Raw genomic sequence first — 72,089 nt, 5'->3', positions numbered from 1 at the left:
TGTATGTTAATGGAAATTCTTGCTTTGCTTTATCATCACCATTACAAATGATTAATTCGACGCGAACGAAGTCGCTGGTACACACTAGTATTGCTTAAAGCTTCATTCAGAACCTCAATTAGCTGTAGAAGTTTGTTCACCTAATTTTAATGTAAGCATTCAGAACTAGTGGTAGTAATTTTCAATTATTGGAAAAAGTTAACAATCTTTTGACTTTTCCAATAATTATACTTCAAAATTTGCGAGGAATGTCATTTTGGCCTTTGATTATCACCCGTCAAGAAAAATGTTAGGTTAGAAATCAAAAGTTTATTGTTTTTTAAGCTAAATATTATGCTTTCTCTATGGACACAACAGACTACCGCAAGCTGTTTGCTAAGATATTTCATTAATTTTAATTGTGTTTTTTTGACATTGTGAATGATGGTAAACTAAAAAGTATAAAGTGTAATTGAAACCACTAATTCATTCCACTAATTGGGAGGTTCTCTTAAGTCCTAAAATCAAAACGCGTTTCAATGGTAATATAATTTCGTGTTCATTCTTCATTGATAAATTTTTGTTTATAGAGTTTTAATTAGCGTCATATCTTCTGCTGTTTTAAAATGTTAAAGAAGCACAAAATTCATTCATATGGGCATTTTAGATAGGAACTATCAAGAACAGGAAATAGCGTTGATGAAGGAATAAGAAGATGCGCAACCTTATGGGCGATTTCGTGGACCTGTCCGAGATGTAGCTGACAAGACCTGTCCAAGATATAGCTGGCGTTACCGTCAGCCTGTCCGAGAATTCCGCGATTTAGTTTGGCTCTAAGCCGCTGCGCGCTGATAGATAGTCGTTTACAGCGCAGCGGATAAAGAATACTGTACCGTTCTGCTTTCAGTCGTCAAATTGAGTGGTTTCCGGAGACAGTGTTGCCAAAACTACTGATTAATCCGGAGATTTACGGATTTGGGTACAGTACGTTAATAATACGGATTTTCTATCATTAAACAATTTAATATAATATTATATGATTAAACAAAGAACGGCGTTGGAGTTGGGTTGGAAATGAAGATCGCTGTTATTTCATATTATGTAAAATATGTTAATGTCAATAATCGTCATTTTCAAGCCCACTAAACGACTTTTTTTGATCATATGATATATTCAGTACCTATAAAAGAATTTTTATTTTTGTTATTTATTTTATGTTTAACACGAATAAATTTTCAATACATAAACGCGGATTTTTCATCCAAAGATATTTTCGTCAAAACGTATTATACAGGGTTTTTCACCACATACGACAGGGAGTATTGTAGCTAAACGATTAGATTTTTATAAATTTTAATTTTTGGGCTCGTTGAAGGACTATTAGAGCTACAATTTAGAAATAACAAGATACAGAGTGTCCCAAATAAGTAAAAAATGCTATAGTTGTAATTTTTTAAATGGAACACCCTGTATATTATTCTATTTTTAGATTCTACGATTGAAATAGAGGTAAATTTTATTAAGGTTTATCACACTTAAACCTTACCGTTTTTGAAATATTTTCAATTTTGTGAAATTGCAGTAAAAATTTTAAGGCTTCATTTCTCCAAGGGTATCAAAGTTTTTAATACTAAATATTTACTGAAGTTTATTTATTGATCAGTTATTGTGTTGCAATAATAAAAATGATACTACCTTATACAGAGTGTCTAAAATTTTATTTTAAATAATTACTAGTTTTAAACGGCAATAACTTGTTTAATTTAAATGGAACGCCCTGTATATTTTTGGAAAATCAGATGCATAATTTAATTGTCTATCAAACTGTATTATACCACTTTTTATCTATCCCTTCAAGTTTTCGTAGAAAATGCATTTTCTTATAATTTAGACCTCATTTATACCCATGGAATATTGACATTTTAGATTCTTTTTAAAGCAACAAATGTACAAAATATACAGGTTACAACTAAGCATTTGTCAAAAAATGAAATATCATTTTTAAGGTGTTACTTTTTACCACACTGTCTAATACACATAAAAAATTCAGTTTTTTAGTTTTTGGAGCAATTTATTATTAATCAACGCAAACAGTCAATTCATGTAGTTTCAATACTGGAATCATATTAATTGGTTCTCTTTAACAAATATTTAAACAGTTTTTTTTATTTTTTAATGAAATAAACAAACTATATCGACAATATTAGTATCTGTACTCTTTAAAAATTTGGCACATCTTTGAAAATAATCTAAAATGTCAGTATTCCATGGGTATATTGATAAATGAATTTAAAATTAAAAGAAAATGCATTTTCTACGGAAACTTGAAGCTATAGGTAAAAAATGGTATAATACAATTTGAGAGACAATTAAGATAATTAACTAATCGAAATAAAAATGAAACTTCCACACCCTGTATCTCCGAAACTAAGCATTTTAGGACGTACATTTATACGAACTTTTTTACTTATTTTTATCTGCAGAATATGCTGCCGAAGTTTCCGGAATACAATTCGGACCACCTTGTATATTACACATTTTACTATGCCAACACTGCCTTCAGATCCACACCTCTTCGATATGCCTTCCCCGCGAATTAGAGAAAATAAGTGTTTTATGTGTTGACCGCAGAACGATTGGTGTCTCCATCGTACAGCACTTGAGATGTAAGGGGAATCAAATCAGCGTTGTCACGAATTCGCTCATTAGGTTGCCTATCATCCCAATTCTTTCAGTCAACGGTATTAAGCGTAAGATACTTTATGGTTTTGAACACTCTTTTAAAAACAAACTTTTTAATCAAAACACGTTAAAAACAGGATTAAAATACCGCTAGTACGCTCTTTACTTTATGTATATGGCGGTTTTAATATATGGCGGTTTAAGCTACATTTTTCATATGAATAGCTTGATTAAAAACCCACATAAACTCATATTCGATTTTAAAACTCTGCCCGCTATATGTTTTCATTCGGACAGAATTAGAGTAGTCCACACTCCAAATAAAATTCGAAAAACTACTACCATCGCAGTAACAACAAATTGTCGTTATGTTTCGTGACTAAATTATATTGAAAGCCGCTCCGAAATCGTTCCGGATTTTATTCGTTTTTAAATAATTCACGCAATCAAAATCGGGATTCGGCTGCGATCGGAAAAAACGAACTCAATTTAAATATATATTGTCGAGTTCTCGGCCGATGTTATTAACGGGGAATCGGCCGTTTGGGCTCAATTTAAGCGCTGGGATCGGACGATAAAATTGGTACATGTTGGGGAAATGGAACGATATGGAAGCCATTATTCGAAATTGATATATTATTTTTTTCTGAATTGTTGGTCTTACGGTAGTATGGAGAGAAACTAAAATGTTCTTCAGAAAAGTGTTGAATTAAATTACTAAATAATGTATGCTATTCCTTCGAGTTTATAAGGTGCGTTCAAGAACTTTGTTTAAATCATTTGTATGTTCTTTCTATTCTTGAATCATCCAGCCATGTATGTTTTACTGTTCTTGAATTAATTATTTTAGTATTTTTAATGTGTACTTCCTCTTCAGCATACTAATAAAAAAACTAAAAATAAACTAAAAAAACTAACAAATAATAAACTATTCTGGGTGCCGGGCCACAGCGGCATCCAAGGCAACGAAAAAGCCGATGAGCTAGCTAGGCAAGGATCATCGGCATCCTATCTTGGTCTAGAGCCAGTACTGGGAATACCCAAATGTATGGTCCGTAGTGCACTAAAACTCTCGATCAGGGAAAAGCAGAATGTCCACTGGAGAAACAGACAGGGGCACAGGCACAGCAAGGCTTTTATCCAAGGACCTAGGTCTAAAACCGCAAAAGAACTGATAATGCTTAGCAGGAATAAATTGCGGATTACAACCTCTTGATAGGACACCTGGCTGTCAAGTGTTACCTGAACAAGCTCAACCTGTATCAAGGAAGTCTTTGCTGCAGACTCTGCGATAATCCTGAAACAGCGGAACATATAATATGTCACTGCGAGGCTCTGGATCGCAAGCGACACTTTTTATTTGCGGAGGAACTATGTTCCCATCCTATCAAGGACCTGCATAAGTTAGTGCAGGGCACAGGGATAGGAGAGTGGGTGCAGATATAGAAAGGGGAAAAACACAATAGGCCTCACAGTTAGCAGTTTTTCCGGCAGAGGACGGCCCCTTGTTGTGAAAAAAAAACAAATAAAAAAAATTAACTAGAAATGACTAGAAAGAAATTATTAATTAGGAAACCAGATATGGATATTTAAGGAGAGAGCGGAACACTAGATTAACCTGCATATTACGAATTAGAATCAAGGACTAAAGAATCGTATTATGACCGAAAAAAAAACCTCCTCAGAGATGCCTTGGATATAAAGCTCGTTTAGGTATTATACCGGTTGTTTCTCAAAAGTGGCTCGCTCCTAGAACTTGTTTATTTTTTCAGATAAAAAACGAGATTTGGTATGTTAGTATATGACATAAATTAGGATTGATTGACGTATTTAATTTTCGTTCACTTCTTCTTTCACCGGATAAGAGTACGGGTGGCCAACTAAGAATGGATGCCGGCTGTATCTCGGTAACTACTTATCGTATAACTTTGGGGAAAAAATTCTAATAAGTAAATCGACCAAGAGAAATCGCTGGAAATGATTTTCAAGTTCGAGAAATATCCGCTAGAGGGCGTTTCTCTGATAGCCAATCAGAAAACAGAGTTTTTCTCAAAAATACGCAGGTAAACAGGTATTTTAAATATTACTATTGTAATCGCCGAGAAATTTGTAATTTTTTTGATATAGAGTATTTTGCTCTATCTCATAAAATAAAGTGGTGGGGGAAGGTTACACTTGATTTTATTAAAATAAGGATACTTCTGGTTTAGGTTAGCCGAGTTAAACAAACTAGGGCTCGTTTAAAAGAGCTTTTCTTCCTTAATCATCTCCAGTATAAATTTTGTTTCGATAATTTTTTTCGTGGTAGCTAGAGGGCGCTGTTTGACACCATAACAGATTTTGCGCTTTTGCAGAAAAAAATTAAATAGGAGGCTATATTTCTCTTTACATAGTTAAATAGAGCACAAAATTTCCAAAAAATCTGCTCAAACCGCAACTTTCTATCTTCTCTCTAACCGGAGATATTAAGAGAACAAATCATCTTAGGCTGCCGTTTAGGATTATATGGTCTAAAAATTATAGTAGTAGGCTAGGAAACAAAAACAGGTGACTTGATTACGCCAAAATATCAAAAAGATTAAGTTCAGTTTCTATGCATCCGAATTTAGGTCGTTTTCTTAAAAGAATGACGTCATAAGTTTTTAAACGTGTTTATGTAACATTATCGTCCATCAGTACAATTTTTACGAATTTGTTGGTTAATTATACGTCTCAGATTAAAATGTCCAAAAGTCGGACAATCAATAATTTTATTAAAATTTCTGCCGCCATAAAAAATATAAATTTTGTGCCGCCATATTTCTTTTAACAGAAAACGGCCGAATTTCGTATGGCCGAAAACTAGGGGTTTATTTCATGTAACGTCATTTAGTTATTTATCCAAGTTCGTCCTTGATTTCACTTGTTTTCATGTTTTACCTGTTTTTTGTGTTATTTATTATTATATTAAAGTTTATGTCGTTTGGGTCACTTTTCAATATGCACTACTGGTCGAAGTCTACCCTTGATGCAAGTAGTTCAGCATCAAGACCGTTGGTCGGTAAATGTTTACGCAGGAGTTCTAGGATGGCGAATGATTGGACTTTTTTAATTATCTGAATGAAATAATAAACTATCCATAATTTCTAAGAGACGACTTGCCAATTTTGTTAGGGGATCCATCATGATGAAATTGCATTTGTTGTAATTTCGTCAGCATGAGTGTAGTTGGTGTAGTTGATGCAGTTGGTGCAGTTGTGCCGCTTATTTTGCTATGAATGTGTGGGGCTTCTTGGATACCACTTACTTTAGTAGATAGAGTCGCTGGAGCGGCATATTTTCCATGGTCAGCTAGGTTATTGGATTCAATATGCCTGGGTTTTAATTTATGGTGTCGAATCAAGAACGAACATGGATAAATAACAATTAAATGATATTAAAATGAAACTAAAATGTATGTTTTGATATTTTGATGTAAACTAATTTACCTCTTTTTGTTTCCTAGCCTACTACTCTAATTCTTAGACCGTATAATCCTAGGCGACAGCCTAATATGATTTATTTTCTTAATATCTCCCGTTAGAGAGAAGATAGAAAGTTGCGGTTTGCGCTGATTTTTTGGAAATCTTGTGCTCTATTTAACTGTGCAAACAGAAATATAGCCTCCTATTTAAATGTTTTATGCAAAAGCGCAAAATCTGTTATAATGTCAAACAGCGCCCTCTAGCTACCACGAAAATAAATATAGAAACAAAATTTATACTGGAGATCATTAAGGAGGAAAAGCTCTTTTAAACGAGCCCAAGTTTGTTTAAATCGGCTAACCTAAACCAGAGTTATCCTTATTTTAATAAAAGCAAATTTAACCTTCCCCCATCACTTTATTTTATGAGATAGAGCAAAATACTCTATATCAAAGAAATTATAAATTTCTCGATGATTACAATAGTCATATTTAAAATACCTGTTCACCTGCATATTTTTGAGAAAAACCCTGTTTTCTGATTGGTTATCAGAGAAACGCCCCCTAGCGGACATTTTTAGAACTTGAAAATAATTTCCAGCGATTTCTTTTGGTCGATTTACTTATTATAATTTTTTTCCCAAAGTTATACGATATGTAGTTTCTGAGATACAGCCGGCGTCCATTCTTAGTTGGCCACCCGGTACAACTTTTGATGTTTAAATGACACCCTCGGTATTTTTTTTTCTTTATTTGATAGGAAATGACATTCTAAATAGAATGACATTTCATTTGTCAATTTTTGATATTTTCAATTAAAAAAAAGAGAATTTTGAATTTAAATTTAGAGTCATGAATGTAATGGTCATAAATGTAATGGCATGGCAGTTTGACTCGAAATACCAAGTGTGTGGTACCAGATTATTTGCTAAAAAATTCTTTTTCCAAATATGCTAACGAGCCATCCTCGTTCCGTTTGAAAAAATTGACTTTTGATTAATAATACGGTTTGGGTATCTTTTAACCGCCCAGGACACGAAAACATTAGATCAAAGAATATACCTAGCTAGAAAAAGAATGGACTCTGCCATACTGAAAAATGGTCCTACAGAAGTGGCGCCATCTATTGAGTAGGGCTTGTTTTAAATGGATCGAAGCGCGGGCTTTTTAAACGATCGTATTTATTGAATTTTACTCTAAAATAATTAAATTTGATCATTAAATCTTATTTTTTACACAAATTCGACAATACTTTTTTAATTTTTAGGGCCACAAACAAAAGGAATTGTATAATTAAAACATATACCCAAAGAATATACCTAGCTAAAAAAAGAATAGACTCTGCCATACTGAAAAATGGTCCTACAGAAGTGGCGCCATCTATTGAGTAGGGCTTGTTTTAAATGGATCGAAGCGCGGGCTTTTTAAATGAGCGTATTTATTGAATTTTGCTCTAAAATAACTAAATTTGATTATTAAATCTTATTTTTTTCACAAATTCAACAATACTAATAACAAGTATCGTTGTGATGTGTAAAAAATATGATTTAACAGTATAATTTATACAATTATTAAATAAAATTAAAGCCAAACATGTGAATTATTATTTATTATGTAAAGTTTTTATTTATAAGTCAAATATTTAAACATCTTTTAAAATATTTAAACACAAACAAAAGGAATAGTCTAATTAAAACACATATAACAAATTATAGTTTGAAAAACGTTTTGATAATCATTTATTTGATAATATTATGATTGGCGCTATGACAACGACAATATTTTTTGAGAATTTGACAATAATATGACAATGGCCGTTGAAAACTATGGAAACTACAAAAAAATTCTGATTTAACGCCATCTGGCAAAAACTTGTAGCAACTTTTTAATCTAAAAATTAATTGCACTACCACCTAGTGGCTAGGGCTGGAACTATTTTATTTGAGATTTCCGTGGAAACGGTGGAACCGCTTTTGCTATTTCACTTTCCCGCCCCTGCATATACCTATAACAAATTATAGTTTGAAAAACGTTTTGATAATCATTTGATAATATGACTGACGCTATGACAACGAAAAAAATTTTTGAGAATTTGACAATAGTATGACAATGGCCGTTGGAAACTATGGAAACCACAAAAATTTTTTGATTTAACGCCATCTGGCAGTAACTAGTAGCAATTTTTTAACCTAAAAATTAATTGCACTACCACCTAGCGCCTGAGGCTGGAACTATTTTTTATTTGAAATTTCCGTGGAAACGGTAGAATTTCACTTTCTCGCCCCTGCATTAGATGATAAAATCTATTTTTTTAAGGCTCCCTGATTAATATTAGTGTTTTTAACACAGTCATGCATTGAAATTTATAATACGATTTTTTTAACCGGGAATGTCAAAAGTTGACATATAATAGTATGTCATTCTATTCAGGGTATCTATTAGGGATACACAAAAAAATATCTTTACGCGGGTGAGTTGCTTCACCGGAATTTTACGGGCCACATCAAAAAGTTTGTCCAACCCTATGCAAAATTATGTTGTCTTTTCTAAGTCAAAATAACGTGAAAATATTTTTTTATCATACTGAATTTTCCACAATGGTACCTCATAATTCAACGGATTATCTATCTCTTTTGTGTGGAATAAATAGTGTTTTGTATATTTTTTTTATTCTTTTAAGATACGTATATTTTTGCTATTATCAAATAAAAAAAAACAGGCGGAACATATATTTTTTAAAGCGTTCATTGGCATTTATCTAGTATCTAGACAAAGATGATATATCTGTAGTTTTTTTTATTTTGCTGATGAACTAGTATAATAAATATTTACCAAGTATTTAGACACACATACCTAAACCTAAACAAAAGAATCAATTCAAAATATATTATTTGAAAGATATTTAACCTATTCTGTCACTGTCAGTTTATGACAGTTGTTTTATTTCGCATTTTTTACAAGTGTGTTTTCGGTGTTTGTGTGCTTTTTGTACGCGTATTTCCTTTTAATGGACTTAAGAATTGTTTATTTTTACGTCTGTTATGCAGTGCTTGCAGGTAAGCTTTATTTTAATAATTTTTCTACCATATATTTAAATATATAGAAAGTATCAATATTTTCGAAAAATGTAATCAAATATTACAGCTTATTTTCAAATCGCAAAGTATATTCGCAAAGTTATTTCAATTTCTTATTTTCTGTAGAGTAGTCGTTTTGGCATTAATCTTAATAAAAATTGATAAATATATAAAACACTTAAAGGAGAGTCTTTAATGTAGGTACTAATAATGAGGGTACTTACAATATGGTAACAACATATGGTTATTGCATATTTATTTTGTCCATTATTCTTCTCTTGGGCTCACATGCTTTGAAAGTACCAGTTCTTTTATTAGAATCATTTATACGATATTAGCTTCTTCCATTTTCTTTTTTACACAGCAACAAAATCCAATAAACAATACATTAATCTTTGTGATATTTATACTTTAATATCTACAGGGTGTCCCAGTATTCTGTGGACGTAGAACTACTGCGTATTTTTGGAATCAAAATCAGTTCATTGGGCACAATTTACCTCTTACAAAAGTGCTTCGTTTGTCCGTTAGAGGGCACCAAACTTTAAAAAAATAAACACATTTTTTAAGATATTTTAAGAACCGATATCCCGATTTGAATGATATTTGGGGTGCCTATGTTTTGTTAAGCGCTTTAACATTTGACTTTCACACCAAAAAAACTCATGTGAAAATGAGAAATTTATAATGTCATATCTTTTCAAATAGTGTTCAACTACAGTTCTGACTCTATCGAGTTAGAAAAAAAGCGAAATTGGAAAAATTCTTTCTTTTCCAAATATCTTCGGAAGTAATCGGATTTCTTCGAGTATACAACTCTATACGTATATTTTTCCTATATACAGTGTTGTTCACCACATACGACACGGAGTATTGTAGCTAAACGATTATATTTTTACAAATTTCAAGTTTTGGGTTCAATGAAGTACTATTAGAGGTACAATTTAAAAATAATTTGACAAGATACAGAGTGTCCCAAATAAGTAAAAAATATCAAAGTTGTAATTTTTTAAATAGAACACCCTGTATATTATTACATTTTTAGTTTCTACGATTAAAATAAAGGTAAATTTGATTAAGGTTTATTATACTTAAACCTTACCGTTTTTGAAATATTTTCAATTTTGGGAAATTGCAGTAAAAATTTCAAGGCTTCATTTCTCTAAGGGTATCAAAGTTTTTAATACTAAATATTTACTGAAGTTTATTTATTGATCAGTTATTGTGTTGCAATAATAAAAATAATACTACCTTATACAGAGTGTCTAAAAATTTATTTTAAATAATTTCTAGCTTTAAACGCCAATAACTTCTTTAATTTAAACGGAACGTCCTGTATATTTTAGGAGAATAGGAGAATCAGATGCACAATTTAATTGTCTATCAAATTGTATTATACCATTTTTTACCTATCCCTTCCAGTTTTCGTAGAAAATGCATTTTCTTATAATTTAGACCCTATTTATCAATATACCCATGGAATATTGACATTTTAGAGCATTAAAGCATACAACAAATGTACAAAATGTACAGGCTAGTAATATTATCGTTTTTAGCAAAACGATAATATTACTAGCCCATTTGTATGCAAAAAGAAAACTATTTAAATCTTTATAAAAGAGTATACCATTAATTAAATATAACACCATTATTTCCGCCCATATACTAATTAATTACATACTTAATTTTGTTCGTTAATAAATTATTCTAAATAAATATGGATTTGAGTCAGAAATCAATATAATAATAAGTTATCAAAATTAAAGTCTCTGTTGTTATAAATAAGTATTTATTAAAAAATGAAATATCATTTTTAAGGTGTTTATCACACTGTCTAATACCAAAGCTAATACCCATAAAAAATTCAGTTTTTTAGTATTTGGAGCAATTATTATTAATCAACGCAAACAGTCAGTTAATGTAGTTTGAATACTGGAATCATATTAATTGGTCCCCTTTAACAAATATTTAAACAGTTTTTTTATTTTTTAATAAAATAAACAAATTATATCGACAATATTAGTATCTGTACTCTTTAAAAATTTGGTACATGTTTAAAAATAATCTAAAATGTCAATATTCCATGGATATATTGATAAATAAGTTCTAAATTACAAGAAAATGCATTTTCTACGGAAACTTAAAGAGATAGGTAAAAAATGGTATAATATAATTTGATAGACAGTTAAATTGTGCATCTGATTCTCGTAAAATATACAAGGTGTTCCGTTTAAATTAAACAAGTTCGTTTGAAGCTAATAATTATTTAAAATAAATTTTAGGCACTCTGTATAAGGTAGTATTATTTTTATTATTGCAACAAAATAACTGATCAATAAATAAACTTCAGTAAATATTTAGTATCAAAAACTTTGATACCCTTGGAGAAATGAAGCCTTAAAATTTTTACTGCAATTTCACAAAATTGAAAATATTTCAAAAACGGTAAGGTTTAAGTAAATAAATAAACCTTAATCAAATTTACCTTTATTTTAATCGTAGAAACTAAAAATGAAATAATATACAGGGTGTTCCATTTAAAAAAATACAACTTTGATATTTTTTACTTATTTGGGACACTCTGTATCTTGTAAAATTATTTTTAAATTGTACCTCTAATAGTCCTTCATCGAACCCAAAACTTACAATTTGTAAAAATCTCATCGTTTAGCTACAATACTCCGTGTCGTATGTGGTGAACAACCTTGTAGAAGGATGTGATTAATAAGTGATAATCATTTAAGTGATTATCGCTTGGTGGCCATATTGTAATTGTCATTTTTTGAAATAGTAATTCAGAAGTCATTTCTGTCAGTTCCACAAAATATCCCGTCAATTCTTATTACCAAATGGCAAAAGAAAGATAAGGATATATGTACTTATTTCGTTGGATAATCTTTTGAATACAACTCGATGTTTCGAGATTACCTAATACTTTTGCCTGACACTCAATGCGATACCTTCCTCCGGAGTCGTAGTGTTGCCAGGTAACGCATTTCGTGTCAGGCAAAAGTATTATTCGGTAATCCCGAAACATCTTGTGGCATTACATTCGAAAATAAATCTGGTTTTGAAATATGACGTTGTATAGTGTCTAGCACGGCGCGACTTTCCTCTAATTTAATAGCCATTGTATCTCTTCTGGTATAAAAAGTCCATAGGGACTCCACAATCCACTACTCGCTACGGAATGAGCATACAATAGCAATATGGGACATCGTGTATAATACCTCTATTTTTATTCTGAATACACGAGGATAATTTTTCAAGAAATAGTTTTTTTTTAGATATACATTGACCAGCACTTACAAGAAACGATTTATCTTATTATTCTTGTTTTTTTTTCGATTTGAAATTGCAATTACCAAAATAAAAAAGTTAATTTATAGCTCGTTGCTCGAATTATCGAATCTTCATCAGCAAATGACACTGTTATTGGCACTGTTCCTATTTATTTGACAAGATTAATGTACTATAGAAATCCCACCTTTAACAACCGTATATCCTATTCCCATCGAAATAATTATATAGCTCCAAAATCGAAAATGAATGCGATTTCGCAGTGAAATGTCGCGCGGTATTTCACTACTAATGAGCCAATAGACCACTTTGGGACGGTTAAATCACGGACTGCGTCTAGCAACGTTCGATGTCCTGTAAATAAATAAGCAACTTACGAATGAAATCGATAGATATTTTGAAAACCACATACCCTCTCTGCTACAGGAGGCTACGATAAGATATGGCTACGATAAAGAAATAATGAATTTAGGAACTTTGACATAAAAACGTTACGTTTTCAAAGCGGTAACCGAAAGTATACGATTGCGGAACGCTAAGCAGTCGATTTTGGTATTCTCGTTGCCGTGCGAATCGTTTGGATACGTGTTGAGCACAGATTAGCAACATCGTAATTTCTCAGGTATCTAATAGTCAAATGTGGATAAAACAATTAAAAATGTCAATGTGAATTCCATAAACTATTGTTGAGTTATGTCAACCTATTTTTCTATGGATATATCCTTTGAATAAGAAGACTAAGGAAGGAGCATAATGCTATCCATGTATTCATGCATGGTGGGCGGAAAAGCCACCATAAAAGCTCTCTAGGGTGGGGATCCTTGACAGTTCTGTTTGACGATTCATTTGACACATTTGAATTTGATTTGAAATTTTGTGGATTTGTCAGTCTTTACGGAGCTTATTTTATGTTATTTATTATTTATTCTACTACTGATAGTTGTATAAAGGTAGTAAATCTAGATGGAAATTGTGGCAGAACTTAAATTAACAGTGACACTATCGCGATTTATCGAAAAATACTCTAAAATAGTTGGTTATGTAGCGTGCGGTTGATCTCGGCAAAAATTGAGTGAAATAATGGAACTTTTCGCTAGTAAGTGACTATATAATATACATACGTGTAGTAAACCGACCATTTATGAAATTCGCTTAAATTAACTAAATTATATATTTTTCTTGCATTTTAGCTTTTATTTATTACTTGTCAAAGATTAGATGTCAAAGAATTTAGATACGTTAATTTGACTTACCTGCTTCAGTAGCGTATCGGATGTTTGTGTTAATAAATACTTATTATAACTTATCTATTTTTATTAGAATTATATATTTTTATAACAATTTTAATAACTACCAACATTTATTCACAACCTAAAATTAAAACAATAAATTATTGAGTCTACCCCACGTCTACCCTACATCATAGTTTTACATTTTTTAAATAAAATTAGAACGACACTGATAAACTGGAATTTAAGTCGGCCATATTTGAGGCCCATCGCGGTGTACCTAAGATTTTTGATATGCTCCTTCCTTAGTCTTCTTATTCAAAGGATATATCATTATTCTTATTATACAGGGGAAATGTTGAAGACGCTTCTCAGCATTTTCGATGCCAAGTTGCCAAGTCGTAAATTATCAATTACTTATTGAGGAATTTATCCTCCATCGAGCAAAACGATCCTTCAAGGTAGCCGTTTTCAAATCGCTTGGCGGTAAGACGCGCTAAGCGCATCAAATGAGAATACCCAAATCGATAGACAAGTGCGAGGTAAGTGAAAATTAACGTCATATACGCTGACCGTCTAAAAGCGCTGAGCGTTTTCTAACTTACAAAATTCGGGCCCTGGTAGAATATTTTAGTTTGTGTACCATAAGAAAACTATAAATCTAATGAAACTAAAATAATTGCTACTATAAATCTAATGAAACTAAAATAATTGCTTCCATTCTCTTTATTTATTTTAATATACAAACGTCCAAGAGCACAAGCCATTCACCTCCGAAAAAATTGGGTGCAGCCGAGCGTGAGGTTGTCCACTGAAAGTGCCCGCATTGGTGCGTTTCCTTAGTGATTGCCATATTGTATTAATTTTCATACTTGGATTGCTAAAGATGTTATTGTTGTTTGACGGCTTCTTCATATTTACATTTCTTGCAACGATCATGGTCCTTTTGTGAACAACCTGAGAAGCTAGGAAATAACGGCGAATGCAGATTGTGTGGGGGAAATGGGGAAACACCAGGGGAGAGACATCAATAATCTTACAGTTAAGTGCTCAGTAAACATATTCGAGCTTATAAAAGGGGCGGTCATTTAGATATCGTTTCTTTGACTGAAACATGGTAAAAATGTTGATATTTCTTTAAATGGAATTGCAGAACATGCAGTTAGCGGCTGCAGTTAGGTTTTTGCTTTTCTTTCTCCCATTTTATTGCGGCATTATTTTATATTGAACCGTTTTTCGACATGGGTGATTTTAGCATGGTAGATATCTTACCGGTGAATCTGGTACTTAATAGTACGTATATGCTGCCGTTCCACAGATCCCAGGTTTAAAGAAGAAGACAAGCGCTAATGGTTACGATAAACTGAAATAAATAAAATTGGGGTTACAGTTGTGCATCTAGTTCAATATTAGGTGTTAGTTATTCAGGATACATCTTTATATAATAACATAATTGTCTTGACCCTGGTGACATTGAAACGGAACGAAGAACTTTATTATTTTTATACCTTTCCTCCTGTGATAGCTTGCGGTTGTTCTGACAGAACCTGGCTAGATATATTTCACGACTAATGAGCCAATAAGCCATTTCTGAATCGATATATTACGATTTACACCAACCGCCTACATTCAGCCAATAAATAAGTACGTTACGAACACGGACAATCGGCGTTTTGAAAACCTCATCCCGTTGCAGGGACGCTGAGCAACTACGTGCTCGTATATTCGAATTAGAGTTGTTGTAGTCGCAATATGCGGTCCCGTTCGGAGAGGAACAATGGAAGAATCGCCGGCATTTTGGACCGCGCGCGCGAGATAAATCTGATAAAGCTGACGGAGAAGGTGATTTGAAAATACCGCCGGAGCGGAAGAGAGATGTATTTGGTTTGTTGAAAATTGCTTATGAAGTACTATGTATTTGGAATTTTTATTTTTTAATATCTAACAAGGAGCACAATATTGTCAAGAGTTTGCGTAACAAAGATTGTTTCTACCTAAAAGCTGGGGGAGCTAGGGCTTCCCTAAAAGCTAGGGCTTCCCTAAAAAAAGGGAAATAAGGCTGTTATATTAGATAAAAAAGACTATTACGATAAGGTTAACAACTTAATCGATAATGGCCCCTATATAAATTTGAAAAAGAATCCTTTGTCTAAGATGGTGGCAGACGTTAAAAAACTCTAAAAGAATGTAACACCCTTATTGATCTTTCTTTAAAGAGGAAATTGCAAGTATCCAATCCCTCATTACCAAAATTGTATGCTTTGCCAAAAATTCATAAACCGGACAAGTCTATGCGCCCAATTGTTTCAGGTGTAGGTTCTCCGACTTATAATTTGGCAAAATGGTTATCAGGGGAGTTCGAAAATTTACCTCATCATGAACCTTCTTTCGCAGTTAAAAATAATATATTGAATTCTTTAACAAAATTAAATATATAACATTGCATCAAGGTGAAATTTTGGTCTCCTTTGATGTATCTTCGTTGTTACCAAGTATTCCAATTCCACATACTTTAGGCTACTTGAAGGAATTACTGAACGCAAATGGTCTCGACAACAAAACTGTGACTGAATATATATGAAGCTTACATCGTTATATATGAAACAAAATTGTTTTCAATTTAATAACAACTTTTTTGAACAGCGGGAAGGTACAGCAATGGGTAATCCATTGTCTCCATTTTTGGCTAATTTATTCATGAGCAGGTTTGAAGTGGAGGCTAAGAATCAGTTTGAGTATTTTCCAAGAGTATGGTTTAGGTATGTGGATGATATTTTTGCTGTTTTTACACACACATTCAGACACCATAGATAATTTTATTTCTAAGTTAATAATCGTTTTCCTTCCATTAAATTTACGCATGAAATTGAGAACAACGACAGATTACCATTTCTAGATGTATGAGTTATTAGAAATATTAATAATTGCCTGGAATTTAATATCTATAGGAAAAATACGACCACACGCGATATATTCCTAATGAATCACATCATAGTGTTGAACATAAAATGGCTAGTTTAAATTTCTTAGTTCATAGATTACTTAGTTTCCCACTTTCCAACGAAAGATATGAAATAGAAAGAGATTACATTAGGAATGCAGCTGAGTGTAATGGATATTCTCCTTCACTAGTTGATAAATTAATTAGAAAACATAGGTATAGGTTAATGATTTCTGAAAATTCGACTTTTCAAGTGGAGAAAGATACGTCTAAATATTTTCGATACCGTTTGATAGAGAGTTATCTCGTGGTCTAAAAGGAATTTTTAAGAATGTCAATTATAAACTTGTGTATAGTGAGAATAATAAATTACAACAATTATTAGGTAATCCAAAGGAAAAAACCTCCACTGGAAAGATCGGGTATTTATGAAGTTTCTTGTAAAGATTGTAATCAGAAATATGTTGGGCAAACTAGAAGATCAATATTAACTAGATTTAAAGAACATTTAGCTCAGATAAGATATGGTAGACCGAATAAATCTTGCGTTGCCGAACATATTGTTGATAAAGAACATTGTATAGATCTTAATAATTTAAAATTAATTAAACAAGTCTCAAATTACAGGCAATTAGATGCATATGAAAGCATCAGAATTAATAAATGTAAAGATAGTATGAACAGAGACAGTGGTCCAATTCCTTCAAGTTTTTTGTTCCTACTACTCTAGTGGCGGAAATCTAACTGTTACGCTCAGTGAGTTCTGACTTGGTTGGCTAGATTTTGCCACGCCCACTCGGTGCCCACTGGGCGAGTATATAAACGCTCAACTTGTAGATTGTACTTTAGTTTATAATCATCTGCTGATGATGCTAACATGGTTAGCGAAACGCGCGTCCAGTGTAAAAGTAAAAGTGTTTTGGTGGATTGTGGTGATTTAGTATTTTTATTTTGCTGTGTAACACCAAAGGTTCCAACCCTCAACTGTAATAATTATTAATATGTTTTCAAAAAATTCTATTGAATTAATATCACTTCTCACTATTATCATTTTAACTCAGGAGTGTATTAATTTTATTTACGGTATTCTCTCTATAAGCAACAATATGAAATTGTTTCACTGGATTGGACCGGACACCACAGTCGTTGGCGATCTCATGACTATTTCGTTGAAGAGTTATCTATCTTCTGCTGCATGAAACACCCTCTTCCCTCACAGACCGGTCCAGTTCCGTATATTTCTCAGCCATGACAATTTCTTTCGACCTACCCATCTTCTACCTTCTACCTTGAATGATCAAACGAGGGATATAATAATTTGTGCTACGCATTATGTGTCCGAAGTAGCTAACCTTTCTGGCCGTGATGGTGGTTAAGAGTTCCCCATCTTCATTTAACTGTTCAAGAACTTCTTCGTTGCTTGTATGTTCGGTTCAAGGAATCTTCAGGATACTCCGGTAGCACCACATTTGAAAGCCTTCTATTTTATTTATATTCTCGACCTTTAGCGTCCATGTCTCGCATCCGTAAAGAAGAGTGGACGATATGTAACAACGTAGTGTTCGTAATCGAGTTTGCCGTGACAGATTTCTATTAGTGAGCGTGGTATTCCGTTTTTTGAATAATCTACCTGCCATTTAATTCTTGCCTTTACCTCTTCGTCACATGTATTTTAAAATTAAATAAATATCTAAAATGTGGTACGTATCCAATATTGTGTCCGCTGATTTTTATCGGGATTGGATTAATTTGTATTTTACCCATAAACATCCATTTCGTCTTTTTCGATTTTTTTTAATTGGTTAATTAACTACAATCTAATTCTTGTAAATTTTAGTTAGATGTCATTGCTTAAAATCATCATAAAAAATATCCCTGTTAATTAATCCTGTTAATAAAAAATATCCCTGTAAATTCTTTTATGTAATTAATACGTTTTTCAATATCAAATTGTAACAGTACAATAAAGCCATCGCTAAACACTAATATTTACTTATTTTTATCCTCTGAATGATTTCCAAAAATTTTGCTAAGTCTATAGAACCCTATTAGATTAAAATCGATTTTTGAGGTTGTAGAGAGAATGTAGAAAGTTTGAGATGGGGGTTAATCACCGCGATCTCACAGATCTATTTTGTGTCCCCCTTTCTTGGACTTTTAGTTATAACTCGTTATAACTCATGATGCAGTCTCAAGGCTTTGACAAAAGCCAGTATCTGACACTGCTTCGCAGAGGCTAGTTTTCCATGTCCGATATCAGACGTACTAAAATTTATGTCTCGAATGGATGTCCTCTCGGCGCACTCGGTGATGAGGTGTTCTAGTGTTTCCCCATTTTCTCCACAGAATCTGCATTCGCCGTTGTTTCTTTAGCTTCAATCTACTGATGTGTTTGTTGAAAAGACAGTGTCCTATTAAAAACAATGTTACTATAGGCCTGTTCCACTGCGTCTTTTTCATATCTATTGCAATTCTCTTTTGATCTCTAGGTTACATTCTCCAGTCCTGTCATTTACAAAAAGTTTAATAATTTGGAGACTCTACCCTCCATATAGTTTCTCCAAACTCAACCTTCCCATATCATTGCCTAATACAATGAACCGCACACAAAATATGTCTGTTGTTTCTTCTTCAGATTGACCAAATCTGCACATGCATGGTTTAGTCGGTCATTCCCATCAGCTTTACAGATTCCTCTTAAGATTGAAATGCTTTATTAGTAGATCCACTACAGCTTTGACAGTCTTTTCATCTTTGCTGATCAGGACTGCCGCAAATTAAAAAAAATATTCTATGAACTTTGTCACCTGTATCTGCCAGTGGATGTTTTCACAATTCTAGAGATTTGTTGGCCACCCATTCTTTTGTAGTCATTCTTGTAACTGATAAGTGCCGAAGGGTTCTGGGCCTATAAATCGCATGGATGCGTCTTGTTTGACCACCCCACCTGACTTTTTTGTCTCCCCTGTGTTGTGATTATAATAGATAGGAGAATAGTATTCTAATATACTACGATAATCGTGTATCTGCCGGTTTTATTTTGGCCATTTCTGGATACACTCGTATTATGTTTTTAATTTTCTTTACGTAATTGAGTTATTAAATTGAAATGGCAGCTTATCATTCATTGTCTATATTATATCATTGAGTAATGGTTGATAAAACTATGATAAAAGTAGGTATATTTTTGCACTATTGCGTTGATGGAAACCCCCAAAAAGCATAAAAATTCACTCTGTAAGGTGGTATCACAGTTTATGGGTCAGTCTCTACAAACGAGTAAAAATCTTATTTTATTAAAAACCCCGTTTACTAACCCCGTTTATTCATTGTCTTCTAATAAATATTGCAGATGCAATTTTTAGACCTCCAAAAATTCCCATCGCGAGCTGCAAAAGTGCACGGATTTCATGTGCACACGAGCCAGATTAATAATCGAACTTTGCTGTATTGTCCTGGGAGCAAATGATGCGGGCGGTAAAGGTGTGACCTCTTAAGATCTAACACTCCAGCTGAATTGTCAGTGAACAAAGCGATCAGGTGGTGCGTTACAGTATATCCGATGCTAAAAGACGCGTTTAATTGGCACTTTATTCATATTCAGCATAATACAGTGATTGAGGGTTTTGTTTAGAAAGTAATAGATAGGTTGTAGTTGGTTAAAAGCCTTACCGCTATAGATAAAAAGTTTGACGAAGTTTTGTTTATAGATTATTTAATATGAACATTTATAATGAAATAATAACAAAATTTAAATTATTTTTTACTCAAGAAGAGGCATTGGGTTTGGGTTCACATGCGCATGTGCGTTTATTGAAGAATCACCATTAGTTCGGTCTTCTTCATTGCTATTCTTCCATTTTATTATTATCCATATATTATTTTAGTCATTTTGACCATTAGTTTTCCTCCATAATGGGAAAAGTCACATGAGAAGATATACAATATATACTTTTTGTTCCGAAAAAAAGCGATTGGTACTCTAAAATTCCATTTTGCCTATAGTGACGCTTCCCTTTTCAATATTTTTTGTTCCTTTATTGTTTTGTGTTTGATCGGATCGAGGTGAGGTTTGTCGGTTTTGTCGCCAAAGCTGGGAATAAAGACAGTGACGCAAGACGTTTGTTTCGTGTTGTTCCCCCCGTGAAGGTTTGAAAAATCAGGTCGGTTGAATGTAAATCAAAGAAAGAGACCTCGAATTCAATAATATTTTCCGGAGAAAATTTTTCTCTATTTATATTAAAATTTTGTTCATTAGATTTCTAAAAAATGCAAAAAGGTCCTGATTCATATTTATTTCTTTTTGAATTGAATACAAAATATTGTATTTATGTTTATATATTATATTCTTCGTATTTTACATTGAACTTTTTCAAAATACTTAAATATTCGATAGACCATTCAAATATAGGTAAATTATGGCGCTGAACAGACCTGCGGCTATATAATGCCATGTAATAAATAAGTATACTGGAAACGGAGGCAAGCGGTATTTTGGAAACCGCATCTCCCATCTCTACCTGCAGAGTTACGATGCAGTCGTATAATCATGCTGAAGCCTTAATCTAGATATACCGTCAAGTTAGGAGACGGATAATGGAAGAATATTAGGAGCTTTCGTCCGTATACATGTAATTAAACATTAATTTAAGAATATGACTTAAATTAATGCAGAGAAGCGAGAAACTTTAGTATATATTTTATGAACTTTTCGAATATCATCTTACTGTTGTAACTCCATATTTAAGTAGTAATAAATATTAGATATAGTAGTAATAAATATAAGTAGAATAGTTTGAGTCATATTCTCTTATGAATCCAAAATCATTATTGTATCCATCATCATGATTTTGGGGAAACTAAAAATGCACATTTTTTTAACAAAATCGGCTGCATAATTCTATGTTTCAATTGCTATATGTACGCTTCCTGTAAGTATGCTGCAAATGAAAGCATTTGGTATTTTGAAAATTACAACCCGTTTGCCCAGAACACATCTCGCGAATGTTACTATTCGTTTGCACTCAGGAGAAAATCTTTCTCAGATGTTGACTTGCTTTCCCAGCGAATATAGAATGAAATGAATGGGTTCAGCGTAAACGAATGCTCTTCCATCTTCTGTGGGTAAAAGTGAAAGATCAAAGAAAACTGCGAGCCGCGACTGATATAAACGTTTCAATACTGACGTTACTTCAGATATTATTTGGAAAAATTCGAAATAAAAATGAAGTTTCTACACCCTGTATCTCCGAAACTTAGCATTTTCGGACATACATTTATACGAACTTTTTACTTATTTTTATCTGCAGAATATGCTGCCGAAGTTTCCGGAATACAGTTCGGACCACCCTGTATTACTCTCTTCTATTACAAAAATTTAGTCGGACGTTGTCTCTCTACGCTTCACAAACTTTCAAGGTCGCGCATCCAAAATGCAAGAATAAAATCCCGGCTAGCGTGTTGGGTTGTCGTGATTCCCTTTTGTCTGCCCCTGCGTACAAAACGAAAGAGCGGAAGAAACGGCAAAACGCGATTTTAGTCCATTAATTTTAGAAAAAATTAAGGGTTGAATAAGTAGTTGTTGTATTAATATTAGTTCATTAGTGTGTTATAGAAGTTTGTGTATGATTATGCGTCATAAGCATATCTATGATGCATAAGAAAATATGTTTTAAGAAAAATACAATACTGACGAGAGGACTTGAGGATAATTCTGAATTAGTTAAGAGAATGACATTCCATGAATGGAAAAAAAATTGCCCCGAAAAGGGAAAACACATCCCGAAATGGAAACATGGGGGAGTGATGAAATACACGTCTCCAATAAATTAACGCACCACAATATTAAATGATAAATAAATAATGATAAACTTCCTTCAACAACACACAACATCTATGCAATGAACACCTTTTTCAAAAAAAACCCGAACAGAAAATGGACCTGGGCTAGTCCCGATGGATCAACAAGAAATGAGATTGATTATGTCCTATGTAATAAAAAACACATTGTTGAAGATGTATCGGTAATCAACCAATTCTCTACTGGCAGTAGAGAATAGATATAGATTAGTTAGAACTAGAATTAAAATCAACACATCACTAGAAAGAACAAAACTCATCAATACTAAAAGGCAACACCTAAATCTGACCAACCAAAATACCTCTAACTACCAAATCGACCTAAATAGAAGACTATCCAATATGCGAAACGCGGAAGACCTGTCATTGGGTGATCTGGTATAAGAAACAACCTCCCAGATTATAAATAGTACCAGGAAGACCGCATCAAGATTAAAAGTTGCCAGAAATCCAAAAATATCCCCAAAAACACAACATCTAATGATGGAAAGACGGAAGCTGGATAATGGTCTAGACCCCCAGTCATTAATGTTAACTCCGAGGAAATTTCTGAAATAGACGTAGAAGAAATAAGGAAAGCCCTGTCCCAAATGAAAAATAACAGAACACCGGGAGAAGACAGAGTAACAACCGAAATGTTCAGATCTGGTGGACAACTTCTACTGCAGAAGATGACGGAAATTTTTAATAGATGCATTATGGAACAAAGAATACCAGAGCTATGGCAAAACGCAACAATCACTCTTATTCACAAAAAGAGTGATAACACCAGACTCGACAATTATCGTCCCATCAGCCTGCTCTCGCACTTCTACAAAATATTCACAAAGGTGCTGACAAATCGCCTGTCAAACAAATTCGACTTCTATCAACCACCGGAACAGGCAGGGTTTAGAAGTGGATATAGTACTGTGGATCACCTTCAGGCAGTCCGCACTCTCATAGAGAAAAGCACTGATTACAACTTCCCTATATATGTCGCCTTTGTGGATTATGAGAAGGTTTTCGACTCTATAGAGCTACACGCCATCCTCGATGCCCTGCAAAATGCCAGAATAGACTACATATACTCGGGCATAATATCATCTATTTACAAATCAGCTACAATGACTATCAAACTGGATGACATAAATATCACAAATAAAATTAAAATGGAAAGAGGAGTCCGATAGGGAGATACTATTTCCCCCAAACTTTTTACACTGGCCCTGGAGGACGCATTTAAGAAGCTGAACTGGGACAAGAAGGGTATTAAGGTAGATAGTGGGATGCTTAATCACTTGCGCTTCGCTGATGATGTCGTTGTCCTGGCCTCATCGTTGGAAGAACTTCAAACAATGCTCGAACAACTTCACCACACATCTGCGCAAGTAGGTTTAAAAATGAATTTGTCTAAAACTAAAATCCTAAATGAAAATGAAGAGCAAGTTAATGTTAATGGACAAAGGATTGAGAACGTTAAAGAGTATATAGGTATATCTAGGTCATGCCATAAAACTCGGCAAGGAAAATCAAACAACCGAAATTTCTAGAAGGATCAAACTCGGATGGGCAGCTTATGGTAAACTTAACTTTATATTCAAAAGCAAAATCCCAAATAGCCTAAAAAGAGACATTTACAACAAATGCGTCTTGCCTGTCATGACCTATGGTTTGGAGACTATGACGATGACGGCACGAAGTGTGAACAGGTTGCGAGTGAGCCAAAGAGCTGCTATGGAAAGAGCCATGATGGGTATCAGTCTTCGCGACCACATTAGAAATGAAGACATTCGCCGACAGACGAGGATAACGGACATCGTAGAGAGGATAGCTAACTCTAAATGGTCTTGGGCAGGACACTTGGCCAGACAGTCCGAGGAAAGATGGGCAAAAAGACTTCTTTGCTGGATGCCACGCCTAGCAAAACGCCCAGTCGGCCGACCTCCTAAAAGATGGACTGATGATATCCAAACCGTAGCCGGTAAGAACTGATGAGGAGAGCACAGAATCGAAACGAGTGGAAGAAACTGAGAGAGGCCTACATTCTGCAATGGATGAGTAATGGCTGAGAAGAAGAAGAAGAATATTAAATGAAGTTATTTTGATATTAAAAGAAACGACATAATATAGTAAAGTTAATTATAGTTAAACCACTTCATATTACTAGGTTTTGTAATGGACGAAGTTTTGTTTAATTTTAAGAATAATCCCGAAATTCTAAAAAAAATCTTAAATTAGCGGTATTATAAACAAAAGTTTACAAAACTGACAGAAACATTTTTGGAAGCGATGTTTCTACCTCTGGTACGAATAACATCTTGGCATCGTTGATCCACACTTAAAATAAGCTGCCTTACTTCGTTTTGTTCCAAATTTTTCCAGATATAGATTAGTCTCCCACCCAACGCTTCCAGATTGTTTGATTCGGGTGGTTCTTAACCGCCTATTTAAAATATCCCACAGGTTTTCAATAGGATTTAGGTCTAGACTACGAGCCCGCCGTGCCAGAGTGTTAATTTGGACCTCGTCTAGATAATAATTTCTGACTAATCGTGCAACGTGCGCTCTTGCCTTGTCTTGCATTAACAAGAAATTGTCATCGATATACGGTGCGAAAGGTTATGGGCTACATGTTGTAGGATGTCTTGTATATACCGCTCAGGGGTTAAACTTTCATTGTTTATGACCACTAGATCCGTACGAGGGATTTCATCTGGATCTAGTTAGTCCACCAAACCATAATGGATCCTCCTCCAAATAATTTAGTTTGTTAGAAGTTGTATTAGGCATAATATTCATTGGGCTGTCGAAAAACACGAATACGTCTATCATTATTGTACAGGCAGAATTGGGACTCATCTGTAAGTAGCACTCATTTCCAATCAGCTTCTAATCAATTTACGTGTTTTCTGGCAAAACGTAATCTTTCTCTTCGTCGGTATTCTGTGGTTAAACCAGGACATCGAGCAGCAATTATTGGTCTTAAATTAGATTCTCTTAATAGTAATTTCGGCTATGTTCTGACCTACGAGAATGATTTTTGTTTCTAAGAATCTCTGTACTACCCGTGAAATGGTTGTATGATTAACATTAAATCGATGACCAATTCTTCGGAAGCTCCACCTGTCTTCCCACAACACTACAGCTTCAGCGCATTCTTCACTAGTTAAATTTCTATTTAGACGTTCCATAATAATTAAATTAATGAAGATTTGAAAAAGAAACACAAAACACACTAGGTGCTTTAGAAATACTGAGAACTAACTTGACATTACTGATATCTTACCACTTATTTCTGAATTATGTTAAAAAAGTGAGACGGCTCCACAGAGGCCAGCTCTCCATCTCCGTTGCCTTGTCATTACCCTTGTGACTAGGGTTTCCAATTTTCGGTATCGGGATCCCGCTTTGAAATCCCGCAATTAGAACCTATAATTCCGGGATGCCGGGATTGACTATCAGAATGAGAAATTTAATCTAAATAAATACTTAATAAAAATGCGGCTACATACAGGGTGGTCCGAACTGTATTCCGGAAACTCCGGCAGCGCATTCTGCAGATAAAAATAATTAAAAAAGTTCGTATAAATGTACGTCCTAAAATGCTTAGTTTCAGAGATACAGGGTGTAGAAGTTTCATTTTTATTTCGATTTTTTCCAAATAACTTCTGAAGTAACATCAATATTTGGATGAAAATTGGTATTTGGGAGTTTTTTGACATGAGAAATTTGATTTTGATGTCAATATGACTCCTGCGCATAGAGGGAGCCACCTACATATTTTTTAACTGGTTTGAAGAGTAATAACTTTTCGTTCGTATCTGTATAAAACTACCGAGTAAAAAAATATACATTTACGGCCTTTTTACCGTGAAAAAGGTCTCTTGGTAAAAATCGCTACAAGTAATGCTTCTCGAGATATTTGGAATCAAAATTATCAATACCTGTCATCATTGACATATATTATACATGTTGACTAAATAGTTATTAGACTGAAATCCTAAATTTGAAATGTTTTTGTGCAAAAGTTCAACAGAAACTGTTTTATCATTATTTTTTCGCAGAAAAATTTATTATTAATTTAAAAAATAAAAAATTTTCCAAATGTATTATTTCAATGATATAACTAGGTATCTCAACGTGTTTATTTATTTATTACATTTATTGTCAATGATGATATATATTGACTATTTCCCTTCTAAATATCTTGAGAACGGTTGCTCGTAGCGATTTTTACCAAGAGATATTTTTTAAGTAAAAAGTCACGGAAATGTATATTTTTCCACTCAGCAGTTTTATACGGAACGGACAATAAGTTATTACGCTTCAAACCCAATAAAAAATATGTAGGTGGCTCCCTCTACGCGCAGGAGTCATATTGACATCAAAATCAAAGTTTTCATGTCAAAAAACTCCCAGACACCAATTTTCATTAAAATATTGATGTTACTTCACAAGTTATTTGGAAAAAATCGAAATAGAAATGAAACTTCTACACCCTGTATCTCCGAAACTAAGCCTTTTAGGAGATACATTTATACGAACTTTTTTAATTATTTTTATCTGCAGAATATGCTGCCGAAGTTTCCGGAATACAGTTCGGACCACCCTGTATATCAAAAAGAAGACCAGAAAGAGCTTAATTAAAATAGACAATACAAAGTAACATTCATATTTTTAGTAAATAAAAAAATAATTCTTGTTGAAAAAAGCAATAGGAAATATAATTTTTAGATATTGACTTTCTGCTTAGTATAAATAAAATAATGATCTTTGAAAGACTAAAGTGTGTAAAGTCGAAGCATTTTAGATTGGGCATTTAAATTTTTCAAGATCTTCAGGATGCCGGGCTTTAATATCGGGATTTCGGGATTAAACATTCACAGGGATCCCTGGATCCCAGTTTGGAAACACTCTTTGTGGCTTTTCTGCCCTAGTATTCAGACTAACGTAACATTGTTACGCTCATCCAATGTGTTGTCATCCAAGAGCACCCACACAATCCCACACTAGTCTAGAATTAACCTCCGTGAAATCGAGTACATTTAGCGCAGCTTGACTGTGAAAATGACCACTGAAACTAGAGTCTTTTCAAGCTATGGCCGTTCTGGTATTCATTCATCAAGTTTGATCTAAAGTTATTGGACTAATATTCTCCCCAAACGCGTCATTCTTCTTCTTCTGTCTTAGGCGACGCGTTCTGTTGTTTCGTATATTTGATCGGATTGAGGGCGCGGTTTGTCTGTTTCCCTCGGCGAAGTAGGCAAGGTAAAGACGGTGACGTTGGATGGATTAGGAGACACGGTTTCTTTTGTTTCGCGTTATTCCCCCATCCGGCGGTAAAGAGGATTCCGAACGGCTGAATATAAATCAACGGGAAATATCGGAAAGACGTCGGGTTCAATAACGTTTTCCGGAGGGGTTTGCCCCCAATTTATATTCAAATCTTGTTGATGAGTTCTAAGAAAGGGCTCGGTTTTGTTTTGTTATATTATTTATTTAATTTAGTTTCCATCTTACAGTAGGATTCTAATTATGCGAGACAATAGTGCTTGACTTTTGTCAAAGAAGGCTTGGTTTTGAGCTGAAAATCTTAGTTAATCCGTTTAAACAAGGTAACCCACATATAATCGGACGATATACTTTAGGTCTTTCTGCATGTTGTGATATACTGAGAAATGCAAGTGGTCCCATAAGTATCGACGCGGGCTGTGTGTTGTTTGGGAATCCTTAATTATATAGAACTTAAGCTTCATTCAGAACCTCGAAATTAGTGGAATAAATTAGTCTTTTCAATTAGTGTAGAAGTTTGTTCCTCTAATTTGAATGTAAGCATTCAGAACGTCAAAATTAGTGGTAGAAATTTTCAATTAGTGGAAAAAGTTAACAAACCAACTTTTCTACTAATTATACTTCAAAATTTGCGAGGAATCTCATTTTGGCCTTTGATTATCATCTGTCAAGAGAAAAATGTGGTTAGAAATCAAAAGTTGATTATTTTATAAGCTAAATATTAGGCTTTATTTTTATTTTTTTTTATTTAGACCGGACCCTGTCATTTAAACATCATGTCGAGAAGACTAGGGCCAAGATCTCTACACGGAACAACCTATTGGGAAAGCTGGCAAATTCCACCTGGGGGACTAATCCACACACACTAAGAACTACTGCTCTTGCACTCTGCTATTCTGTTGCCGAATATGCCGCACCAGTTTGGGAACGCTCCTTCCATGCCAAAAAGATAGACCCGATGCTGAACCAATCGTGCCGTCTAATCACCGGATGCCTAAAATCCACATCGGCCCAACAGCTACACCTCCTCAGCGGGATAGCTCCACCCCACATAAGGAGACAAGTTTCCAGCATGAAAGAGAAACAGCAAGCTCTTTCCGATACCCGGCACCCGCTCTTCGGACAACACGCCGCTGGCCCCGATTGAAATCCGGAAAAAGCTTTCTTTCTACCGTCCAGCCACTTGATAGCAGCACGACATCCGCAAAGAGACTGGAGTTGTGGTCAGCAATTTCAACAACTCCAAATGAATTTGCGCTAAGGCCAAAAGAGAGCCTACCACCTGGTGCGGAACAGGCATGGCCGGTGTGGAGAAGTCTGAACCGTTTGCGTACTCAGGTTGGCAGATGCAACACAAACAGGAACCAGTGGGGCTACCTTAACGAATCTGTATCATGTGAATGCGGGGAGGAACAAAATATGAGGCATCTTCTCGTATGCCCAAATCTCCCAAACATATGCAATCAGAGTGATCTCACGGAGGGAAATACCAACCCTCTGGAGTGTGCCAAGTACTGGATATCCTGTATATAACTGCTGTATGCATATATATTTTTTGTAGTTTGTCTAATTCTGTACAAGTATTGTTCCTATTTATGTCGATTGTTTGACTATGTTTTTTTTAAATGTATGATGTGCCTTTTTTATTAATTTAGCGGTTTTGTATATTTTAATATTTTATATATATTTTTGTGTTTCTTCATTTTTTTTATATATATATACTGAGTTGGACACGAGTAAATAAATAAATAAATTGCGAAGTTGTGAATGAAGCTTTAAGAATAGAAGATAAAATAGTACATTGTTTCATTAAGAGTAAAAATGACACTTTTTGTGGCGAGTCTGTATACGTTTGACATGCAGCAGAGGTACAAAAAGTCATTTTTACTCCGAATAGAACATGCTATTTTTTTCAAAGTCCACAAATAAGATTTTAAACAATTTCAAACTCGATTTCAAACGTTCCTAATAATACAAAAAGATTTAAAAGTCATACCTTGTATGTAATTATACAGGGTGTCTCAGATTTTAATCGGGAAAATTTGATAGACGATAGAACTTGCAAAAATAAAACAAAAAGTTCATATCAACTTGTAAGATTTAAAGCTTCCTTTTCGAGATACAGGGTGTTAAAGTTACTTAAAAAAGAAAAAAAAATAAGATATTTGAAAAACTATTTAATCGATTTTGATATAATTTGACCCGTTTATAACACTTACTATGGGACTTAATTTGATGTAATTAGATTTAAGTTTAATGGCCAGGGGCGGCGGTGGGGCATCACTGTTAAATTATTTTAAAGGAAAAAATAGGCACGCCACTGCTTTTTTAGAAGTTTAATATTATTTTTGGATTTAGTAATTAAAAATATTATTTTTTTGTCTCTTGACTTTTTTGTCTGGGATCTTGCTTACTTTTTGCGAAAAAAAAATAAATTCTAATTATTAATTAATGTTATAATTAGTATTTTAATGGTACCCTGTATCTCGAAAAGGAAGCTTTAAATCTTATAAGTTGATATGAACTTTTTTTTTTGTTTTTGCAAGTTCTATCGTCTATTAAATTTTCCCGATTAAAATCTGAGACACCTTGTATATCGAAAAATTATGATTACGCTCGTTGAATTTGACACTTTATGTCAGTTTAATACTTAATATATTTTCGAGTAATTTGACTAAGCGTTAAAATGACTTTTTTCTACAAACGTCAGTAAAAATGTAATTTTTAACGCATGCTGTCAGTGCCTAAAATGTGACGTTATGTCACTGATGGTAAAAGTCATTTACTTTTAGCACTGGTGCTAAAAGTAAGTCACATGATTTACTTTTAACATTGAAGCGATAATATTACCATAACAACCATAAACTTCATAATTAATTTGATTTCAGAATGACATATTATGAATTATTGATTAACGTAAAAAGTAATAATACCTTGATATATACGAAATACGAGCATATAAACTTGTTTGTAGAAAAAATAGTGTATGATATGTGTGCTAAAAGTGATTTTATTTTGTTCGAAGGGATGGGACAAGGGATGGGGAAGCTTCCTTAAAATACCACTTTTAGCACTCATATCATAAATAACTATTTTATATTGTCAATCACGTGGCAAAAATTAATACTTTTGTGACGTTGGAAGAATAAAAATATTTATTGGGCAAATCTATCGTCAAATTACCAATTTAATTATAATTATAATTCAATTATTCTTTAGTAACAAAGTATAAAAAGATTTTATTTTTATTTATTATTATTATAAAAATATTTTAACATATTATAGAGTATAGAGAAATCATAAGTTTAAGAATTATTATCATCATTCATCAGCTTATTCAACCATTTCCAATTATGGTATAGCCTCACTCACAATATTTAGATACTCTCTTCGTAGTTGAACCCATTGTTGGCTATGCGGGCCGAAGTTTGGTCTTCTTCTAGGTCTTTTAATTCCACGTGTGTACCATGCTGTAATTTTTGTGGTCCATCTGTTGTCCGTCCATCTTGCCAGGTGTCCTGCTCATTTCCACTTGAGGGATTTGATTTTGTGGATGACATCTATTACCTGGGTCTTTTGTCGTAGCCACTATTTTACGGTCTTTCTTGATTATTCTCAGCATATTTCGTTCCATAGAGCGTTATGCGAACTGCAATTTCCTTATGATGTCCGTTTTAAGTGTCCAGGTTTCGCACGCATAGATCATGACTGGTAGTACATATTGGTCGAATGTTTTCCTCTTAGACATGCAGATAAACTGCATGGCTTTCTAGATTTGAATATGATTGAGTTTCTTCCATAAGTACTTCCTGCTAACTCCATAGCTCAAAGAAATGAAATAAATTTAAGAATATGGAACACAAAATTAACTATAAAATTGTTTGAAATAAAGGTATTTTGTTTATAAAGCGTTAAGGATACACGTTTACCTTATTTTAAATAAAATATATTTAATAAAATAATTAATACTTATTAACAAAATTCATTCAACTAATTTTGTTTTAATTTATAGAATCAAATGAAAAAAGTAACATGGGATATAGAATGTTAATATATCTAAATATTTTTCGTAATACAAAAAATGTGTATATAAAGCTAAGGAAATGCAGTGCTTTGTACGACTTTGACTCTTTTGTTAGATTTGTATTATTCCTTCTTGAATCTCGCGATATCGAGCTTCTGAATATAAATCATCGAAAAGTATGGGAAAGATGGCGAATTCAATAGTGCTTCCGGAGGGGTTTTTGCAACTTCTAAGGCAATTTATATTCAAGGCATCTTTATGAGCGTTCAAAATTGATCCTTTCTCTTTTCCGTTGTTTTTTTATGTTAGTATGTCGTAATTCGGATTAACATAAATCTCAACTATGTTGTAAGAATTTTTGTTTTTTTATATACGCATGTGTCAAAATACTTTTTATGCTAATATTTTTTTGTTATTTCTAAGTGGCTGGCCCGGCCAACTTTGTTTTGCTTGATAGTAAAGTGAAAGTTTTCAATCTGAGGTACGGGTGTCTCATTGATTGAGCTATAAGAGTGTGTGTGGCCTGTTAATTGCGAAAGACGGAGTTCCAAACCTAATTTATTTTAAAATTTGTTTTCTGTATCTATCATTTTTTTACTTGAATTTTCCTATATTTTAATAGTTATTCTGCTATCCGGGGCTGCGAAGAATCCAACAAATCAGAGATAATTGAAATCGGATCAGTTGATTAGGTTAGGTAGTTTAGGTACTGGGAGAATGTCAGCTCAGGAGATTAGAACACCTTCAAAAAGAAAATTCCTCTCCTTCAACTTTCAGTGGATGACATACCAAGAATGTGTACAACTTTGAGAAAGAACTCACCTAACCAATATAAAGAATAATTGGATGGGAGAAACATTTACTCAGCAGGTAGAAGCCCACACCATAATGTTGTACCTATAATACTGATGCTTCAAAAAGCAAAAGAGGAACAGGGATAATAGTATTTAAGCCAAAAACTACTAAATACTCCCAACTAATTAGTGATGGGTTGTTATTTAACTATCTGTTATTTTATAACAATTATTTATAAATAACATAACGCAACCGTTACTACTACTAAAAAATAACAGATATAAAATAACGATACGTAGAGATCGGCCGCTCGCGATACGAAAAACGAAGTCGGCGCTCTGCATCACCACGAAATTCAATGCTGCTCGAAGCAATTCTAAAAAAACAACTAGTATGGATGGAAAACATGTTATTTCGTCAACCATCGATACAGGCGGCGAGACAACGGACAACGGAGTGGGGAAAGCGCTACGGCGAACGTAGCTGCTTCGGTCGATACCGTCGATTGTCGTATTTACAACAGCTTAAAAATAATAGGATATAAAAGAAGCAGGTTTTTTGAAACAGTTGCGGGCATAACGCCTGGCGGTGGAGATAACAGGAGTGGGAAAGGAACGCTGCTGCATCGATCGATTGTCGATGGAGGCTCGCAACGGGTTGGAGAAGCAGTCATTTTAGATATGTTGTTTTTCAACCTGTTACGAGCATAACAGGGCGGCGGTCGAGATAATCGGTGTGGAAAAGGAACGCTGCTGAATCGGTCGATTGTCGATGGAGGTTCGAAACAGGTTGGGGAATAACGTATCAGTTGTTTTAGATACATTCTGTTTCAACCTGTTACGAGCATAACGGACGGAGGTCGAGATATTATGGCGCTGTATGTTTCAGTACTTACTTATTAAGTTTCAATATTTATGTATTTATTTATTCTGAATAATTTTCAGAATAATATTTTAAGATTTTTTAAAAATGTATACAGGGTTTTTTGAAAAATCTGGTCATTGGATGATTAATCACGATCCTGCTTAAAGCCCTTGACGTAAAAAGCTGATTTTTGGAAAACGGATTGACTTTAATGTGTAGAGGTTCGATAAGAAGGGATTTTTCGAAACTCGAATTCTAAGGGGGTGAAACTACTCTCAAATATTAGAATATTTTTTATTTAAAAACCGGTGAGTTTTTCGGAAAAAACTCTTAAAACACGTATATTTTATTATGTTGTTTTACACATTTTAAGATTTTTTAAAAATATATACAGGGTGTTTCATAAAATATGACCATTGAGTAATCACTATTCTGCTTAAACTGCTGGACGTTTAAAGCTGCTTTTTTGCAAACGGATTGACTGTGGGGTTGAGGTTCGATAAGGAGGGGTTTTCGAATCTCAAATTCCAACAGGGTGAAAAACGCCCCTCAAATATTACAATATTTTTATTTAAAAAAACGGTTAGTCTTTCGGGAAAACGCCTGGACACGCATAATTTATTTTGTTTTTTTACATATTTTGAATTTTTTTTTTAAAATCATACAGGGCATTCAAAAAGTTGAGTAATTGATTAACCACGATTCTGCTTAAACTGCTCGACGTTAGAAAGCTTATTTTTGGCAAATGTGAGAAAATTTTATCCAGTTTGTATGTTAATGGAAATTCTTGTTTTGCTTTATCATCACCATTAGAAATTATTAATTCGACGCAAACGAAGTCGCGGGTACACGCTAGTTTAAGTGTAAAATTAATTCGAACTCTAGTGTGTAGATGGTTTACTTATGAAGAATATACTACACATTTTCTTATATTGCTATTTTTTGACCGCAAATGGTAAAATCATAACTAAGAGCTTCTCGCCCGTCGAGTGAGATGCACCCTGTACACTGCTACACAATTCAGGATTTACGCGGATCGAGGGGCAGGGCGTAGGTAGATCGGAATGTATAGGTCTAGACGAGTGGCGGAATTTTGGCTTTTTTTATATCGCAATTTGTAAACAGCGCTTATTTGTAAACAACCACCGTTTTTAGAGAGGTATTTTAGATAACAATCGATATTTAGAAATGTTTTGACACCCTGGAAATACTACCACCGAGCACGTCATTGTTGCAACTTGCAACTGCGTTAATACGCCTGGCGGTGACCGTCTCATACTCTTTCAGATATTTAGCAGTAAAATAAAGAAACCTGTTATTTTTAAGCTGTTATTTTAAGCTGTTTTTTATAAATAACTATAACAGTTTCAACTGTTATCTAAAAATAACAGTTTTGCCCATCACTATAACTAATGGATACCTAAGCCAGTTTACTTCATATTGATAAAATTATTTTCTTGAATGAAGAGTATACTCTCGTCTCAAGACCATATCTTTTTCATATACCGGGTGGTGCATCGTCGCTGGAAACATAGGGAATCCCATGCAAATTTTGAACTGTCCAAATCTTGGATCCACTATTAATTTTACAGCTTAGTCGTATACTTTTTAATACTTTTTTTCAAAGATCTGCTTATGTTGAATTCGCATGCCAAACATGAACAATTTTCGACAAGCCGATTTTAAGTAATTTAAGAAGAACTGCATCTATTTTTAAATTAAAACTGTCAAAAAACAATCAAATTTCAACATATCTGAAGTTGTCAACCTATGATTTTATCTGTGTCAAATGTAATTTGTTGTGCTGTCGACACTACTACATTATAATACCTATGCTTAGTGTCCCCGAAATGTATTTTTGCATTTTAAAACTGGTTCGAATGAGGCAAAAGCCTAACGTTTAGAAAATACAATTTGATTTGGTTTGGTAAAATACAGATTCTGTGGGGAAACACCAGAACATCTCATCACTGAGTGCGCCGAGACAAAAACCATTCGTGCCATAAACTTTGGATTATCGGAGATAGAGAACTAATCTCTGTAAAACCGACTGAGATACTGGCTTTTGTCAAAGCTCTGAAACTGTGAGATGAGTTATAACTCAAGAACGGGGGATACAATAGATCTATAAGGATCTATAAGACTGCGGTGATTAACTTCCTCCCTCCCATACTTACAATCTGCAATCCTGCAATCTACAGCCAGATTTTGATTTATTTTCATACAGTAGATTTGCTGCTAATACATAATTCATACAGTAGATTTGCTACTAAATATTAAGTATTACCATCTGTTTTGTATATTAACGTAGTTTTTCTTATAATGAACGTGAATTCAAAATGATAATGCTATTATTTGTACAGGGTGAGTCAACGATAGAGTAAAGTCCATTATCTCATTTGTTTCGAGGTTTACAAAAAATGTTAAATACAAAAGTTATAGGGAAGGTTAAGATACACATTTTAAAATTATTATAGAGTATACAGGATCCTTCAAAAATGTGGCGGATATAACATATGTTTTTTTAAATGCAACACCCTATTTTTTATTTTATTTTTAAATTCTGCGTAAAATTCTATAACTTTTTTATATATAACGTTATATACGTAAAATTAATAGTTTTTGTAATATTTAAATTTGTTTATACAAATGTTAAATTGCAGTGTGGTAAAAAAGTTGTCAGTTGTACCATTGTTTCCCAAGTTGGAATACCAAACTTTGGTATGAGAGTTCTATAGAGATTAAAAAGAAGATATATGTTAAGAGATTTTAGTTAAATGCTACAGGGTGTTCAAAATATATTTATGAATTTCAACTACTTAAAATTAAAAAATCTCAAATTTTTTAAATAGTACACCCTATATATTTTCATTTTTTCTGATAGATTTTGCAAAGTTCTTCAACTTTTATTAAGTATGTCATATACCTATTTTTAATAGTTTGCGATTTATTCCAATTTTTTCTATTTTTACCCTAATTTTTAATACAACTACGCTATAACATCATAGTTGCCGTGACAAAACAAACATATTTATTACCTATTTTTAACAAGTAGTTTAATAATTAGTTACAATTGTTATTATTAGTCAAAATTAACTAACTTTACTCAAAAAAACTAAAATCGTGGTCGTGAATTTCTTGGTGTATTTCTGTATTATGAAAGATGACATTTGGATTTTCCGTCGGGCTGAATAGCCACAGATTAGGGTAATACTAACTAGATTACCTAATTGTTGACGACTACTGATAATGAAATTTTCTCCGACATACAGGAAAGTTCTTTTCTCGTAGTAATTTTCGTTTATAATTCATTTCGTAAAGCCAATATTACTACTGCCACAAAACCGTCCCATTACACACTGAAAATATTATAATATGAAAATCTTTTTTAGATAATCTACATCTATTCTTATAGTACTTAGCAAAGTACTATATAATATAGAGTACTGAACCAAAAAATATGTTTATTTTGGCTTGTTCGTGTATATCAGTCACATTGACTAATCCATTTTCATGAAAATCTGAAATTATTACCTCTACCTCTACCATTTATACTTATTACAACAAATTAAACTAAAATTCACCTTTTATTCTTAACTTGCTTAACAGACATATGAAATTTTGATAATTATTATTATTTTTTGTCATGGCAACTATGATGTTATAGCGTAATTGTATTAAAGATAGGGGTAAAAATAGAAAAAATTGGAATTAATCGCAAATTATTAAGAATAGGTATATGACATACTTAATAAAAGTTGAAGAGCTTTGCAAAATCTATCAGAAAAAATCAAAATATATAGGGTGTACCATTTAAAAAAATTTATATTTTTTAATTATTAGTTGAAATTTAGAAATATATTTTGAACACCCTGTAGCATTTAACTAAAATATCTTAACATATATCTTCTTTTTAATCTCTCTAGAACTTTTATACCAAATTTTGGTATTCCAACTTCAGAAACAATGGTTCTACTGACAATTTTTTACCACATTGCAATTTAACATTTGTATAAACAAATTTAAATCAAGAAAGATAAGTATTGGTTATAACTCATTAATTTTGTGAAAGAAACATATTATAGCTTATATCGTTGAAAAGCTTAAAAAACTATTACAATTTAATTATATAGAATTTATAAAATAGCCAAAATTTGTTTTACGCAGAAATATCTAGTAATGGAATAAAAATAGGGTGTTGCCTGAAAAAACATATTTATGATCCGCCACACTTTTTTTCTTTCACCCAGTATACTGACTAATAATTTTTCCAATAGTTTCTTAATCTTCCCATATAGAACTTTTATATTTAACATTTTTTGTATATCTCGTAGTTTTTTCTGAGAATAATGGACTGACTAATCGTTGACTTTACCCTACAATCATATTTCCATTCAAAATAATTAATTGTGACTTCAGGTGAGTGAATGAAAAAGCGAATACCTTAATAAAATTATTTTATTTTGCACAGCATAAATTATTTTGCTTCAATATTCTACCAACTTACTAATATGTAGTTATTTACTGGGAAAATTATCCCATAGAAAACTTTTAATAATTTTAAATATTAATTAAATAAAAGTTTCCAGTGCATATAGTCAAACTTTAAATAAAAGTAGCCGGTTAAAAGGTACAATTAAAGTTTGCGAAGTTTTTAATTAATAATTAGTGACGGTGTACATAATAGAAATTCGCACGACAGGGGGTGGATTTTACAGTACATTCATATTATTTTCTACACGCAAGGGCAAAACAGTAGCATTACCTTTACGTAATTGCCTTAATCAGTTCTTAGAACCGATAATGACCATTACGTCTTAGAAAATTTTACAATTGCAATTGCTATCGGATATACTATAAAATTAAGAGATTGTTTATACTTTATACAGGATCCGGCAATAGTGCGTCGGGCATCTGTAGCTCCTAGAATAAAAAAACTTGGGAATTTTGTTTAAGTGCAAACCTAAAGTATGGACTAGGATGTATTTCAGGAAAATATTTTAACTTGGAGTGGATTGGGATGAAATTTGTTTAATGGGACACCCTATATATTGCATTTTTGGCTTCCTTTCAGATCACTTTACGTAATCCTAAGATCTGAGTTAATAGATTTCGATAGTTTCAGAAATACTAGTAAATAAAAAAAAATAATATATACATTCCAGCCTTTTTTAAAAAAAGTTATTGTTATTAAAAATACATGAACTGTCCTAAAATCCAAACTCTATTAGGTATTTACTTTAGATGGTTTGTACTTACTTTATTATAAATATGGTAATTGTAAATTATACAGGATGTTCAAAATTTTACGCCAAAATTTCTAAAATATAAAATATTTTTTCTTGTTTTTTTTTAAATGGAACACCCTGTATTTTATTTTTTCAATAGATGGGGAGTTAAAAAAAATGAACATTTTTTGTATTTAAATTTTTTTAACGGTTTTGCAGATATTTGTAGTTTTATATTTCATGGCATTTTCCACAGTAAATTTTTATCAAAGCCACCCAATAATTTTTATCTCGTATGTTACCGTTACGAGTCATATGAAATAAGACTCGTGTATCTGCGAAACCATTAAAAATTTCTAAACACTTTAAATACAAAAAATATTTATTTTTTAAGTCGATAATTTGTTTTAGCGTCAGTACCAATCACTAATCCTAAAATATATTTTTGCCAATTAATTCAATCAGTGTTGATCGCTCTGTAGTTAAATCAATAAAAGCATTAAAGTTTCTCATTAACCTCTTTTTTTATTTTTTCAGGTAAAAAACGAGATTTGGTATATTAGTATAGGACATAAATTAGGATTGATTGGGATTACTTCCTGTTTCCCGGAAATGACTACAACTTTTGATTCTTAAATGACACCCTCGGTATTTTATTACTTTATGCGATAGAAAATGACACTCTGAATAGAATGACATATCATATGTCAACTTTTGACATTTTCGTATATGGTTTATTTGGAATTGTAACATGCAGTTCGTAACGACAATTTGACTCGAAATACCAAGTGTACGATACCAACTTTTTCGTAAAAAAAATATTGTTTTAAATATGCTAATGAGCCATCCTTGTTCTATTTGAAAAGATTGAGATATGATTAAAAATACGATTTGAGCCTCTTTTAACCGGCCAGGATAAGACACGAAAAACATTAGACTAACAAATATATTTTTTTTCCAAGGCTCCTTGATTAAAAATTAGTGTTTTTAAGACAGCCATGGCACTCTAGATTGCAATTTAAAATACAGTTTCTTTAAGAAAAAATATCAAAAGTTGACATATGACATGTCATTCTATTCAGAGTGTCATTTTTTATCGAATAAGTTGTAGTAATTTCCGGTGAAACCAACCAAACCAAACCAAACAGGAAGTGACCAAAAACAATTGAATACGTCAATCAATCATGACTTATGTTATATACTATGGTACCAAATCTCGTTTTTTTATCTGGAAAAATAAAAAATTTATAGAGCCACTTTTGAGATGCACCCAGTATTCTTACCAATCATAAAAAAAAGTAATAATAATGTTAGATATAATCCATATTGTATACGTATATACAACGGGAATAATTTACATAGCTTTACCCTTTAATTATAAACATTCATTAACGAGAAAAAAAAGTGTTAAAAAGGTTTTGCTTTTAAAAAGTTGCTCTGATTATCATTAGTTTTAATTATTCCAAGTTGAGTTTGTGTACAAAAACAGCACTGTGTTTTTAATTTAAATATGTAGTAATGTTTCTCCTGGAATGCCCACAGTTTAATATTTAAGCTGGTTTTTGTGTCTAGGGTATCTAAAATGCTAATATATTATCCCCCCATTTTAGTAAGTTTAATATTTTTGAATATGCATCTAGTAGTAAAAACTGTACTTTAAAATTTCAAGTTGTTATGCAAACATGAAACATTTTCTGATATAGTTTAGCGTTATCTTGGTGCATTTTTTAAATTTTTTGATTCCCCCATATTATCTTTCACAATTCTTTTTATTAACCTAATCTATTTTTTGTATGAAATTCCTGTTTTGGTGTTTTGAGTATGAATAAAACTAGTCTTTGCGTATTAATAAAACTAATCCATTTTATAAATAAATTACATAACTCTTGTAAACTGTTATGCAAAATTTTAAGTCCACATTGTGTTTGTCATTTCGGGAAAATTAACCATCCTTTCACGACCGGTTTTTAGGCCTATACCCTTCATACAGGTGAGCTCTGATCGATTTCCTAAAATGACAAACACATCGCGGAGAATTTCAGTGGGTAACTCTGAAAACCGAAATTTTCTTCCAAGTTCTTTTAGATATTCGAATGAAATTTTGAGGGTAAAAGTTACTATAAGTGCAACATAATTTTATGCTAAAAATGTGTCGACAGATTCACCAGGAACGTGCATATGCGTTATCACTGAAATATTTAAAAAAATACAGGTGCGTCTGACGTTTTTTTTTGTCTAAAAATTGTGTAGGCCGTTTAATGCCATTTAGAAGTTGTATTATTATACATTTTTTTTAAACATGTGCGCCACTGACATATTTTTCCTTTTATTAACAAAATTGTGAGGCCCGTTTAATGCCGATTGAAAGTTGTCTCTTGATATTTTGTCGATTTCGATGTCCTTAATGAGATAAACGCACTTTTATTAACCACAATTAATAAAATTAAAATAAAATTAAGAAATTATTTATTTAATGTATTTTAGTATCAAATTTCTTTAAAATTTATAACATTGATCTACAGCATATTCAAGGAAAAAATAATGGTATGTCGGCACCCATGTTTATAGAAACTTTTTATCGTATTTTTTGATGAGGAATCAATGAGTACTTATAACACTTAAGTTTGTTAATAACAATAAAATTAATAAAATTGTGTTTATTTCATCAAGGAGAAAACTTTTAAGCGACTATTTTATTTTAGAAAAATATTCCAGTGATAACCCATATGCACGTCTCTGGTGAATCTCTCGACACATTTTTAGAATTAAAATAGGTCTGCACTTATAGTAATTTTTTCCCTCAAAATTTCATTCGAATCGTTAAAAGCACTTAAAAGAAAATTATAATAAATCCTTGAAGCTACGAAACAATGCAGAATCGAGCCCATGCTGATATAAGAAATAAATCTTATTTTTACCTGAGGAATTTCCCCACGAGAGATAGAACGTGTTATTTGAAACATCCTGTATGTATTTAATTTTTACGTTAAATATATTGGCTTTGGCTCGCAGCTTTCAAGTATAAGCCACCAGGAGCAACGGAACTCCTTGTTGCCTAGCAACCGATAAATATTTTTGTTCAACAATTGGCATGTTATCAGTTTTAAGCTTCGATTTTTGTAAAAAAGTTTGCTAAAATGTGCGTGTTTTATTTTTCGGAATACAATCGGTGTTAAACGAAACAAGAAAACTTGGTATATTTAAATTTGTGTTAGTGAAAAAGTGTTTTAAGTACTTTTGAATGGTTTTAATTGTAGCGGAATCTACAGATAAGGTAAAATAGTTTGAAACTTTGGTTATTAAATTGAATGAAAAAACAGTGGGTTAGATATATTTTATCGTTTAACTACTTGGGTACTATGGAAAAATATTGAAAGTAATAATTTGTGATATTTTTATATTATTTCAAGATGAGAAATGGGTATATCTAGATGAAAAAAAAACGAAATTATTAGGTGACTCAAGTTTTCTTTTTCATTCTGTTATAATATATTATATTTTGTTAAGAATTTTATGACAATTTCAATTTAATATAATATACAATACGTAATCAATTTGATATAATAAAAATTGGCGCCGGGAGGCACGTATAGCCGCCCATACTAAAATATGTTAATAAAAAGTTCTTTTAGTTTCAGCAGTAGTAGCTTTTAGTAGTTCAGGCAGTTCTTTTAGTTTCAAAGTAAAGGAATTTTTCCAATTTTTTTTATCTCAAAAACTGCGACTTTCACTGATTTTGATGTTATAACAAATTTTGTTGCAAATATTATTCCTAATCTTAAATTGAAAACCGCGTTACGCTAGCTACTGTAATTTTGGATTATTTTAAATTTTTAACCCTCTCCCATACCCCCTTACCAATCCCACACCCCCACCAAAAACTAATGGCCAGATTCTCGGGTGCCACAGTATTTTTGTGTCAAATTTGGTTAAAATCGGTTTAGCGGTTTTTGAGTTATCGTGTTACAGACGGTCAGACGGACAGACAGACAGACACCATGAAAATATTTTGTATTTAGGTCATTTATGACCCAGCATTTTGAGTGAAATTAAAAAAACTTTTTTTTGTCGATCTTAATAGCCTACCATACCTGCTGGTAGTTGGTATGGTCGGCTAATAATATACAATAATATACAGAGTAACCCAGAGTATAAAAGCCCCATGTCATGTTTCTTGTTGGAGATTTTCACTCCAATATTTTTCATAATATATTCAGACAAAGTAGCACATATTTTAAAAATATTTTAGTCAATAGATACAGGGTAATTCAAAAGTTCAAGGCCGTTATACACGAGCTAGCTAGATGTCACGTGGGAGACGACACGCGAGACGAAAAGTGGTAACATCGAAAAAGTAGTAAGCCAATGAGGAAGGTGAGATGGGTTTTTGGAGAGTCCTGACTCGGACCCTATGTGATTTAGGGGGCTGAAACTAGTAATGCTCGAAGAGCCTTATCTTTTCTTGATATTTTGACGACGTTTTGTGCACTATGAAACTCCATTATCAATGAGCAACGGTGCATACGTCTACAACCTAACCACCCTACAATGTTGGATACGATGTTTCGTTTTCATCTTCCTGAGGGTGGGGCTGAGGATTTGATACTGAAGAAAAATGTAGATCGATTTCTGCATAATTGGGGACGCCCTCGACGTTTCGAACCGATGCGATGCTTCTAAATGGACGAAATCATCAGGATTTTTCTTAAATATGGGTCGATTGGAAATAAATTCGGCACGTGGATAGAGGTACCCAAATAGAGTCCTCAGACAGACGGACGGACAGACGGTCATTTCAATGCAAATTTTGTGAAAGCCAATCAAATTATTTATTAATATTTATTGTATTACTTTTTTAACATTTCAAAATACACTTTTTCAAACATATCCTTCCAAATCCTCCAATTTAATAGCTATTAGTAAGAAGTTTCAAATGCCATTTTTTCACTTCACCACATAGTGCACACATAATTTTTATTTTTTAGCCGACCATACCAATAGGTATGGTAGGCTATTAGGATCGGCAAAAAAGAGTTTTTTTAATTTCACTCAAAATGAGACCTAAATACAAAATATTTTCATGGTGTCCGACGATAACTCAAAAACCGCTGAACCGATTTTAACCAAATTTGGGACAATAATACTGTGGCACCCGAGAATCTGGCCATTAGTTTTTGGTGGTGGTGGTTGGTAAGGGGGTATGGGAGTGTGTTAAAAATTTTAAAAAATCGTAACTCCAAAATTACAGTAGCTAGCGAAACGCGGTTCAAATTAAGATTAGGAATAATATTTGCAACAAAATTTGTAATAACATCAAAATCAGTCAAGCCGCAGTTTTCGAGATATTAACATATTTTAGTATGGGCGGCTAAACGTGCCTCCCGGCGCCAATTTATTTTTTTATTGTATATTGTGATATACAATAAAAAGGTATTCCAGGCTGAGTGTGCATTAGAAGTTTCTAGAGAACCACAATATCTAGATCGGTGATTTTTTGCACATCATTATTTTACAACAAGATCTATCGATTAAAAATATTTTCAATATGGCGGCACTTATATACCGGAAATACCGGAAGTTGATAGCAACTTTTTTATCTTAAATGGGTGCTCCCATTTTTTATTACATACTTAAATTCTTTCTAAAATTTTATGAGTTTTGATATTACACACTCTATACCTAACATTAACCGTTTTTGAGTCCTGCCTTCGAGTTGGTCTTGAGAGTTTGAGGTCTCCATAATGTCTTCTCGATTGACGATGCGGCGTTGGGATAGTGAGCTACCCAATAGCCTATTCGATTGGGATGCGAATCTGTTTAGCGGCAGAGTTGCGTTCGGGGGAAGCCCCTATACTATTTCAGGTGACACTAGCTAGTTGTTGAAGATTATTAACCAATAGATCCGAATAATATTTGAATTGGAGGGAAGATATGGAATGGGATATATTGAATAGAATGTCAGTGATGTCAGTGGCTAGGGGGCGGAGTACCCCCGGGTGAGTCTTACTATTTAACTATCAATTTTATCCAGATCAGTAAATGTTTGTTTTGTTATTTTCATGTACAATGAGAGAGTGCTTGCCAATGACCAACTAAATGGATATTTGAGGTGAATTTGCATTGTGAGACTCGGTTGTGTAAGCCCCAGAAATAAGCGATTTTACAATCAAACATACAAACGTCAAAATAAACATTCAAATGTTTATTTTTTTAGTAATGGTTGTAGCTGTCATGGAATTGAGCTATTAAAATATTATCATAAATCATTTTTTTCAAATGCAAACCCACTTTTTTATTTCACTAGTGAAAAGGTTTTCCAATTCGTCACTTTTTGAACGCGTTTATAAATCGTTTTTAAGTTATTTAAGATTTAATTTGAAACGTATATTTTTCTTGATTTCAATGATTTCAATTTTCTTGACAATTAATTGCCATCTGTCAGAAAACAAATTATTTGAATTTCCTATATTATAAATAACTGCTGGTGCCTTAAGAGTTCAAAAAGTGTATTTATAAACATATCTCGAATTTTCGCTCTTTAGTGATATCTAATAGTTGATATAATTAATAATATACCGTATGATCGAAAAAACACAGCGCAAGGTTGGCTTGGTAATGATTATCGATAACATACTGCTTTTTGAACAATATAACATGGCCAGATCGATACATCAAGGAAAATATACGCTTTCAAACTAAATATTAAATAACTTAAAAACGAGTTATTTCAGGTAGAGGAACTTGTATACTTGAAAAGTAACGAATTGGAAAACCTTTTCACTAGTGAAATAAAAAAGTGAGTTTCCCTTGAAAAAAAATATTTATGATAATTTTTTTTTATTGCTCAATTCCATGACAGCTGCGGTCATTATTATATGACATTCGGACAATTTAATTTTTGAAATAGATAGCCACATGTCTTCTCTTTATGGCACAGTGGCTGTGGTAATAACTAAATTTGACGTTTAGGCTATACACATATTTTTGGCAGGCAGTTTTTTTCGTCGAAAAATTTTAAATATTTTTTTTTTCTCGAAACGGTTAATGTTAGGTATTAATTGTTATTTAATGTTTAACATCAAAATTCATAAAATTTTAGAATTTAAGTATCTAATAAAAATGGGAGCACCTATTTAAAATAAGAAAGTTGCTGTCAACTTGAAGTTCTGCCAAATTGAAAACATGTTTTATTGATAGATCTCGTTGTGAAACAATGATGTGCAAAAAAATCTTCGATCTAGATATTGTAGTTCTCCAGAAACTTCTAATGCAGGCTCATTGAAAACTAAATTTAATTTAATTTCCAAAATTGTTGTTGATTCAGTCTGATAACTGCCTATCTAGTGAACATGTTTATTATCAATAATGATATATATTGGTTATTTCGATTCTAAATATCTTGAGAAAGGTTGCCCGTATAGATTTTTACCAAGAGACGTTTTATACTTAAAAAAAACGGCGGAAACGTAGATTTTTTCCTCTCAGTGGTGTAATACAGGTGCGGCCGAAAAGTTATTACTCTTCAAAACAGTTAAAAACGTGTAGGTGGCATTCGATACAAGTGTGTAATGAAGTTCATAAAATTTCTGGGCCACCCTGTATATTATATTAATATTATACTAGAATAATAGAGACTTGATTCTCTTGTAATAATGACAGGCAGGGTATTTTATTGTTAACTCATTATTGTAATGAACTTCATTAATGTTTCTATTGTTGAATTAAATAAGTTTGCCATAAATATTTAATTGCCATTTAAGAAATTATTTATTTAATGTATTTTAGTATCAAATTTCTTTAAAATTTATAACATTGATCTACAGCATATTCAAGGAAAAAATAATGGTATGTCGGCACCCATGTTTATAGAAACTTTTTATCGTATTTTTTGATGAGGAATCAATGAGTACTTATAACACTTAAGTCAGTTAATAACAATAAAATTAATAAAATTGTGTTTATTTCATCAAGGAGAAAACTTTTAAGCGACTATTTTATTTTAGAAAATTATTCCAGTGATAACCCATATGCACGTCTCTGGTGAATCTGTCGACACATTTTTAGAATTAAAATAGGTCGGCACTTATAGTAATTTTTTCCCTCAAAATTTCATTCGAATAGTTAAAAGCACTTAAAAGAAAATTATAATAAATCCTTGAAGCTACGAAACAATGCAGAATCTAGCCTATGCTGATATAAGAAATAAATCTTATTTTTACCTGAGGAATTTCCCCACGAGAGATAGAACGTGTTATTTGAAACATCCTGTATGTATTTAATTTTTACGTTAAATATATTGTTTTTATCAACTTAGCGGGCTTTGGCTCGCAGCTTTCAAGTATAAGCCACGAGGAGCAACGGAACTCCTTGTTGCCTAGCAACCGATAAATATTTTTGTTCAACAATTGGCATGTTATCAGTTTTAAGGTTCGATTTTTGCAGAAAAGTTTGCTAAAATGTGCGTGTTTTATTTTTCGGAATAAAATCAGTGTTAAACGAAACAAGAAAACTTGGTATATTTAAATTTGTGTTAGTGAAAAAGTGTTTTAAGTACTTTTGAATGGTTTTGTTGTAGCGGAATCTACAGATAAGGTAAAATAGTTTGAAAATTTGGTTATTAAATTGAATGAAAAAACAGTGGGTTAGATATATTTTTTATATTTTATCGTTTAACTACTTGGGTACTATGGAAAAATATTGAAAGTAATAATTTGTGATATTTTTATATTATTTCAAGATGAGAAATGGGTATATCTAGATGAAAAAAAAACGAAATTATTAGGTGACTCAAGTTTTCTTTTTCATTCTGTTATAATATATTATATTTTGTTAAGAATTTTATGACAATTTCAATTTAATATAATATACAATACGTAATCAATTTGATATAATAAAATTGACGCCGGGAGGCACGTATAGCCGCCCATACTAAAATATGTTAATAAAAAGTTCTTTTAGTTTCAGCAGTAGTAGCTTTTAGTAGTTCAGGCAGTTCTTTTAGTTTCAAAGTAAAGGAATTTTTCCAATTTTTTTTATCTCAAAAACTGCGACTTTGACGATTTTGATGTTATAACAAATTTTGTTGCAAATATTATTCCTAATCTTAAATTGAAAACCGCGTTACGCTAGCTACTGTAATTTTGGATTATTTTAAATTTTTAACCCTCTCCCATACCCCCTTACCAACCCCACACCCCCACCAAAAACTAATGGCCAGATTCTCGGGTGCCACAGTATTTTTGTGTCAAATTTGGTTAAAATCGGTTTAGCGGTTTTTGAGTTATCGTGTTACAGACGGTCAGACGGACAGACATACAGACAGACACCATGAAAATATTTTGTTTTTAGGTCATTTATGACCCATCATTTTGAGTAAAATTAAAAAAACTTTTTTTTGTCGATCTTAATAGCCTACCATACCCGTTGGTACTTGGTATGGTCGGCTAATAATATACAATAATATACAGAGTAACCCAGAGTATAAAAGCCCCATGTCATGTTTCTTGTTGGAGATTTTCACTCCAATATTTTTCATAATATATTCAGGCAAAGTAGCGCATATGTTAAAAATATTTTAGTCAATAGATACAGGGTAATTCAAAAGTTCAAGGCCGTTACACACGAGCTAGCTAGATGACACGTGGGAGACGACACGCCAGACGAAAAGTGGTAACAATCGAAAACGTAGTAAGCCAATGAGGAAGGTGAGATGGGTTTTTGGAGAGTCGTGACTCGGGCCCTATGTGAGTTAAGGGGCTGAAACTAGTAATGCTCGAAGAGCCTTATCTTTTCCTGATATTTTGACGACGTTTTGTGCACTATGAAACTCCATTATCAATGAGCAACGGTGCATACGTCTACAACCTAACCACCCTACAATGTTGCATACGATGTTTCGTTTACATCTTCCTGAGGGTGGGACTGAGGATTTGATATTGAAGAAAAATGTAGATCGATTTCTGCATAATTGGGGACGCCCTCGACGTTTCGAACCGATGCGATGCTTCTAAATGGACGAAATCATCAGGATTTTTCTTAAATATGGGTCGATTGGAAATAAATTCGGCACGTGGATAGAGGTACCCAAATGGAGTCCTCAGACGGACAGACAGACAGACGGACAGACGGTCATTTCAATACAAATTTTGTGAAAGCCAATCAAATTATTTATTAATTTTTATTGTATTACTTTTTTAACTTTTCAAAATACACTTTTTCAAACATATCCTTCCAAATCCTCCAATTTAATAGCTATTAGTAAGAAGTTTCACTTCAAATGCCATTTTTTCACTTCACCACATAGTGCACACATAATTTTTATTTTTTTTTTATTGTATATTGTGATATAGAAGGTATTCCAGGCTGACTGCATTAGAAGTTTCTAGAGAACCACAATATCTAGATCGGTGATTTTTTGCACATCATTATTTTACAACAAGATCTATCGATTAAAAATATTTTCAATATGGCGGCACTTCTGGAAGTACCGGAAGTTGATAGCAACTTTCTTATCTTAAATGGGTGCTCCCATTTTTTATTACATACTTAAATTCTTTCTAAAATTTTATGAATTTTGATATTACACACTCTATACCTAACATTAACCGTTTTTGAGAAAAAAAATATTTAAATTTTTTGGACGAAAAAAGCTACCTGTCATAAAAATGTATACAGGGTTGTTCACCACATACGACACGGAGTATTGTAGCTAAACGATTACATTTTTACAAATTTCAAGTTTTGGGTTCGATGAAGGACTATTAGAGGTACAATTAAAAATAATTTTACACGATACAAAGTGTCCCAAATAAGTAAAATATATCAAAGTTGTATTTTTTTAAATGGAACACCCTGTATATTATTGCATTTTTAGCTTCTACGATTAAAATAAAGGTAAATTTGATTAAGGTTTATTATACTTAAACCTTACCGTTTTTGAAATATTTTCAATTTTGTGAAATTGCAGTAAAAATTTTAAGGCTTCATTTCTCCAAGGGTACCAAAGTTTTTAATACTAAATATTTACTGAAGTTTATTTATTGATCAGTTATTGTGTTGCAATAATAAAAATAATACTACCTTATACAGAGTGTCTAAAAATTTATTTTAAATAATTTATAGCTTTAAACGCCAATAACTTGTTTAATTTAAATGGAACGCCCTGTATATTTTAGGAGAATCGGATGCATAATTTAATTGTCTATCAAATTGTATTATACCATTTTTACCTATCCCTTCAAGTTTTCGTAGAAAATGTATTTTCTTATAATTTAGACCTCATTCATCAATATACCCATGGAATATTGACATTTTATTATTGACACCCATGGAATATTGACGTCATATATTTACATTCTAGTAATATTATCGTTTTGCTAAAAACAATAATGTTGTATGCAAAAAGAAAACTATTTAAATCTTTATAAAAGAGTATACCATTAATTAAATATAGCACCATTATTTCCGCCCATATACTAATTAATTACATACTTAATTGTATTCGTTAATAAATTATTCTAAATAAATGTGGTTTTGAGTCAGAAATCAATATAATAATAAGTTATCAAAATAAAGTCTCTGTTGTTATAAATAAGCATTTATTAAAAAATGAAATATCATTTTTAAGGTGTTAGTTTTTATCACACTGTCTAATACCCATACAAAATTCAGTTTTTTTAGTATTTGGAACAATTATTATTAATCAATGCAGTCAGTTAATGCAGTTTGAATACTGGAATCATATTAATTGGCCCTCTTTAACAAATATTTAAACAGTTTTTTTTATTTTTTAATGAAATAAACGAATTATATCCAAAATATTAGTATCTGTACTCTTTAAAAATTTGGTACATCTTTAAAAATAATCTAAAATGTCAATATTCCATGGGTATATTGATAAATAAAATCTAAATTACAAGAAAATGCATTTTCTACGGAAACTTAAAGAGGTAGGTAAAAAATGGTATAATATAATTTGATAGACAATTAAATTGTGCATCTGATTCTCGTAAAATATATAGGGTGTTCCATTTAACTTAAACACGTTATTGCCGTTTGAAGGTAATAATTATTTAAAATAAATTTTTAGACACTCTGTATAAGGTAGTATTATTTTTATTATTGCAACACAATAACTGATCAATAAATAAACTTCAGTAAATATTTAGTATTAAAAACTTTGGTACCCTTGGAGAAATGAAGCCTTAAAATTTTTACTGCAATTTCACAAAATTGAAAATATTTCAAAAACGGTAAGGTTTAAGTATAATAAACCTTAATCAAATTTACCTTTATTTTAATCGTAGAAGCTAAAAATGCAATAATATACAGGGTGTTCCATTTAAAAAAATACAACTTTGATATATTTTACTTATTTGGGACACTTTGTATCGTGTAAAATTATTTTTAAATTGTACCTCTAATAGTCCTTCATCGAATCCAAGACTTAAAATTTGTAAAAATCTCATCGTTTAGCTACAATACTCCGTGTCGTATGTGGTGAACAACCCTGTATAGCCTAAAAGTCATATTTAGTGATTACCACAGCCATTGTGACAGAAAGAGAAAATATGTGGCTATCTATTTCAAAAATTAAATTGTTCAAATGTTATATAGTAATGGTTGTAGCTGTCATGGAATTGAGCTATTAAAATATTATCATAAATCATTTTTTTCAAATGCAAACCCATATTTTTATTTCACTAGTGAAAAGGTTTTCCAATTCGTCACTTTTTGAACGCCCTATGTTCCTATACCTAAAATAAATCGTTTTTAAGTTATTTAAGATTTAATTTGAAATGTATATTTTTCTTGATTTTATCTAGCTTCCTTTGACATTAAGTGTTAAACTATCAGACAATTTATTTCCATCTGTCAGAAAACGAATTATTTGAATTTCCTATATTATAAATAACTGCTGCTGCCTTAAGAGTTTAAAAAGTGTATTTATAAAAATATCTCGAATTTTCGCTCTTTAGTGATATCTAATAGTTGATATAATTAATAATATACCGTATGATCGAAAAAACACAGCGCAAGGTTGGCTTGGAAATGATGATCGATAACATACTGCTTTTTGAACAATATAACATGGCCAGATCTATTGCTTTACATCAAGGAAAATATACGTTTTAAAACTAAATATTAAATAACTTAAAAACGAGTTATTTCAGGTAGAGGAACATGTATACTCAAAAAGTAACGAATTGGAAAACCTTTTCACTAGTGAAATAAAAAAGTGAGTTTCCATTGAAAAAAATTATTTATGATAATTTTTTTTAATCGCTCAATTCCATGACAGCTGCGGTCATTATTATATGACATTCGGACAATTTAATTTTTGAAATAGATAGCCACACGTCTTCTCCTTATGGCACAGTGGCTGTGGTAATCACTAAATTTGACGTTTAGGCTATACACATATTTTTGGCAGGCAGTTTTTTTCGTCGAAAAATTTTAAATATTTTTTTTCTCGAAACGGTTAATGTTAGGTATAGAGTGTTTAACATCAAAATTCTCATAAAATTTTAGAATTTAAGTATCTAATAAAAATGGGGGCACCTATTTAAAATAAGAAAGTTGCTGTCAACTTAAAGCTCTGCCATATTGAAAACATGTTTTATTGATAGATCTCGTTGTGAAACAATGATGTGCAAAAAATCTCCGATCTAGATATTGTAGTTCTCTAGAAAATTCTAATGCAGGCTCATTCAAAACTAAATTTAATTTAATTTCCAAAATTATTGTTGTTTCAGTCTGATAACTGCCTATCTAGTGAACATGTTTATGATTAATAATGATATGTATTGGTTATTTCGATTCTAAATATCTTGAGAAAGGTTGCCCGTGTAGATTTTTACCAAGAGACCTTTTTGTACGTAAAAAAACGGGGGAAACGTAGATGTTTTCCTCTCAGTGGTGTAATACAGGTGCGGCCGAAAAGTTATTACCCTTCAAAACAGTTAAAAACGTTTGGTGGCATTCGATACAAGTGGGAGTCATACTAACATCGAATATATTGTGCTGGATTATATACATTGTTAAATAGAAGGAACAACGTGGAAAACTCCGGATATAATGAAAGGAATTTTATAGAAGCAAAAAGAATTCTCTGCTTTGGAATGAAAATAACCATAAATAATTTTTGCGCAAGTGTATAATTAAAAAAATAAACAACTGCTATTTTCAAAACAAAGGTATTAAAAGTGTTTAAACGGAATTTTATTACAGGACCAGCAAAACAGTTTTTGGACCAAGTGATCATTCGTACGGAAAAATAACATAGTCCAATTTTTTGTAAATTCTCTATTCAAAAATGTATGTAAATTGAATCATTACAATGTTGTATTTTTGCGCCTTGTTTTTACACGCTTGTAACCTGGAAAAAAGATAATATTTATCTCTAACCGTATCATTTCGAAGAATTAATAATTATGACATTCCTTTTTTTGGTCAAATTGATTACATTTTTGTTATTACTCTGAAATCAAATCTCACGATTTTTGTTACAATTTGATACCTATTAGTAATGATAATAAAAAAGTGAAAAATTTGTATTAAATTTAATTTAGATCATTTAAGTATCTGTAGAATATTAAATTTGTTGTTCTTCGAAGAACAGGCGGTATAATCTGTCCCGTCTATCCAATGTGAGGATGCATGACAATGACAATTGTGCCAATATCATTTTAAATCAAAGCTACATTTTATTTTCCGTAATTTTTTGGATGTCGTGTGTCGAAATTTTTCAAAATACAAATAATAATTAAAAAAATAAAAATATTTTCAAACTACGAAATATACAGGGTTGATCACCGCATACGACACAGAGTATTGTAGCTAAACCATTACATTTTTACAAATTGTAAGTTTTGGGTTCATTGTAGGATTATTAAAGCTACAATTTAAAAATTATTTTACAAGATACAGAGTGTCCCAAATTAGTAAAAAAAATATTATAGTTGTATTTTTTTAAATGGAACACCCTGTATATTATTGCAATTTTAGATTCTACGATTGAAATAAAGGTAAATTTGATTAAAGTTTATCACACCTAAACCTTACCGTTTTTTAAATACTTTCAATTTTGTGAAAGTGCAGCAAAAAATTTAAGGCTTCATTTCTCCAATGGTATCAAAGTTTTTAATAGTAAATTTACTGAAGATTATTTATTGATCAGATATTGTGTTGCAATAATAAAAATTATACTACCTTATATATAAATTTTTGCAGAGTGTCCAAAAATTTATATTAAATAATTACTAGATTTAAACGGTAATAACTTGTTGAATTTAAATGGAACACCACATTTTGTTATAATCCTTTTCGAAATACAGAATTTTTAAAAGTTCGTCACTTTTAACTAGTAGGTTTTGGATGCCTTATTGATGATCTGCACCTAATGGATCTCGAAAGCATTGTTTTCCGTCAAAACGAGGCACTGCCTCAAAACGCTGAAGTTATCAGCAAATTTTTGCAGTCAATTTCGAGAATAATTGAATAGCTAACTAAGATCCCAGCCGTTGGCCGCCGACGCCACCGGACTTGGTGCCTATGGATTTTTATCTTTGCGGAAGAATAAACGTTCTTATTTTAAAATTGCCCGTATAATCTAGACAAGAATTAGAAATACTTAACGGTTATGCGGGGGTGTTTTTCACCCCTACTGAGTTAATGAATTCCGCGAGAAATGTTCAAAAACAGTCCCGTCTGTCCATAACAGAAGACGGTCGACATGTCGAACACCTGTAGCAAAATTTCATGTTTTAGTTTGCTATTAATTTTTATTGTTATTAGATATAGTTTAAATGTGTTGATGTTGTTAAATAAAGTTTAAATTGTTATAAAATTCTGCATCTCTCATTGCAAGTATTACTTTCCTTTTAATTGCTGCTCATAGCTATATTTTTTATGCATTACAAAGCCAGTGCCGCTCCGGCGCCGCACGGTGGGGTATTGCATGAAAAAGGTGATCAAAATTCGAAAAAGTAAATGTGTTTAAGATTTCCCAAAAAAAGATAAATGATAAGTTAAATCATGTCTGCCATGAATGGCGTTGCTATGGGTATGTTTAGTTTAGTTTAGTAGTAGATAAGAGGTAAATGGCTAAATTTTATGTTTAAAATTATAAATTGTTGTTGTTCTTGTGCTTTTTTTACGTTAATATTATTGTTTTGATTGAAAATGGCTCAGCAAGCTGCAGGTAGGTATTCTACAAGTTAGGCTTTCAGAAAATTTGATCAAATTTGTGACATTTTTATTATACTTAGAGATTTAGTTGCGCATTTCGAAGAATTCAGCATATTGTCTATATACGTTTTATTTAGGAAACATTGGGCTTTCATACAGTAAAATAAAATACTGCGACTTTTTGCGACTTTGCTGATAAAATGAGAAAAACATTCTTGGTTTCCTCTAATTTGCCAATCAGTGATATACTAATGCGAGGTGTAAACCGCGATGGCATTGTTATGTACAAAGCGATCGCATTAGTGCCATTAGCAGTATAGCTCAATTTGGCATTAGTAGCGACTTTAGTGGTATGGGCATTGCTCGCGGATCAGTCGTAGCATTAGTAGTATTAGTTGCGATATTACTACTGGCAATAGTGGCATTGACCGTGGAAACACTGGAACAGTGATTTTTCGAATCAACGAATTATCCTTTATTTTGTTCATATTATTTCATCTTTAATTGAAAATAGCAATAATTTATATAAGGTCTACATAAAAAAATTTCGATCAACTATCTGTGTCAAATACCCCACTGTGCGCCGTTCAAAAGCCTAATAATTATTCAAAGTGGTCGAATTTTTAAAAACTCTATATTTCGAGGAATCGAGCAAAATATGAAGTATGCTATATTTTTGGAAAGGCAATTTAAAATTATTTTCAATGAATTAAAAATATACAGGGTGTCCCATATCAAAAAATCAAATTTTCTGTTGATAATTCTTAAATTATTAATTTAAAAAAAATGATACTTAAACCATTAAATTCTGCGTAAAAAGATGCTTTAGAAATATTTTCATAAAAATACAAAATTTTCCAATGCAAAAAAGTTACAGCGATTTGTAAAAAATGCACATTTTTTAAAAAACACCTCGTAACTCCGAAACGGTATCAGATATCGATGTGCGGTTTTCACCATCATGTTTTTGATACAAATTGAGCTCCAGACACCGATATTAGTTTTCGTCTATCTCATACAGAAAAGGGTGTTTTCCTATAAAATCGTCCAATTTGACCCACCCTGGGGATTGCAATTTATAAAAGAAACTTATAACATTATTTTTTTGGAGACCCTGTATACAACACAAAATATTGTTTAGGGTAGGTATCATATAGTATATAAACCATAAAATATTTATATAAAACGTGTGACATATTTTCGTCAACAACCACGATATTGGACTTCCTCGAACTAATGGGCCAAAGAATTATTTAAACATGTTTTTTTTTACTTAATTATGTTTAATTTTTTTTTAAATGTTATGGTGCCGAAAATATAGCTTTGCATAGCTATAATACGTTCTGCGATTATAGTCATTATATTTTAGTGTGTTAAGTTTCGTACCTGTAAAACCCAAAGGTAATCCCTTCCTTCTTACTTTTGTTCTGATAACTTGATTCATTATGATAAATTAGAGCATAACAAATGAAGAAAAGTCGAGTATATTAACTCGATGGCGTGCATTTTTTTTACGACCCATTACGTTGAAAAATTCCTGCAATGGCGTCCCATGGTCGTATCGAGGTGAAAACAATGCTCTCTTGCAGCCGGTTCACATGCTTTTACAAAGAAAATTAAATACAATGGGGTGGGAACGGACACGATCATCGAACCGTGACAGAAACGGTTCAAATGTCTTCGGAATTATGCGCGGCGGCTAATATCTACGGAAAGTCTGGTGGTTTTGTACAGGGTACGATATAAAATAAAATATAAAAGTAATATTTCTTCAGAAATACCTATTAAATGCAATTTTAACTTACTATACACTGTTTTTTTTTTCTCAGGTAAGATTTCGATAGACGATCACAGAAAATATGCAGATGACGTCCATATCAATCTCTTTATTTCACTAAAAAAGTTTCTATTATTTTTTAAGTTAACTATGAATGGGTTTATATACAGGGTGAGTTTCCTACGTTCTCTATGGGTATCTCGGAAACTACTGGAGATAGAGAGTCGGTTAAATGGGGAAAGAATTGCAGTTTTGTGGGGTCATAAAAATGCGCCTTTCAGATTTTCAAAAAAGTTCATGGCTTACTAGATATTTCGAAAAAAACAAATTTTGACTATTTTAAAAATTGTCCCTAATTCCATTATAATTTATTTTAGACAAAAAGTTTTCAAATAAAAGTTGTAGATAATCACATCCCTAATGAGGCTGTGCTCTCAGATTTTTTCTAAAGCCTGTCATTTTTGACATATGACACAAACATATGTTTTTTTAAATGGAAACCATAGTTGGCCATGACGTCATAAATAGCGTAATTTTTTAAGCTTTTCAGCGATATAAGCTATAATATGTTTCTTTCACAAAATTACTTAGTTATAGCCAATTCTTATCTTTCTTGACTAATTTCACTTAGTTACCCATGGAAACGTCCGTTAGCCAGTGAAAAGTTCAATCGTCGTTGCTCTCACACATGTGAAATTGTCACATCCAATCTTTGTAAATTAAAATAAACAAAAATTGTAAATACGAGTTTTTCAAATGAATAAAAGCGTGTAGGATTATTGGTTCAACTTGGCCATACATTTTCGAGGATACGTTGACCGGTGAATGTTACGTTTTTTAGAGAACGGGTTTCAAGACATGTTAGAAAATTTAAATTTAGTTATAGCCATTTCTTATCTTTCTTGACTAATTTCACTTAGATTGCATGGTATTCTTATTCTGTTATGACTTATAACTTATAAAAAGTCAGAATATTTATTACAAAACGGTCTTTTACAATTTACATTACACAAACTAAAACTTAAAAAAATAATATAACTATACATACACTTTAAGTTATTTTAGAAAATGTTCAAAAAATCCGCCATTGTTTTGGGTTGCATTTTTTAAAACTGAATTACTACCTATTCTGACAGAAGGACCGGTCGACTTAATTCAAGTTATCTTTACAAACTTGCTTACAAACTTGCACTTAAAGTGGCGGTATGAGAAAATTTTCTCGTACCGCAAATTTTCTCGTACCGCCACTTTGAGTGCCCCTCTTAATTCAGAAGTTCTTTTGTGCAAACCTATGGTTAACAATTCTGCATAAAAAATTCTAGAATGGATAGGTCAGGTGATCGAGGGGGCCCATGCAATTAGCCCACCTCTTCCTATCCCTGCGTTTGCATAATTATGAAATAAATAATTTTTAGCATTTCTTTCATTATGGGGGGTGGGGGGTGGTGTGTCATAATGAAAGTCATGTTGGAACCACTATATTGATACGCGAGTATCTACACGCTTTTCTTCATTTGAAAAATTCATATTTACAATTTTTGTTTATTTTAATTTAGAAGGTTTGGACGTGACAGCTTTACATTTCTGAGAGCAACGGCGACTGAACTTGTTTCCAAGGCTAACTAAGTGAAATTGTTTAAAAATGATAAGAATTGGCTATAACTCAGTAATTTTTCGAAGAAAACATACTTTAGCTGATATCGCTAAAAAGCTTAAAAAATGGCGCTTTTTATGAAGTCATGGCCAACTATGGTTTCTATTTAAAACAACATATGTTTGTATCATATGACAAAAATGACAGGCCTTAGAAAAAAGCGGTGGACACGATCGCTTTAAGAATGTGATTATCTACAACTTTTATCTGAAAACTTTATTTCTAAAATAGCTGGAAAAGGAATTAGGAACAATTTTTAAAATAGCCGAAATTTTTTTTTTGGAAATATTTAGTAAGCCATGAACTTTTTCAAAAATCTGAAAGGCGCATATTTATGACCCCACAAAACTGCAATTCTTTCCCCATTTAACCGACTCTCTATCTCAAGTAGTTTCCCAGATACCCATAGAGAACATCGTAGGAAACTCACCCTGTATATAAATCTGTCGTGCATCGTCTCTTGTTGTTTTTAACCAGTTTTATTGGATTATTTCAAAAATGACAGATGATATTTCAATATTATTGGTTTGACGCAACGTATGAACCTGACTTAAGATTTTTGAGGCTTGTTAAACTCTTACCAAATATGTAGGTTATAATTTTGTGTCAAATTATGTCAAATACCTATTTGCGAATTTTGATTCGTATTATTGGTTGTGCGTTTTGTGTTTTTTGAAGTTAAGCGGAGGAAAAATCGAGGGAAACTTAACTGTAGACCCAGAGCACAGTTTATAGTTTATAGTTAATATTCGATGCCCAGACAGAGAGTTTTATACATAGGTAAAGTTACCATCAGTAAAGTTTGTATACCATTTTGTATATGGTACTAAAAATTGGAGTAGCTGTAAAATAACATCACACAACTTGGTAAGGTTAAGTTAATTAATTGATTGATCAGCTTTTAAGGTATAAAATTCAGTAAGTGTATTATTATTAAAATGTTCTGTTTTATTTTTGTTGTGTTTTATTTATTACTGTGCAATATTAAGGTTTTTTTATTTGCACATAAGATATATTGATAAATATAATAATAAATGCAGGAAGTTTCTTGAATCTTGAAAGTAAGAAATAGCTCTTTTTTATATTTTTTGGTATGTGGTGTTTTGTTTAAAATACATCCTTGTTTTGTTTTGTACACTATATATTATTGTATACATACCGTTTATTTTTAAATAGAATAACTACGAGGGCGGTCTGAAAAGTTTCCGACCTAAGAAAGATACAAGACATTTTTTCTGAATATTTTTTTTTTATTTTTCAACATAGTCCCCTTGTAACTCTACACACTTTTCCCAGCGATGCTCCCATCTCTGTAACCCCAAAAAAAAATCCAAATAGTACTCGGAGTTTTTCTCTGCAAAATAGTGGTTCACGAAGGTGATTGTCTCTTCATTTGACTAAAAAATCTCTGTCCTCCGAGCGCAATATTTAAATGAGAGAACAAAAAGAAGTCGCTAGGGGTTAGATCTGGTGAGTAAGGCGGATGGTCAAGCAGTTCAAACCGTAATTCGTGGATTTTCGCCATGGCAACTGCTGAGGTGTGATATGGTGCGTTATCTTGGTGAAACAGGATTTTCTTTTTCTGTAAATGTGGCCGTTTTCCGTAAGTTCTGCTTTTAGCTTGTCAAGTAATGATGCGTAGTATGCTCCTGTGATGGTTTTTCCTTTTTGAAGATAATCAATGAAAATAACTCCATGACTATCCCAAAAAACAGTCGCCCTCACTTTTCCAGCCGAAATAACAGTTTTTGCTTTTTTTGGAGCCGGTTCTCCCTCTGCCGTCCACTCTTTGTACTGTATTTTTGTTTCTGGTGTATAGTGGTGTATCCAAGTTTCATCTACAGTAATTAATAGACGCCAAAACTCGGATTTATTGAGCCTAAACTGCGCCAATATAGCGTTGGAAATGTTCATACGAACACGCTTTTGGTCTAACGTGATCAAACGCTTAAATCTTGATTTAATGTGTGACAAACATAATCTTTTGATATGTTCATAACCTCTGCTATCTCTCTCACTTTAATTCGGCGGTCGTCTAACATCATTTGGTGAACTTTGGCGATGTTATCGTCGGTTGTTGCAGTTTTTGGACGTCCCGAACGTTCATCGTCTCCCAAGCTCTTACGGCCACGTTTAAATTCAGCTGCCCAAAATTTCACTGTGGTTAAATGATGGTGCAGAGTCCTCATACACAGAATCAAACTCATGTTTAATTTGTGTAGGCGTATTGCCTTTCAAAACCAGATATTAAATGACAGCTCGATACTCGATTTTGTCTATTTTCACAAAAACACTGACATCAACTCACTCAAACGACTGTTACATAACAACTGCGAATCCAAAACGGCTGAAACTTTGGTGAATAACTGTCAACAGATGAACAATGAAAATTCACTAGCTTTTATCTACGAGTGCTGCCATCTTCACGTTGAGGTCGGAAAGTTCTCAGACCATCCTCGTAGATTACCTTTTTTTAGTTTTATATAGTTTTTTTCACAATATTGTGCAGTAATCACTTGTCACTCAAATTTTAAATATATGTAGGTATTCAATTGTACCAACTTATTTTTTTGTAAAATAAAATAAACCACTTTGAAATTAAAATGACTATCACTGTCAAGGATTTTGTCGTTGGACAGACTATATAACATCAAGAATCATACAATGTTGTTCAATCATAATATCTCCTCTACAGATCGCAAGGTAAATGGGATCCTTGCACGTGTCGTGTAAAATTCAAATATTTATGGTCGTCACCCCTATAACTTTTTATTTTTCGAGTCTAAAACGAGTGATGTTGGTATGTGACATAAATTAGGATTGATTGACGTATTCAATTGTTTTCGGTCACTTCCTGTTTCACCGGAAATGATGACAACTTTTGATTTTTAAATGGCACCCTCGGTATTTTGTTACTTTATTCAATAGAAAATGACACTCTGAATAGAATGATATATCATATGTCAACTTTTGACATTTTCGAATATGGTTTATTTGAAATTGCAACATGCGGTTCGTAACGAAAATTTGACTCGAAATACCAAGTGTGTGGTACCAAATTATTCATAAAAAAATGCCTTTTCCAAATATGCTAATGAGCCACGCTCGTTCCATTTGAAAAAAATGAGATATGATTAAAAATACGATTTGAGCATTTTCTAACTGGCCAGGACAAGACACTAAAAACATTAGACAATCAAATCTATTTTTCCAAGACTCCTTGATTAAGAATTAGTGTTTTTAACATATCCATGGCACTCTAGATTGAATTTTAAAATACGATTTTTTTATTAAGCAAGAATGTAAAAAGTTGATGTTTCTATTCAGAATGCCATTTTGTATCGGATAAAGTAAAAACATACCGATGATGCCATTTAAAAATCAAAAGTTGTAGTCATTTCCGGTAAAACAGGAAGTGACCAAAAACAATTGAATACCGTCAATCAATACTAATTTATATCCTAAACCCAACTTAACCAATTCCCGTTTTTTTATCTGAAAAAAATAAAAAAGTTATAGGGGTGAGCCACTTTTGAGACGCATCCGATATACTGTATTTGGTGCCCTGCACATCATATATATGAAAATTTTAACCTAACCTAACAAATTTTTATATGAAAAAATCTCTGTAAAATTTTTGATAGCGTTGTTTTATTTCTATCAACGTATATAGTGCAGAAAATTCAGAATAAATTCTCTATATTTATTTCAATAGTTTGTTTGGTTTGGGTAGATTTTTCGGGTACATCCTGTTCTATTAATCATATTTATTTTAAAATGAGGCTTCCTTAGGATATTAGGACCAACCAAAAAACAAACATTATTAATATGAATCCTCTAATCTAACCATCTCAACTCGCCAAATCCTTTTCGAAGATTTTCCCACGATAATTATGGTACATTCACCTAATCAAGGACACTATTTACAAAAACACATAATAATTTCCTTCTTTGCTAGTCAAATGATCTCAGCTGATGTCATAGCCGAATGTTGATCGCGCCGGGTAAAGCGCCCGCTCGCGATATTCCAACAGGTACCAATATATCAAACAGGAGCTGAAAAAAAGGCCGCGTGCACTTCGAACTTCCGGTCGTACCGGTGGAATGGAAGACAGGTGGCGTGGCGGCGGTGGATTTCTTGGGGAGGCCTTAGAGCGACGGCTGGTTTCTAAAAAGAGCGCCAGTTTGATCGGGTGGCTTTAAAAAACAGGTTGATTTTTTCGTGTGCTTTAATTCGCGATATTTTAAATATACGGTAGTGGTTAAATTGTTCGACGGTTTTGTGAGTGAATTTTCGTAAAAGTATTTTAAAACTTATTGGTGGATGGTGTGATGTGGTGAAGTGATAATGTGCATAAGGTGGATAATGTGGCTGTTTTTAGTGTTAACTTTGTGCGTTTCCTTTTCGGATTCGTACATTAGGAAATATGGTAATGTTGAAAAATATACATTAAAACTTTATAGTTATTTATAGACATGAACATATTATACATAATAAATAATTAATTATACAAGATAACAATTTGAAAAGTAGCAATCGGGAATAGCTCATAGACAAAATTACTAGGAAAGTCGCAAATACATATTACCAGACTGGGGAAAAATTTAATTCCCTGATATGTATTTGAGATGTTTTTGTAGCGACGCCGGCGTGCGGCGCGGCGCTTCCTCAATAAGTGCCTTATTCTTCAGAAAAAAAATGATAATTTTTTTATTATGTCTATACTGATTAGAGTGCACAAAAATAAAGAAAATATTATTTTTATTTTAATTACCGGGAAAATATCATTCACCATGATGGAAAAAAATTATGGTAAAATTTGAGATCTTAATATTAATATTAAGAGGTGCCTCATTGCAATTTTCTATTTTCCATTTAAATAACATGGGGATTTTTTTTAATTTTATTGCGTTTTAACAAATGTTGTTGTAAAAATCAATACATATTCTTGTAGGAAATTGGATGGTCTTCAAAAAAGGTCTAATCTGATTTTACCAACAACACGCTGTGAAAAAAAAATTCGTATTATTTTAAATGGGAGATAGAAAATCACCATCACCTCTTAATATTAATATTAAGAGCTTAAACTTTACCAGAATTTTTGAAGTGAAACTTCTGTACGCGCGTTGGGAGTAAAAATTCAAAGCCGTGACACACAGTCTTGAATGACAAGACGGCCGTGACGGCTATGATGCACGAGCTAGCGAGAGGAAAAGTGATAATGGCAGTGTTGCCACAGCTACCCCATTCGGTGTAGATCTACCTATTTGTAAAGCAATTTAACCTCGCTATCTCGTGATAACCTACCCCAATAAAAAATAAGCTTGTGGCAACACTGGGTATCGATCTGTGCCATACACGACTGAGAAAATCACAATAATAAACTTGATCCTATACCTGTGTACCAATTAGTAGTGGGAACTATCGAATGAATACTATCGAAACATTCGATAGTTGCAATTTATTCGAATAATTCGATAGCTAGTAAGAAAACATTCGTCGAAAACTATTCGAATAAAAATTATCGAATAGATGCGTCATCTGCCTTGAAATATTGTATTCTAGTAATTCGGCAGCAAAAACCATTCATTTATAAAATTCATTCATTTATCAAATTCATTTATTCGTCAGGATCGATTTTAATAAAATATAAACTGGATTTTAGTTGTCGTCCGGCGACGTAGGTTTCTTTCCTAGAAACCCGACAGCGGTCGGTGGCAATGCTAGGAAAGAAGCCGGCATCTTTGATTTTTTGCGGAGTCAAATAAAGATAAGGACACGTTATTTTTTTTATTGAGGTGCTAGTATTTACACAGAAAATATATTATGAAGGGCGCTGTTGCCATATATTTGTATTAGGTAGTTGGTATTAGCAAAGAATATTATTCTTTAGCATTAGTTAAGCGGGGTTTACATTAGTCAAGTTACTTGAATCAAGTTAACTTGAGTCAAGTCAACTTGAATCAATTTTGGTGTTTACACTATATGAACGATTTTTGCAAACTTGAATTCAAGTGGAGGGATTGTTTTGGTTGTCTGCAGTGAAAATGGCCGTCACTCCTGATGATATAGCTGATGCTCTCCGTCAAGTCGTTGCACTGGTAGTACCATTAGTAAGCGATGTTACAGTAAATGCATTAAGAAAAAATGAAAGAAGAAGAGGAAGAGTATGGGTACGGAGTTGGATTAGTCGTAGATTAATTCTTGGAGCCTCAAACAGCTTACTCAGAGAATTAGCTGTAGAGGACGTGGATTCATACAGAAACCACCTAAGAATGACACCACAAAGGTTTGATGAACTTTTGACTTTGGTTGAAAAGAAGATTAAAAAAAAGGATACAATGTTCAGGCTAGCAATACCGGCAAAAACTAAACTTGAAATAACCTTAAGGTATTTAGCTACTGGTGACAGTTTCGCTTCTTTGCAGTATCTATACAGAGTGCCAAAAAGTTCAATCAGCAAATTCCTACCTGAAGTTTTGGCAGCGGTTTACGAAGTACTCGAAGAATATATTAAGGTAAACAAAAAACACATTATATTTTATAATTATGTTTACTGTTACAAGTAGGATGTCAATTAATTTTTAAATAATTTCATAATTACAATTGTTCTTGTCAACAACAATTTCTTGAAAGACCAGAAAATTGTCGGAATCATTTTGTTCTTTGTCGGTTTCTAGTAAGAAACTGGTTTGCAAAGCAGGAGAAAGTAAGTCGTTTGAATTGTCTTGGTAATGAATATCTTCCACATCAGTTCTGTCAGATCCAGATACAGAGGTAGCTATGGTTGGTGATAGTGAAGAATATCTGTGAATTTGCATGTTTCGATTCAATGATTTGATTCTTGCAGCTATAAGAATGTCTTGGATAGCTTTTTGAGCATTAAGAGAATCAATTGGGTTTAATTGCCCCAATTGTGCTGAAACGTACTCTCCAAAATGAGACAGTTCATCACTAGTGTGTCTCACAGAACCATTTTTGCCAGCTGGTTTAACGTTTTGTGATATTGCATGTAGTTTATCAACTATGTGTTCAACAGCATGTATTTCGGATATTTTTTGCTTTTTGGAGCGTGGAGGCTGCATTCCAGGTGTTTGAGATTTAGTTTTTTTTGGTTGTGGTTGAACAATTGGAGAACTTGGAGAATCCACATCCTCTATATCGTCAGTCTCAGATGCGTCAGTCAGTGTAGGCAGAATTTGGATTTCCTTATCCTGAAATGAAACAGAATAACTGTACAAAATAATAGAAATATTATGAAAAAATTGTGGCAATACATTTTTTTTTCAGGTGCCAAGTACAAAGGAAGAGTGGGAATTGGTGCAACGCAAATTTGAAGTGCAGTGGAACTTTCCCAATTGCATAGGAGCCATTGATGGGAAACATGTCCAAATAAAGTGCCCTGCTGAGAGCGGTTCGAATTACTACAATTACAAGGGTACATTCAGCATCATACTGTTCGCATTAGTTGATGCCGAATACAATTTCTTATACATAGATGTCGGTGCTAATGGAAAGTCAAATGATGGTGCAGTTTTTCAAGCATCAACATTGAACATTGCAATGGAACGTAACACCCTAAATTTACCACAGAATGCCGTTATTGTTGCAGATGATGCGTTTCCTCTAAGAAAGGACATACTGAAACCTTTCAGCAAACGCAACTTAACAATTTCAGAAAGAATATTCAATTATCGACTTTCTAGAGCTCGTAGAGTTTCGGAAAATGCTTTCGGCATTTTAGTTGCTAGATTTAGAGTATTCGAACGGCCTATTGCATTGATTCCTGAAACTGTAGATTTGGTTGTCAAAACTTGTTGTGCACTTCACAACTGGCTACGCAAATCATCAGGGAAATATGACCTTCATCCTTCATCTGTAGATGTGGAAGACATGGCAACATGCACAATGCCAAATCATACCAGGCACATGGCGCACCACTCTCAATACATCATGTCTGCTGAGGACATCGAAACTGACTTCGACAAATGCTTACAAACGTGAGCTCAAATCGTTTAGAGAGCAGTATGAAAAATTCTTCTCTTCAAAAGAAGGGTCACTACCGTGGCAATGGAAGTGGATTGGTGCTGATCAACCATCGAACAGCCTTTAACTTTGTAACTAAATATGGGTAATAATACAGTTTAACCTGCGTAAATGCAATGTTTTTACAATTGTAATATATGTTAGCCTTTCCTGTATATTGTATGCTGAAGGTACTCAGTTAAAATACTATTACTGCAATATATTTGTATGTAAATATGTAACTTATAGTATATGAAAGCATTTTATTAATAAATTATGTGTAGACATAAAGAAATGTAGTTTTTACTTACCAGAGTTGAAGTAGAAGGTCTGCTGGACGAACAACCCATTAAAAACTTTGCTGCATGGAACCAACTAAGTTTAGGTTCGTACAGTTCATCAGCAGCTGAACCTGATTTTTTGGATTTCGCAATTTTTATGCATTCTTGACTGACAATGGTTTTGATTACTTTTATTTTGGCTCTTACCACATCCAAGGTGATGTCGGGAAAATTGGTTTTCAATTTGTCTACCAAACCTTTAAATCCGGCATCTCTTAAATTCTTATTTTTATATTCACTCAAACCCGAGTTCCACAGTACAGGATAGTTTTCATACACCTCCAGGAATTCAATAATTTGATCGCTTGTCCACTTAACACTTTTTGAACTCATTTTTAAATAAAGATGCTTTTAACATAAACAACAACAAAACAACACCACTCAATGTGACACTAGATTTTTAGGTTAATCCTTGAAGCAAGTGAGCTTGAATGTGTGTTTACACTGGTCAAGAGACCTTCCTACTTGTTTCAAGTGCAGCCAACTTGACTCCAAAAATCAAACATGTTCAACTTTTACTTGACACTTGAATCTAGGGGTCAAGCACTACTTGAATGAGGAAAAAATCACTTGCAGAAGTATTTACACGGTTCAAGTGACGTTCAAGTTACTTGATTCAAGTAAACTTGAATCAAGTAACTTGACCAATGTAAACCCCGCTTTAGTTAGGGATAGTATATCTATATGTTTTGCATTTTTTTATTAATATTCTGTTCTTACACTGCAATAATACTGTTTATTTTGGATGTAGGAAAATGATTTTTAATGTTTTTAAGCAAAGACTGGTTTAATAAATAATAATAACAGTAATAATTTGTTACACCTATTAACAACAAAATTTACAATCATTTAATAATATAAACATTTGTTTTAAGTAGTAGCAAAATATCAACAACAAATAGAAGTCAAAAGTATTTATATTAGATCCTATTTAAAAATAATATAGTCTCTAAATGGCAACGTTGGTTTATTAAATAATAATAATTACAGAACTAATTTGTTATATTAACAACAAATTTTAAAATCATGAAATATAAACATTTATTAATTTTCTAAGCATGCAGTGTAATGGAAGGAAAATATAAATAAAAAATTAGAAATCAAAATTATTTATATTACTTTTTATTACTTTATACATATTATTATTTAAAAATAATATTTACTTTTGCTGGCATTTACTTTAAAACATAAATGAAATATTTCTTCGCAAAAAACTATATGTAAGAGAATTAGCATAAACAAAATACAAACATTGTTAACTTTTTTTTAAATTGGCACCTGTAAAACTTTCAATTTAATTTTCTCACCCCAAAATTTGAGTTCGACAACAATTTACTTAACCACATTACTTAAATATGATTATTAAGTTCAACTAATTCATATTATTAAAACATCTAAAATACAAATATATGTATTTTTAAAATTAATTGTAAGTTCATCTAATCTCTGTTAAAAATTGCTACTTCTCAAAATTTCCCTTTAAAAAAATGCAATCTAACCTAACCATAATATACCATATAAAATTAAATAATTGAAAGATCGGGCTACGGAAAATCACACAATTTTTCGGAAAAATTTTGACCACTTCGCACACAATCGTCAATTAAAAAAAAACTACTATTTTAGTATTTTAAATATTTTAATAAACGCAAAAATAGCATAGTATTTACAAGGCGAAGTTATAAAAATTTGGAAGAACTACAAGACGCACACAAAAATCAAACGCACAATACTAAATTTCATTTATCAAAAGCATTCGATAGTCGTGGCGCAACGATAACCATTTAGTCGCACGGCGAGGTTGTCACATATGCTTTAGTATACAAATGAATGAATGATTTTATTCGAATAAAACTATTCGATAGTTGAAATCATTCATTCAGTAACCATTCGATAGTCTAATTCATTCGATAGTTCCCATCGCTAGTACCAATATCTTTTAGTTGTGTGCTAGGAAGTAAATTTTCATGCATATTTTCATCGATATAGGTTTGTAGCTTCTGAATAAAGGTCTAGGTAAAGCATCTAGCTCATTTGCCACCTCAGAATTAGAACTATTATACTTAGTAAGTCGCATTTTCATTGGAGGATACTGTCATATTTATTTCAAACCAATAATCAACGAGAATATTCGTATAATTTATTAAAATTACTGTAAATCACTATAAATAATGAATAATAAACAAAGCATTTAAACAAAAACAGATCACAGACCACACAAAACAAATTATTGGTTATTATTAGCCAGAGTATAGAAGTATTAATATCTTGATTTAATGACCACAGCTGCCAGGGCTATCCGACCAGTTGAATTCTCGTTTTTTAATAAAAATTAAAAGAACATTATAAAATTATAAAGCTAGAATAGTATACGTGTTTACATTAACTCTAATTGTTTTAAAAAGTCTACTCTAAAAGTTTATAAAAATAATTCATAAAATAATATATATCCTTCAAATCCTTCAATTTAATAGTACCCCAGTCAAAATAAACAAAAAAAAGGGGGTTAAATAACAATAATGCGCATAGAGCTGAAAATTGGTAAAGCTCTTAAATACACTATTATAAATGATATATGAAAAGTCCACACCGCTTCCACGTTTGCTAAAAAAATTATATAAAGTCAAAAGTCAAAAATTTGTTTTTTTGCTTTTTTTCTCCTAAACGGTAAGCGCTATCGCAAAAGTACCTTAAACAAATGTTGTAGACTATTAAATTTTCTACAATAATGCTTCTTATACTTTTTTCTTACGCCATATCTCATTCCTGAGATAAGGCGATTTCAAACATCGAAAATACTAATATGCACACATACTCGGCCGGTATACATCATAGGAAGCCCAATTTAATAAAAATATTGTAACGGGTTTCGCCCAAATAAATTGAAACACGTAATGATTTAATTGATTGCGCAGACGTATTCAAAAAGATTGACTTCTCTCCACAAGTCATCATCACAAGTGGAATTCGCTTGCTTCTTGTTATATATGTTGTTCCAAAAAAATTGATTCTATAGACGTATATATCTATAAAAGTATAGATATTTAAGTTTTCTTAAAAACACTCGGTACAACTTTCTTGTCTTCCTCCAACATATAGGCAATCAACTGAACCCAGAAGGCTGGGGTTTGGAAATTTATAGATAATACTTTGGAGCCGATTAAAACTTTACTTCCACCAGCTCCAGAAAAACTACTTAACACAATTTTTTGTAATTTTTGCCAAAAGTGTTGTAGCGCAAACTGTGGTTGTAAAAGAGTTGGATTGGTTTGTACACCAATATGTACTAATTGTCAAGATCAGTCTTGCTCCAATATTGACTTAAATACAGATGAGGATTTTGATGAGGAGACAACTGATGCATCTGTCATAGATGGATTTCCAGATATTCCGTAAGAAGACGAGAAAGAAGAAATCGAAGAAGACATTACTGTTGAAGTATCATTTGAAGATTACCACTCAGATTAAAATTCTCCCAAAATCAACAATAATCCGTTCGACTATAATCATTTATAAACCTAACCAAGAGCAGCGTTATTTAAAATTAATAGTATAATGTGTAATAAAACTTAACCACAATAGATCGTCGACTAGGCCTACAGGGGAAACCACCTTAAAAATACGCGTCAAGTACACTCCTCACAGGTGGTGCAGAAATGTGTGCATAATATGAAAAATACGAGTTTTTCAACTTTTGAAATCGCCATACTTCAGGAATGGTGGTTCGTAAGAAAAAAGTACAAGAACCATTATTATAGAAAATTTAATGGTCTACAACATTTTGTTTCAGGTACAATTTGCAATAGCGCTTATCGTTTAGGAGAAAAAAGCAAAAAAACATATTTTTAAATTTTGACCTTGAATAATTTTTTTAGCAGACGTGGGAGGGGTGGGGATTTTTCAAATATCATTTATAATAGCGTATTTAAGACATGTACCAATTTCAGCTCTATGCGAATTATTGTTAACTGAAATGTCTATTTTGATTGGGGTATAGCTGTTAGTAAGAAGTTTCACTTCAAATATGCCCACATAGTGCCCACGCTGAAATTCAATAATAATATATTGAAAAAAAATATTATTTTTTATGGTACACCTTAATACTCATAAACTTCGGCGAATGTTTTAATTGACCTTAAGGGTCGATATAATTATTGTTTTATGAATAATCAGTATTCTAGTTTTGACAAATTTGATATCACAGAACAGAAAACCAGAATAGAGGAAAACCTTATAACGGTAACTACCCTCTGTACTTAGTACTCTTCCTGTATTATTTTGATTGATACATGTTGGCGAAGTAGGTATCACGCGACATAAAAATAACCCGTTCTAAGTTAACCGGACAAACTTCGAAACTATAACGTCTTCAACATCAGATCGATCGATCCTCTCTGCGCTATTTATCTTATTTTAGAATCGACTTAAAAACTATTCCTCTCGCTCTATACACGAAATTTCCATAATATATCGCGACGCAGAGACCGAAAGGTCGCCCGTCCACTTTATATTCAGAATTCGAATCGAAAATAAAAGGAGAGCGGATCGGCGTGGAAACTTAGATCGCCAAAGTTTGCAGCGACGAAGACCAACAACCATTGATAAATCTTTAACAAGTTTGAAAAATATGGCCAAAGTAGAAACGATTGCGTATATATACGTATAAAGCTAAGATAGTAGGGCGAAATAAACGGTAGCGTCTTTGTCAAAAGATTTTCGTACTGGAAAAATTACAGGAATTTTTTTTATCGCAGAACTTTGAAGGTATCTAGCAGATACGGCGATTAGCGTATCGAGGAAACTTTTGAACCTGATATGGAATATGTTTCATCATTATTTATTAGTGCTTTTTAAAATGCTGGGTTTTTTATATACCAAACAAACTTAAAGTAATACTAATTTTTCACAATCGAGATATTAATGAATAGTGATGTTCCAATATTAGTGGTCACCATTGAGAAATTCTCCAATACCGACTATTACTCGGAAAGATTTCTAAATTTCATTTAGTCATCTTTCCGATTTATACAATGTATTAGGCCGTACATTATTAAGGGTTGAGAAAGTTATAGAACTAGTTATTGTGTGTGTGTGCTAGACACTCTAACTATATTCTATTGAGGTTGTAGAATGTAGAATGGTATGGGAGAGGTGTTCATCGCGATCATCGCGATCTTACATATAGGGAAATTAAAATATCTTTGGTTGCACATTATAATACGACCACCAGCAAACTCCATAAGACGACGAATGCTGCCATTGATGACCCCAAGTAGCATCTCTCTGACTTCGAACTAAATCTGACCTGAAGCGACGTCAGACTTTGTGCAAATTTAGGTCGGGTGCTGGTGATCCGACCGGTGACGTCGCTTTCCTATTAAACGCGACGTCGCGTCGTTGGATTCGAGT

At 32.5% G+C, this 72,089-nt stretch overlaps 2 protein-coding genes across 2 annotated transcripts; one reads left to right on the top strand and one right to left on the bottom strand.

Annotated features, from left to right (window-relative positions):
* The first annotated feature begins 64,223 nt into the window (after positions 1 to 64,223).
* LOC115883530 lies at positions 64,224 to 64,883 on the top strand. Its single transcript, XM_030901899.1, has one exon. The coding sequence runs from the start codon at positions 64,362 to 64,364 to the stop codon at positions 64,881 to 64,883; it is 522 nt and encodes a 173-aa protein (XP_030757759.1). The 5' UTR covers positions 64,224 to 64,361.
* Positions 64,871 to 67,253, bottom strand: LOC115883534. The gene is made up of 2 exons (XM_030901902.1): positions 66,651 to 67,253; positions 64,871 to 65,528 (listed from the first exon to the last, which is right to left on the bottom strand). The coding sequence occupies exons 1-2, from the start codon at positions 67,011 to 67,013 to the stop codon at positions 64,899 to 64,901; spliced, it is 993 nt and encodes a 330-aa protein (XP_030757762.1). The 5' UTR covers positions 67,014 to 67,253; the 3' UTR covers positions 64,871 to 64,898.
* Between the last annotated feature and the right edge of the window lie 4,836 nt (positions 67,254 to 72,089).

Source organism: Sitophilus oryzae, unplaced genomic scaffold (genome assembly GCF_002938485.1).
Source record: "Sitophilus oryzae breed Bouriz unplaced genomic scaffold, Soryzae_2.0 scaffold_1940_pilon_pilon, whole genome shotgun sequence".
Taxonomy (NCBI): Eukaryota; Metazoa; Arthropoda; class Insecta; order Coleoptera; family Curculionidae; genus Sitophilus; species Sitophilus oryzae.
The sequence above is the reverse complement of the archived record's forward strand: the minus strand, read 5'-3'. Positions and strand labels throughout refer to the sequence as shown.

Excerpts from the sequence above, each read along its gene's own strand:
- LOC115883530 (XM_030901899.1), top strand. The coding sequence starts at position 64,362 with ATGGCCGTCACTCCTGATGATATAGCTGATGCTCTCCGTCAAGTCGTT.
- LOC115883534 (XM_030901902.1), bottom strand. The coding sequence starts at position 67,013 with ATGAGTTCAAAAAGTGTTAAGTGGACAAGCGATCAAATTATTGAATTC. Across the intron at positions 65,529-66,650 it reads GACCTTCTACTTCAACTCTG|GATAAGGAAATCCAAATTCT; the intron begins GTAAGTAAAAAC and ends GTTTCATTTCAG.